We start from the raw sequence: 72,089 nt of genomic DNA, 5'->3' as shown, positions 1-72,089 counted from the left end.
AGAGTTAACTACTAATGTCTGTGTGGAGAAGTATTGCTTTTAAGATGGAGTGAGGCCTTCAATGTCACATTTGTGTTGTTATAGCCTCAGCCTGCACTCTCTATGGTCCCCACATGGGTGCAGTAAGCCCTGCTCTCATGTCTGTTATAAACATAGAAATACAGCTGCTTTGCAACATTTTGAACTGTCAGCCTGGAGTTGGATACCGAGTGCATTTGAATACATGTCCATAGCTCCCAAGTCCCAACTGTCCCTGATTTTGAGGGACTGTCACTGATTTGGAACAAAGTCCCTCTGTCTTTCTTTCCCCCTCATTTTGGTCTGATCTATATAGTTGAATATAAAATGCATTTTTCATCTTTCAAAAAGTGTTTTACAGTGCTAAACCTTTCATCCAATTTCTAAATTGCTGCATTTGTAAATTTCAAAAGGAATAGTAGTGGTAAAAAAAAAATCTCATGTGGGTTTAAGGCTTCATTTTCACTGGCGTTTTTACAGCCACTTTCCTGAGCGTTTTTTACAGCTTAAAAACGCCTGTCCATGTTATTCTATGGCATCATGCCCACATAGGCGTTTTTGAGCTGCAAATGGCATAGGCGTTTTTGAGCTGTAAAAAAAAACGCGGGACCATGGCGTTCTGTTGCTCCAGCAATAGAGCTGTAAAAACGCCAGACATTAAAAAACGCTCAAAAACGCTACCGCTGCGTTTTTGAGCTCCAGCTTTTTAACAAAATAAACATGTACAGGCGTTTTTAAGCTATAAAAAAGGCTAACAAAAGTGGCTGTAAAAACGCCAGTGGAAATGAAGCCTAACTAATAATTATACATCAGACAGGAGGCTCATATCTTATGCATTATCTTTCTTTAATAATGCTCATAGCAGAAATACAGTAAAACATTTATTGTAACTTAAAAAATTCAAAGAACTACCATTCCCAGCAGTCCCTGGGCCAATGTAGCCCCTCCCAGACCGTAGCCTATATAAGGGACTGTCTGAGGTAACCTATTCCTCTTTCTTTCTGCTCATGGCTGACAGATAAGTACTCTACATTATTGTTCCTATTTTATTACTCTATACTGTTGTTTTACAACTTCCAGGGAGGACAGGGGGAATTTCTGACCCCCGTTTCCTTCCCAAATAGCCTTTTACTATTTTTACTATTTTTCCTGTGTTTTTCCTGTTTTTCAGCTGGTTGTGTTTTACAATACTCTTTGTGTGAGGTGTCACTGTTTCCTTAATATACCGCATGTGCGCCCACCACGGCGGGGAATCCGTCTCCCTGACGCCGGAGGGTTGTCTCTTACATGTGCCCGCATCCGCTCCCGGCCGCTCGCCGAGTTCCATCCCCAGGCACCGCCATCTTTCTCCTTCCCCCCTTCTCCTCACAGCGCGTCTTCGCGCGGGGGGCGGGGCTTCGACGCTCGCCGCTCGACCAATCAGCACCCTAGGATCGTAGTCCCGCGAGACTTCATCCTCGGGTCGCGAGGGATCTCGGGCTCCTCTCCCCTTCGCCGCCAGTTCAGCGCCGACGGTGGGGAGGATAGGATAGGAGCCTGTCCCTGCGCGACTCTGCCAATCGCATTCTGATAGGCGCCCGCCCGCTGTGTAATGCACATGTAGCACTGGTATTTTTGTCATGTAATGCTAAAGATTGCATACCACTAGAGGGAGCCAAATGCCAATGTGAGAGAGATATATTAACTTACACAGGCAGAGCTGAAAATGTTTATTGACTGTGAAGATACTCACTTACCCATAATGCTCACTCACTTACCCATGAACACTAAATGGCTGAACTGCATGCTGGGTGGGTAATAAAAGGCAGAGTGCAGCCATTTTCTGTCTCTTCTGGATGCATGGTCTGCCTGCAAGGATCTGTGAAGGAGTGTTCAGAAGAGGGCCTACATCGTGCAGAGCAGAACAACATCCATTGACTCTGCCTTACCACAGTGTGCTGGAGAGGCAGTGTGATCGGGTCTGAGGACCCAGGACCCTTGAAGGAGCAAAGTGGATGTCCGGTTTGCTTGCGGAGCGGAGCAGTGTGACAGTGCTGACTGGCAGCAGGACTGAGACAGCCGGAGCGGAGGTTCACAACTTTTCAGACCTGGAGTGGTGAGAGGGCTGTCGCCCAGAAGTTATTTAACACCCGTAACACACTTAGACTCATTTCACAGTGTTGCTGGGACCTGTAGTCCTACGGGGAGGTCTCATTCAAATAGACTGAGTTCAATCAGGTTTAAAAGCCTATGCTTCATTGAGGGCTGACTGATGATTAAGTTATACCTACACCAAAGGCATCTACAAGTGTGTTGTATAGCAGGAATTGTTATCACTCTTCAGTTATGTTACTTCATTACTTGTTAAACCATTGGATTACAAACACTGCAGTATAATCGCTAGCCGAAGACAAAGAAGACCAGAGACTACACTTCTCATTGGGAGGGTTTGTGCTGTGGATACAGTAAGACAAAAGGCTGCCTTATACCTCAGGGGAAGCTCTTGAGAAACTGTATTGTGCTGTGTTGATATCCTTGCATTGGTATGTTTGGTGCGGCCGTACTGGAAGTGGGAAGGTGACCAGTGTCAAGGCATTGTCACTCTGAGCACTAGTCCCACTTGGAGACGCGCCGCAGTAGAGGCTCAAGGGACCTTTAAGTGTTAATAATTTGTGTACACTCATTGCACTATTATAGTAAGTTGTATGTTGATGCAGTTATTATAACTACTGTCTTTATACTAGTTCCAGTAAACTTACATTTTGGTTGATCACAATTGGTGTGAGGCTTGTTCATTATTCTAACAGGTGGAACAACGGATGCCCAGATAGCGATAAAGGTACACTATATACACACTGTTATGTGGGGTTGTTCCGTTTAGTGAAGGTTTCACATCCACACTGTTACACAGCTGTGTCAAGCGGGTTGAGACAAATTATTTGGGGTAGAAAAGCAGAGTACAGGCCCAATCAATTACCAGCAGCTCCTTCGGGGGTAAGTGCTACAAGTGGGGGCTCGTCCGGGATCCTGTTACTCTGAAATTAAGCCCACCCTCTTGGCACCAGTATGGACCCCGTCACAGTGGAGCGGTGGTGTGAAGCAGAAGGCGCTCGCTCAGAAGCGAGCGTGGCAATCGCACTCCCAGGAGAAGCTTGGGAGGAAGAACAGGTCAGCCAGATTGTAAAGGCATTGTCCCCAGATAGAAAGGCCTGGGTGATTGCCATCGGACCAGATTGTGGGACCTCTCACACTTATGCCCTGTTGGAATGGAGAAAGGGAATTCCGGAGAACTTTAGAGGCTCGAGTGTGCAGCTAGCTGGCAAAACCAAGTTTTACCTGACGTACCCAGAGGGGCTCGGAGGGAGCTCTGCCAACTCTAGACATGTTAAGCCAACAATGCTGGGAGTTAGTTTTGGGTCAACTCCAACCAAAATCAGTACAAGGCCCCCTTTGGAGAAGGAAGAGGCCGTGGTTGACACGCACAGGAGAGGTTCCCAGTCGGAACGACAACTAGCTGACCTAAAACGGCAGTACCGCAATATACAAGAAAGGTTCAAGGAGACCTCCGGCATGATCGCAGGACACATTGAAGAGTTAAGTGTCCCGTGCAAGGACTCGAGCGGTGGTAAGCAAAGGCAAAGACCTGCTTCAGTCATCCAGAGACGCACTCATAGCCACTTGCCAGAGGTGACGATCCGGAAAGATTTCAAGATTGAAGGTCAGATAGGAGAGAAGGAACAGAAAGGCAACCTGTCCTATACAAATCTTCTGCATCAGATTGAACTGGGACTCCAAAGAGGATATCTTGAATCCGAAATTGTAGAGGCTGTAGTCAACGCCATTAGCCCAGGTCTGAGTATCAGAGGCATGCTGGAAATGAAAAATGGACTGACTTTAGTACAACTCAGGAGAATACTAAAGAGCTACTACAAAGAGGAAGATGCTGCTGAGCTATATCATCAACTGATAAATATGGCACAGAGCAGTCAGGAGACTCCCCAGAATTTCTTATTCAGGGCCATTGAATTGAAAGACCGCCTGTTGTCTGTCTCGAAAGGAGAAGATTCAGATGAACACTTTGGGGCTGAACTGATCCAAAAGAAATTCCTGAGGTCTGTGGCTACAGGACTGAGAAGTGACTATATCAAGTTCCAGTTAAGGCAGTACTTGGACGATCCTTTCACTACAGATGAGGTGCTCATTGAAGAGACTAATGAAGCAGCCAAGATGGAGATGGAAAGGGAGAAGAAACAAAGGAAAATTCAGTCCAGCACCACAGTAAGAACCAAAGGGCATCAATCTGAAATTCTACAGGGCTCCCAGGAACCCAGTGTCCTGACGGTGAACACTGATCAAATGCCCTGGTCCTTACCTGTACAACATCTGCCCCAGTCTGAATTAGGAAAACTGTTTCAAATGCAGAAAGAGATGTTGGAAATGATGGCCCTATTGACTGCTAAGCTGGTTGGACCACAGAGGGAGGAAGTCCCGGCACCTAAGACCCCGATGGATCCTACAGCCGCTCAGACCGAGAAACCGGCGAAGCCAAAGACCTGTTTCAACTGCGGGGGAGTTGGACACTACCGTCAAGTATGCCCAAGCCCAGCAAATCCTGAAACAAAACGTCAAAAGCCGGCGGAAAACTTCAGAGGGCCCCAGTGAAGGAGCCAGCTGGGCGCCCTGTTACAACCGCCAGCTCCAAACAACCTCATACATACCAGGTCCCTGGGGACACACTTAGGCCGAATCCGGTCAAGAGCCCACAGAAGCGAGGCGTAAAAGTGCAAACTACCAAACAGGCTAAACCTGCCACTCCCCATGGATTCCCTCCTGAGCTAGTGGGACCTTCTCCAATTGTCCCCATCCAAGTGGAAGGGATTTATACTAAAGCCCTGTTGGATACTGGAGCCCAAGTGACTTTACTTTACAGTGACTTTTATGAAAAACATCTCAGACACTTGACACTGCAGAAGCTGGAGGAATTGGAAATATGGGGCCTAGGGACCCAGAATTTCCCTTATGACGGCTACCTACCCATTAAGCTCACCTTCGACCCGAGTGTGGCAGGAAAGGCCGAAACCTTCGATACCCTGGCAGTGGTGTGTCCCCGCCCCCCAGGGGCTGATAGAAGTTCTCTCATCATTGGGACAAATACCGACCTGGTCCGAAGACTTTTGACACCGCTTGTCCAAGTACAGAGCACTCCAGCCACGAAGGTACACCCAATGCTAGCACAAGTGTACCAGAATCTATTGCATGAGCAGAAAGCCCCGGCGGAAGGAGTGGGAAAAATCTGGCGCCTAGACAGAAGTGAGAAGATTGTGCAACCAGGTGAAGTAGTCTGTTTGAAAGCTTCTATCAAACTGACTTGGAGACAACCTGGCCCTTTCATCGTCCTTGAGACGGACAGAGAGAAGGAAGATAAAGAGTTGGAAATAATCCCAGAATTGTTATCGACCAAGGCGCTGAAGCGGAACGGAGGGAAGGTCTCAGTCAGTGTCCGGAACACCACAACCTCACCTGTGAAGATGCCAGCTAGAGTGTTGCTGGGGCAGGTGAATCAAGCAACCCCAGTCTTATCGTATGGTATCGTGGGTGGACAAGAGGGAGAGATTCCTATGGAAGTGTTCTACCCGAAAAACACCCCCCTAACACCTGATTGGATGGAGAGAGCAAAAACTCAGCTCCTGAGATGGAGAACTGCGTTTTCAAAAAGTGAGTTTGATGTGGGGCTTGCAAAAAGTGCTGAACACAAGATTAGATTGGAGGAAGATAAACCATTCAGAGAGAGGGTCAGGCGGATTCCATTGGGAGACTTGGAAGATCTGCGGGAACAGCTGGCTGAGTTGAAGAAGACAGGAATCATCCGAGAGTCTCGGAGTCCGTATGCTTCCCCAATAGTGGTAGTGAGGAAGAAGAATGGGTCTTTACGACTGTGCATTGACTATAGGACACTGAACCGAAGGACCATTCCCGACCAATACACCACACCCCGAATAGAAGATGCTTTACAGAGCCTGTCGGGGGCAAAGTGGTTCAGTGTGCTGGATTTAAAAAGTGGGTACTACCAGATCCCCATGCACCCCGAAGATAGGGAGAAGACCGCTTTCATTACTCCTGTAGGATTCTTTGAATTCAATCGCATGCCACAAGGTCTGTCTGGAGCCCCAGCCACTTTCCAGAGGTTGATGGAGAAGACTGTAGGTGACATGAACCTGATTGAAGTGCTGGTATATTTGGATGACGTCATAGTGTTTGGCAGAACATTGGAGGAGCACGAAGAGCGCCTGGAGAAAGTCTTGAGGAGACTCCATGATGAAGGCCTGAAGCTCTCCATGGAGAAGTGCCAATTCTATCAACCTTCAGTGAGTTACCTGGGCCACATTGTGTCCGCCGAAGGAGTGGCCACAGACCCTCAGAAGCTGGAAGCTGTCACCTCTTGGCCCAGACCCACGAATGTGACCGAGCTTAGGTCATTTTTAGGGTTCTGTTCATACTACCGTAGGTTCGTAGAAGGGTTTGCCAAGATAGCTCATCCACTCACTGAGCTGTTGAAGAACCAAGAGGAAGCTGGTTTTGACTCGGACAAACCTGGAAAACCAAAAGAGGGACCTAGGAAGAAGAAAGAGTCCATCGAAGACCAGTGGACTCCGCAATGCGAAGAGACCTTTAGACAGCTGAAGTGGAGCCTTACCACTGCCCCGGTCTTGGCCTATGCAGACCCTACCAGACCCTACGAACTGCACGTGGATGCCAGCCGAGATGGACTAGGTGGAGTGCTTTATCAGGAGTATGACAGACATTTACGACCTATTGCTTATGTGAGCCGGAGTCTGACACCTGCTGAGAGGAATTACCCAACTCACAAGCTTGAGTTTCTGGCCTTGAAGTGGGCAGTAGTAGACAAATTAAAAGACTATCTATATGGCGCCGAGTTCGTGATTAAGACGGACAACAATCCTCTCACATACTTGCTCACTACAGCAAAATTGGATGCCACAGGCCATAGATGGTTGGCTGCCCTCTCTGCATTTACTTTCAGCCTGAAATATCGACCAGGAGTTGGGAATCGAGACGCTGATGCACTGTCCAGAAGGCCCCACTGTTCCCAGGACCACTCAGGAGGATGGACCCAGCTTACCCCTGAGAGTGTGAGAGCCCTTTGTGAGGGGGCGGAACAACAAGTGAAAGGTGGAGCCAGGGCTGAAGAAGTCGGAGTGTCCGCTGCGGGGGTGCCTAAGTGCTATTGTAATGTCACTCAAATTGTGGAGGAGGGTCTACCTAAGCTATCTAGGAAGGACCTCCGGAGAGACCAACAGGAAGATCCCCTTTGTGGCCTGGTATTGAAGGCTTTGGAGAGCCAACACCCTGATCTACTTCTCCAGAGCGCTCAGAAGGAAGCTCGCCTGCTTCGCAAAGAGTGGGATCGGTTGCAGCTGCAGCAAGGGGTGGTCTACAGAAGGGGCCCCTCTGAAGATTCTGAAGAGAAGTGGCAGTTGTTTTTGCCAGAGAAGCATAGAGAGAAAGTATTAATTGCCCTGCATGATCACCATGGCCACCTGGGATCAGAAAGGACTCTCCAACTGGTGAGGGACAGGTTCTATTGGCCATACTTGAGGACTGAAGTGGAGAGCTACTGTCATTCCTGTCTCAGGTGCATACAAAGGAAGACCTTACCCCAGAGAGCCGCCCCAATGGGCCATTTAGAGAGTCAAGGGCCAATGGATCTAGTATGCATAGATTTCCTATGTTTGGAATCTGACCTGAGTGGGCAAGGAAACATCCTGGTAGTCACTGATCACTTCACCCGATACGCTCAGGCATTTCCCACCAGGGATCAGCAGGCATCTACAGTGGCGAAGACCTTAGTGGAAAAATTCTTCATTCACTATGGCTTGCCTCAACGGATCCACTCAGATCAGGGAAGAGACTTCGAGAGTACCCTTATTAGACGACTGTTGGATCTACTAGGCATAAAAAAATCCAGGACTACTCCCTACCATCCACAAGGGGACCCTCAACCAGAGAGGTTTAACCGAACCCTTCTCAACATGTTGGGGACTCTGGCCTCTGAACAAAAACAACAGTGGAGTAAACACATCACAGCCATGGTACATGCCTACAATAGCACCGTAAGTGATGCTACAGGGTATTCGCCTTATCGTCTGATGTTTGGACGAGAAGCCAGACTACCGGTGGATTTGGCTTTTGGCACTTCTCTGGACCACACCTCAGAGACTTCTCACCGAGGGTATGTAGACAGATTGCGGAGAAGTTTGAAGGCCGCATATGAAAAAGCCCAAGCCACATCGGACACAAGAGGAAGTAGAAACAAGAGGAACTTTGACCTCAAGGTACGGATTCAAGATCTACAACCTGGTGACCGAGTCTTGTTGAGAAACCTGGGCATACCAGGGAAACACAAGCTGGCTGATCGCTGGAAGTCACAGCCGTACATTGTATGCAAACGACTCCCAGGACTGCCGGTATATCAGATCAAACCGGAAGGGAGTACAGGACCATTAAAAATGTGGCACCGGAATCACCTCCTACCTCTAACAGAAGCAGTCCGAATAACTTCACGACAGGAACTACCGTCCACGTCTACTGCTGTACCTCGACCTGTAACTAGGTCTCAATCTGGATCCCTTGCCACAGAAGGTAGTGAGGAGGAGGAGATGGAGATAAGCTGGTTGTGGTCACCTGAAATGCCAGGAGTTGATGCAAACTGTTCACCCCACAGAAGAAGAAAGGACAATGGAATTCTTAGACCAGAAGCCCCAGAATTTGTGCCACAAAATGGACATTCTGAGGATCACTCGTCCTTTAATGACATTGAAGTACAAGAGTCTGAAGTGGGAGAGGATAGTACCTGCTCGAAGATAGTGCCTACACCCAAGAGACAAAGAGTTAAAAGAGAGATTCATGCACCCAAAAGATTAACTTATGATGTGCTGGGTGAATGCTCCAACCAGACTCGGTTTACTGCCAAAAGAAATTCTGAAATGCCTGGTCTCTCTACTGTCAATTCAGAAAGAGAGAACCCCAACCCACCCCTTGACACATCTGTACCAGACACTACAGTGTCAGCTGTGAGTGCACAGAACAGTCTCCCATCACATGAGAACTGGTGGGAGGCTCCTCTGTCAGTATTGTGCAATCGCCTAGAGGCAAAAATGTGTAATAGAGCTAAGCGTTTGAATATCTTTGGGGACCAAAGACTTAAAGCAGGGGGAGTATGTAGCACTGGTATTTTTGTCATGTAATGCTAAAGATTGCATACCACTAGAGGGAGCCAAATGCCAATGTGAGAGAGATATATTAACTTACACAGGCAGAGCTGAAAATGTTTATGAATGAATGAATGAATGAAAAAATTTATATAGCGCGGCACATGCGAACTGAATCGCTTCTGGGCGCTAGTTGTTAGTGTCTCATGCTTTTCAGAAAAGCAGGGTTTTGATCTGCCTTCTGAAAGACAGGTGGTTTTGCTCCAACCGAATGCTGGTTGGCAAAGCATTCCAAAGCCTGGGGCCCTGGAAAGCAAACCTTCTTTCTCCTTTGGACTTGTATTTGGTTTTAGGAACCTTGACCAGATTTTGGTCGGTGGATCGCAGAATGCGGTTGCAATTGTGCGTTTTGATCTTGTCGCAAAGATATCGAGGAGCCTTCCCATGGATGCACTTATGTGTCAGGCAGAGTGCTTTGAATGCAATTCTGTCTTTCACTGGCAACCAGTGAAGGGATCTCAGCGAAGGTGAGATTGATTCCCAAGATTTTTTCCCAGTCACAAGTCTAGCGGCCGTATTCTGTACGACTTGAAGACGAGCGATTTGGTACTTGGGGAGCCCGAGGTAAAGGGCATTTGCATAGTCCAGTCTGGAATTCACGATTGTTCCCACCACGACTGCTATGTCTTCTTTGGGAATAAATGGAATAAGTCTGCGTAGAAGGCGCATCAAATGGTGCGTCCCGCTGACTACTGACCCTATTTGTGCGTCCATTGTCATGAAGGTGTCAAACGTGACTCCTAGACTTTTGACTTTGGAGCTAGGGGAGATGGTCTGACCCAGGATGGGCGAAGGTGTCCAGTTAGTTGTCGGTTGTCTCTTCCGACTGGCATTGAACATAAAGAGTTCTGTTTTAGCGCTATTGAGTTTGAGATAACTCTTAGTCATCCAGTTTTCTATTGAAGAGAGACATTTCTCTAATCTGAGATGATGATCCTTTTTTTGGCAGATGCGAAAGTACAACTGCGTGTCGTCTGCATACGAGTGATAGAGTAGTTCTTGGCTACTGATAATATCAAAGAGAGGACGAAGATAGATATTAAACAGCACCGGTGATAGGGGGGATCCTTGGGGGACCCCACATGGCACCGCGCGTTTTTCTGACGTGAAAGATCCCAGTTTCACTGTTTGTGAACGGTTTCCGAGAAAAGAGGAGAACCATGGTAAGGCATCTTCTGAGACTCCGGCGACTTCTGTTAGTCGTCTCAGTAGCAATTTATGGTCTACTGTGTCAAAGGCTGCGCTTAGGTCCAGCAGAACCAGGAGACACGATTCTCCTTCGTCTGCGGCCTCGAGCGCATCATCCCATATTTTCAGTAAGGCCGTTTCTGTCCCGTGTCCGGGACGGAACCCGGATTGAAATGGATCGAGTAGGTTGTGGGTATCCAGATGCTGTTGCAGCTGATTTACCACCACTTTCTCCATTATCTTGGACAGAGCATTTAGACCTGTTATGGGACGGCGGTGAGTTGGGTCCATAGGATCCAAATTAGGTTTTTTCAAGATCGGCAGGATTGTGCCCTCTTTCAGCAGGGAAGGCACTATGCCTTCCTTAAATGACTGATTTATAAGCTGTGTGATCGGAGGCGCCAGGATGTCGGCACATTCCTTCAGTAGCTTGGTGGGAATGATGTCATTGGGTGCTGTGCTGTTGCGCAGCGCACCAATGAATTTTTTTGTGGTATCAATGGAGATGGGTTCCAAAGTGAACTTAGTTGATTGTAGAGGCGTTCCGTCGGTGTTTTGATTGAAGAGGGGGCTGAGTGGAGTATTGTTTTGCCGAATACTTACCCGAATTTTTTCAATTTTGTTGATGAAGAAATCCGATAGTTCATTGCAGAACTCTTGGGTGTCTGAAGTGGGGACTTCAAGACATCTCGGATTCATGGTCTGGGTGACCATCCTGAAGAGTTCACGTGGGCGATTCATTGCGCTGTTAATCACCGTGGAAAAGTGAAGTTTCTTGGCTTTGAAAATTTCCTTGTGATATCGTGTAGTTACTGCTTTGTAGAAGTTGAGGCGGTCTTCTGAAGGACTTCTTATCCAGGCGGCTTCCGCCCTTCTGCGCTCTTGCTTCAATAGCGACAGCTGGTTATTGAACCAGCTGGACTTTTTTTCCCGGCTGCGGACTTTGCGCTTTGGTGCTGCTAAGTCGGCTGACTGTAGCAGAGCTGCATTTATGGCATCCAAAGTATCTGAGGCTGCTAGCTGAGGAGGAATAGCCCCAATTCGGTTTCCCAGGGTAGATCTGAAGAGTTCCGAGTGGAGCTTCCTCTGAGATCTAGCCCAGTGTATTGTCACCGGCTTGGGTACTTTCATGACTAGTGGAATTCTGGGAATTATGAAGCTAATTGCATGGTGGTCTGTCCATGGCAAAGGTTCAATACCCAGAATGTTTATTTTCAGATTTTGTCTGAAAATTAGGTCGAGAGTGTGACCTGAAGCATGCGTGGGTCCGCATATAAGTTGCTGAAGACCTAACCCTTCCAGGTGGTCGATGCAGGCATCCGCGATGGGATCCTGTGAGGAGTTGGCCCACAAATTGAAATCCCCGAGCAGCAAAAGATGATTGCTGTTAAGGGAGTAAGTGGATATGAACTCCGTTAATGCTGAAATCAAATGCGATTTGGGCCCAGGGGGCCTATAGCAGAGGAGAATGTGAACGGTCTCCTGAGAGTGAGCTTGAAGTTGAAGCGTAAGAGTTTCCATAAAAGGTAGAGGATTTTGAAGGACCGGTTTAGTGATTGCAATATGAGACTTATGAATCACCGCCAGGCCTCCTCCTCTTTGCCCTATTCTATTTTCCGTTAGGATACGATAATTTGCTGGTACCAGTTCTCCAAGAATGGTGTTGCAATCGTCTGACAGCCAACTTTCTGTAATGAAGAGGCAGTCCAGATCGTTTTGTAGTAAGAAATCATGGATTTCTGATCGGTGTTTAACTGCTGATCTAGTGTTAAGCAACGCACATGATATGTGCTTGAGCTGTGTTGAATGGTTGAAATTTTTGATGATCGATCGTCGATCGATTCTCAAAAGTTGATCTGATTTTAAGGCTTTTTTGGTGACGGCAGGTAATATTGTTGCGAATTGTCTCAGACCCCAAATGGTTTCCGCAGAGTATCGCAATTTAACCATTGTTGCCAGTCACCGTGGGCGGGGGTGCGGGTGATCGGTGAGAGAGGATTCGGAGAATCCTCGCTCTCAGCAGTCCTTGGTCCAGAGGAAGGCAAAAAAACCCTGGGCAAGCTGGCCAATGTGCTGCGGCAGGGAAAAAAATTCCTTCCTGATCCCTAAAGGCGATCGGCTTCAAGCCCTGGGTCAAAGACTGCTGAACTTAATGAGGGGAAAAAGAGGGGGGGGGGGATGCTGGGTGTCACTGTTGCTGGGGTGCACCAAGATGGCCGCCAGGCAAAGATACAGGACCCAGGCTGGGGGGGCAACCAGGTAGGTAAGAAAATGATTCCCCCAGTCTGGTTGCTTAGCAGGGGGGTGGAGGGGACCTCTGGGGGTGCGGGGGCGATAATCAGAAAGACCCGCACTATTGGTGGCAGGCGCAGGGAGAAAACGGACGGAGCGCCGGTAGGTCGCGGCTGAAGCCGCGGACTTTCCTGAGGCGCGGCGGCCGCGGAAAGTAGCAGGCTGGCGCGGGCGTGTAAAAAACGCCGAGAAGCGCCGAGAATACACCCAGGTGGGGTGTCTAGGGGCCACCACAATCGTGGGTGGCCGTGCGAGTGGGGATGCCGAGCCCAAGAGGGGAATAGAGAGCCGCAGTGAGGGGTCTGAGTGACGGCTGCCCTGAGAAGGACGGCCGTCAGTGGTTCCCCTGGATGGTAGGCCCTGAGAGGCAGGGTCTTACCTGCGGCGAATGAAGGAGTCCACGAGGAGAGAAGAGAGCTGGATTCCTGGTTCCCAGTAGTTCCTAGTAGCTGTTCCCTGTGCAGGACAGGTAATGGTAGTCTGCCTAGTAGCTGACTGTCAGGTCTGGGTGGGAGCAGGCTCGTAACGGAAGGTCCGAAGCACCCTACTCCACCTCTGACACTGACTGACTGACTGACTGAGTCTGTGAAGATACTCACTTACCCATAATGCTCACTCACTTACCCATGAACACTAAATGGCTGAACTGCATGCTGGGTGGGTAATAAAAGGCAGAGTGCAGCCATTTTCTGTCTCTTCTGGATGCATGGTCTGCCTGCAAGGATCTGTGAAGGAGTGTTCAGAAGAGGGCCTACATCGTGCAGAGCAGAACAACATCCATTGACTCTGCCTTACCACAGTGTGCTGGAGAGGCAGTGTGATCGGGTCTGAGGACCCAGGACCCTTGAAGGAGCAAAGTGGATGTCCGGTTTGCTTGCGGAGCGGAGCAGTGTGACAGTGCTGACTGGCAGCAGGACTGAGACAGCCGGAGCGGAGGTTCACAACTTTTCAGACCTGGAGTGGTGAGAGGGCTGTCGCCCAGAAGTTATTTAACACCCGTAACACACTTAGACTCATTTCACAGTGTTGCTGGGACCTGTAGTCCTACGGGGAGGTCTCATTCAAATAGACTGAGTTCAATCAGGTTTAAAAGCCTATGCTTCATTGAGGGCTGACTGATGATTAAGTTATACCTACACCAAAGGCATCTACAAGTGTGTTGTATAGCAGGAATTGTTATCACTCTTCAGTTATGTTACTTCATTACTTGTTAAACCATTGGATTACAAACACTGCAGTATAATCGCTAGCCGAAGACAAAGAAGACCAGAGACTACACTTCTCATTGGGAGGGTTTGTGCTGTGGATACAGTAAGACAAAAGGCTGCCTTATACCTCAGGGGAAGCTCTTGAGAAACTGTATTGTGCTGTGTTGATATCCTTGCATTGGTATGTTTGGTGCGGCCGTACTGGAAGTGGGAAGGTGACCAGTGTCAAGGCATTGTCACTCTGAGCACTAGTCCCACTTGGAGACGCGCCGCAGTAGAGGCTCAAGGGACCTTTAAGTGTTAATAATTTGTGTACACTCATTGCACTATTATAGTAAGTTGTATGTTGATGCAGTTATTATAACTACTGTCTTTATACTAGTTCCAGTAAACTTACATTTTGGTTGATCACAATTGGTGTGAGGCTTGTTCATTATTCTAACAGGTGGAACAACGGATGCCCAGATAGCGATAAAGGTACACTATATACACACTGTTATGTGGGGTTGTTCCGTTTAGTGAAGGTTTCACATCCACACTGTTACACAGCTGTGTCAAGCGGGTTGAGACAAATTATTTGGGGTAGAAAAGCAGAGTACAGGCCCAATCAATTACCAGCAGCTCCTTCGGGGGTAAGTGCTACACACAGGACACGGTTCACCAACTCTGGCTACCCTTGCTTGTTGGGGAATCTCTTCCCTCTCTGCACTAGTCCATGCACTGGTTGGGGAGAACGAATCCTTCCTCTATCACTCCTCATGTTTCTGGGGAATTTATTCCCCAGATTATATCCCTCATTTATCCAAATAATTAAATATATAAATAAATAGATAAATTATACCAATCTTAATGAATATATAAATATACAAATAAAATAAATAAATTATACCAAATCTAAATAAATAAATACATAAATACACAAATAGATGTTTCTGGGGAATTTATTCCCCAGATTATATCCCTCATTTAGCCTAATAATTTAAATAAATAATTAAATATATAAATAAATAAATAAATTATACCAATCTTAATGAATATATAAATATACAAATAAAATAAATAAATTATACCAAATCTAAATAAATAAATACATACATAAATAAACAAATACATGTTTCTGGGGAATTTATTCCCCAGATTATATCCCTCATTTACCTTAATAATTAAATGAATAATTAAATATATAAATAAATTAAATTATACCTGTCTTAATAAATAAACAAATATATTAATAAATTATAGCATTGTACATATTTCCATATTTTACGGTGCTGGATTACTGGACTGTTCGCAGTCAGCAGTCTCTTCTCCTATGGCTGACGTCTGGACCTGACGTCTGGACCTTCCCCCGCTAGTACCCCTGATGTGGTGGACACAGCCCGAGTAGGCCCAGTCTACCTCAGTGCGGCACAGGTTCAATAACTGATCGGTAGGCCCGTCCAGGCTGCCATGGCGTCGGTTGTTCCAACCCGCCTGCACCCCTATGTCCGGACCCTCCGGCAATAATGTATCGCCCCTAAGTAGGGCAAGGTGTCCCAAAAACACCGCCACGTTAATGTGGCCCCCGACTCCCTGGCAAGGGAAGTAAATAATATGTCCCAGGCAGTACCCTCCCAGGACTGCCGACCCACTGCCCTCCCAGACTCCGATCGACCCCCGAGCCTCGGGGAGATGCACATGCAGAGGCAGCGGTCCGCTAGACGGACTAAGCCATACTCATTCGTGGACTCTTCCAGAGTCGTCCACGGAGTCCGAGGCGGCTAACACCTTTGAGTCTGAAGATGATGATGATGATATGATTATGAGAGCAGTGGGCACATGGCGCTTCATGACGACGCCAACCCTGTGTCCCAGGGTGAAACATATTGGACTCTCGTGGAGAACCATTTCCGAGCAAGGGGCGATTAGCCATCCACACTCCGGTGACTAGACTCCTCTACCCGAGGTGGCCCAATATATCCAATACTGGATCCGGAGATCAGTCGGTATAGCTAACCGAAACAAATTGAGGTCGTAATGCCCCCTTCTATTGCCAAACGAGATCGTGCACACTCCCGGGGTGGACCCCATACTCTGGAGGTATCTCACCATACACGGGAAGTACCCCAAGAAGGGAATAGAGAGGTCCTTTCGGACCATACAGGCCAGGGTCTTAGACCTTTTGGACCGATCACCAACATCCTACGCCTTAGTGAGCAGGCTACCGCCGCTAACAGCCGTTTGACATGCAAGACGGTAGGGCTCTATCCCAGCCTGGATAAACCCAAACATCGTTACAAAGTCTAACACAGTACGGTAACGGGCTGTCAGAGGTATAGTACCGGACATGGCCTGATTCCTCTTCCCATTCGGTTTTTCAAACCTGATCACCACCCTAATAGACAACGAATTGCAGGACCTTTGGACCGAACAAGCGACAGTAGAGGCGGACCCGCTCTCTCCGGGTTTCCTCAACAACATCTTCCTGGTCAGGAAAGGGTGGCGGTTATCGCCCAGTGGTAGCTTGAAAAAATCTCACCAAACTATTAGATCCGGTGGTGACACTCTGCGGAACAGAGGGGTGAGGTTGATTATCTACTTGGACGACCTACTCTTAATGGCTCGTCCCCCCTCGCCTGGCGGGCGAGCAAGCCTCCCGGACAACTCCCCATAGATCACGGGGATCTATCCTCTCCCCATCGCAGGTGATAGAGTTTTGGGGTTCTTGGTGGACACCAACCGAGCGATCTTTCGGCTACCCATGACCAATGGCCGCCATCTGCAAGAGATCAGTATCTTGCTGAACAAACAACGAGTGTCCTTACGCGGACTGGCTCGCTTAGTCGGCCTGTTATCGGCGGTAAGCCAGGCCATTTTCTCCAGCCCCTCTTCGCTATCGAGCCCTCCAGAGACTCAGGGCCCTGCGTCTTCGCTAGGGGCTTCGCTGTACAGACGAAGTCGCTTTGGACACAGAAGCCATAATGGAACTACGGTGGTGGTTACGTCAGACCGACGAACGGACGGCAAGACCATCTTCAATTACACAATGGACTTCGTCATAGAGTCGGATGCCAACCGCCTCGGCTGAGGTGCTCGGTGCGGTCCCTCGTCCGCAGGAGGGACGTGGTCCACAGGGGAGTCTCTACTGCACATCAACACGTAGAACTCCTGGCGACCTTCTTGCCATCAGGAGTCTGCTTCCACACACGTCCAACTATGGCGTGTTCTTGCGTATGGACAACGTAACCGCGGTCTAGTACGTAATTCGCTTGGGAGGTCCCGAATTCAGAATCCTAGCGGATCTACCTAAGACTTCTGGCACCTCTATCTGGAACGCAATATCGTTCCAGTTGCGGAATATGCCCCAGGCACTTCCAACATGATGTCGGATTGGAATTCTCGTTACCCGACCGGTTCCAGCGATTGGCGCCTGCGCCGGTCAGTGTTCCTGGCCCTCGCTCACTTATGGGATCCTTTCTCTATGGACCCGTTCGTCTCTCGTCTCAACCATCAACTCCCGCGCTTTACAGCCTGAGGCCGGATCCGGAGGCGCACGCTGTGGACGCCCTCCGCCAAACTTGGCCACAGGGGACACATTACGCGTTTTCCCCGTTCTCGTTGACCCTCAGGGTCCTCCTTCACATTACGAGCCTGAGAACATCAGTCGTGCGGTTCACTCCACGGTGGCCGACGCAACCAGATTTTCCCCTCCTTCTGGGGATGTCTGTGGATCTCCCCGGGTTGTTTCCTCACCCCCCTCATCTCCTCGCCAGTCCGAACGGGGATCTACACCCTCTACTCACGGCACACATCCTACCTCTCCCCGCATGGGTGATTTCGGGGTGCTGGTCGCGGACAGCGACCTTTCAAGTACAGCTGGGGTCTCCTTGCCTTGGCCCCGGGACTAGATCGGCATCTCGATTAACCTGGGGACTCTAGGTTAGTTTATGTGATCAACGACAGGTTGATCCCGTTCAGGCATCTGCCTGTAGTGCCCAACTATCTGACGGACTCTTTTGAATCAGGGAGGTACTATGGCTCCCTGAACGTCTATCGCCCTGCGATCTTAGCCTACCGCTCCCTTGTAGACTTGCTAACGGTGGGGGAACATCCATGGGTGTGCCGACTTTGAAAGGCGTTAAGTTTCAACGCCCACCACGCCCAAGGTATCAGCACTCTTGGGATGTGACCAAGGTCCTGACCAGGCGCTCGGACTGGGGGGTCGATCTCACTCTGTCTTGAGGTTATCGTCCTTCAAGCTTACCGCCCTCTCGTGTCTGATTCCGTCGAACGTGTGTCAGGCGTCACGGCGCTGGACATAGCCAGGCGTCAGGTCTCACCTCTGGGAATCAGGTTTTTCCGTCATGCGTAGGACAGCGACGGGACTTCCATCGGCTTTCTACCCGTTCTTCCCCGCGCATCCACAAATGTGCGTGCTCCGCTGTATACAGACCTATGAGTCCTTGACGGTCCCGCCACGATCTTCGCAATTCTCCCAATTCCTTATTTCCTACGTTAAACCTCAGTTTCCGGATTCCTCGGCTACACTAGCCAGAGGGGTACGGTCGGTCATGGAAATGGCAGGGTTTGATATAACCCCGTTGGGTGCCCACCCCTCCAATGGAGCGGTGGCTACTAAGGTCGTCACCTCAAGCGGCTCCCTCTAGGACTTACGACTAGCGGCCGACTGGTCGTCCCAATCACCTTCCACCAATTCTGCTTTGGACCGGAGGAACACATATCTATGTCAGTTTTGTAGTTGTTTCCGATTGTTATCATTTATATATATATATATACATTGTTGTAGCTTTGAACTTGCATAAGATATGAGCCTCCTGTCTGATGTATAATTCGAGATTTTCCTAGCTTGTGACGGAAAATATTAATTATATGAAGACAGGAGGCGAGTATCTTCCCTCCCGACCCAACCCTGTCACGAGGTTGTCTCTCTCTCGTTCTAGGCTGTTGAACCACGCATCCTGCAAGTCAGAGACTGATACGTCCCGGGAGTTCGCATTCACTAGCCCTGTTGGGATTGCTGTTCCGTTTCGATCCATGGGTTTAGTTCACCGCAGACCGAAAATAGAGGCTCCTACTACGTCCCAGATCCGGAGTCGGGATACCGTTGACTGAATCCGTTGGTCCATGTTCCTGAAGACGACTGACCGGTCGGCTCCGAATGGTTTGGGTTTCCTACAGTCCCCCGTTTGGATGAAGTTGGTCTGGATGAAGTTGGTCCGTGTTGGCCTTGTCCTTTTCGTTCCCTCCAGATTCGGATGTCGTGTTCCGGTCGGAAGGTTCCCGGCAGCCGCGGAGGTGTCTAAATGGACTTTCGGTTCCTGTTTACGTTAATTCGCATGAAGAAAGAGGAATAGGTTACCTCAGACAGTCCCTTATATAGGCTACGGTCTGGGAGGGGCTACGTTGGCCCAGGGACTGCTGGGAATGGTAGTTCTTTGAATTTTTTAAGTTACAATAAATGTTTTACTGTATTTCTGCTATGAGCATTATTAAAGAAAGATAATGCATAAGATACTCGCCTCCTGTCTTCATATAATTAATATTTTCCGTCACAAGCTAGGAAAATCTCGAATTATTTTGTATATTTCTCCTTTAAGGGAGTGTAGAAGGGGATGTGTGCTATGCCTACATACTTTTGCTTATAGGTGTCCCTGGTTCCCATCTCAAAAAGTTGGGAGGTATGCATGTCACACAAGGGTAACAGGCATACGGTAATAACATTTTTTTAGGGCTGTTACTGATTAAAATGTTTGTGTTTGATTAATCGTTTTTTTTAATCGACTAATTTCGATTAATTATAACGCACATACAGATCCAACTACTTTTAGCTAATCTCCTTGCAGGCTGATTCCCAGTGCAGCTACCAACCACTGGAAAAATGGATAGCAGGATACAAAAAACACACAAAGGCAGCGCTCGATGGGAATAGCATTAAAACTTTTATAGTCTCCAAGTAGGTTACAAAATAAATATTGCACTGGAGATAAAAATCGATGTAGCTACATAAACTGTAAAAATGGTGCGAGTAATACCAAACGGTAGCAAAAGCAGTCATAAAAACATGTAGCTAAGTATGATACTGGTATAAAAATGTGTACGATGATACCACTGCTGAATCCAGATGAGGAGAGGTTAACATCAGTCCATCGGCATGTAGATGTCCTGTGAAGGAAACTATCACAACTCCCAGTGGATGGCTGTAGAATTTCAGGTTGATAGAGGGAAGTGTAACAGCCCTTGCGTGTGGCAGATAGTAAGGTCCCACCGGCATGCAGATATGAAGGCACAGCAAAGGAGCCCTTCAGATGGACACGGCAAGCCCCGCCGGTGTCCGTGAGGTCACCGGATCTCCAACGAAACTCCCTGAAGGCCTCACAACTAGCAGTGGATGGCTGTAGAGCAAAGGAGCCCTTCAGATGGACAGCAAAGGAGCCCTTCAGATGGACACGGCAAGCCCCGCCGGTGTCCGTGAGGTCACCGGATCTCCAACGGAACTCCCTGAAGGCCTGGAAGCCGGCGGAGAGGTGAGTACCAATCAAAAGAATTTTGATCGATTAACATTTTTTAAGATTAATCGAAAAAATTTTGATCGATCAAAAAAATGTAAGATTAATCGATGAATTAATAGTTAATTTCCACAGCCCTACAATTTTTACAATCATACCCTTCTCTGAACTGTACCACACCATGGGGTGGGACCGTTGAGAGAGGTGTCATTCTTGTTACCTGTATAGCTTGGATACGCAAGATCAAGACGAATGTTATTGTACTTGCCATGTTTGACGAATGTATCCAAATTCATTGTATTAAGTGCTTTTCATCTCAATAAAGTTTTGTTTTTCCAATTAAAAAAAAGTGGTTGTAAAGACTCATTTTTTTTTATCTCCATGCATTCTATGCATGAGGGTAGAATGCCAACCCCCCCCTCCCAAAAACGTACCTGAGCCCCATCTCGATCCAGCAATTCTCACGCGAGCCTCAGCTCTCCCTCCTCATTGGCTCAATCACAGCCAGTGAGCCAATGAGGAGAGGCCGAGATGGGGCTGAGCCTTGTTCTGTGTGTAAATAGACACACGGAGCAGCGGCTTGGGAGTGAACGTGCTCGTGTGCCCCCATAGCAATTCATTCATGCTATGCATGAAAGTAAAGAAAAACTTCTGTGTGCATCAGCGCCCCCAACCCTCATTGGAGAGCAGGACGGGGCTGAGTCGTCTTCCGTGTGTGAACAGACACACAGAGCAGTGGCTTTGGAGTAAGCCTGCTTGGGTGCCCCAATAGCAAAACTGCTTGATATACGAGCACTAGGCAGAAGGGAGGGGCCTGGAGCACTGGCGGGGGACCCAAAAAGAGGAGGATCTGGGCTGCTCTGTGCAAAACCACTGCACAGAACAGGTAAGTATTAGGTCTCATGCCCACAGACGTTTTTACAGCCACTTTTATGAGCGTTTTTTGCAGCTTAAAACTGTCTCACCATGTTAGCCTATGGCCTCATGCCCACTATGACGTTTTTGAGCTGTAAATGGCTGAGCGTTTTTATGCTGCAAAAAAAACAGGATCAGTGAGTTCTGAAGCTCCAGTGTTAGAGCTGTAAAGACGTCAGACGCTGGCAAAAGGTGTTAAACGCGATTTAACGAGGCTTAACGCTGTGTTAAGCCTCGTCCGGAGTTTTTTTCTCTATTCAAAATCAAAATTCCCTTTGGGAGCCCATTGATTTGAATAGAGGCAGCACCAGAAGTCGGATCAAGTTGATCCGACTTGCGGGGCGACTCGTGTGCAGAGAATCTTGAAGGGGAACTCCGCGAATATGTAAAAAAAAATTTGCGTGAGGTTCCCCCCAGGATGATACCTGACCCTTCGGTCTGGTATGGATCTTAAGGGGAATCCCCCACATAAAAAAAAACAGCGTGGGGGTTCCCCCAGGATCCATACCAGATCCTTATCCGAGCACGTAGCCCGGCAGGTCAGGAAAGGGAGCGAGTGAGCGCCCCCCTCCTAGACCATACCAGGCCGCATGCCCTCAAGATGGGGGGGTTGGGGCAGGGGTCACTGCGCCCCCCACCCCAAAGCACCTTGTCCCCATGTTGATGAGGACAAGGACCTCTTCCCGACAACCCTGGCCGTTGGTTGTCGGGTCTGCGGGCGGGGGGCTTATCAGAATCTGGGAGCCCCCTTTAATAAGGGAGCCCCCAGATCCTGGCCCCCCACCCTATGTGAATGAGTATGGGGTACACTACACAGGTTTTTAAAGTCATTTATTAGGCAGCTCCGGGGGTCTTGTTCTGACTCCGGGGGTCTTCTTCCGACTTTAGGGGTCTTCTTGCGACATCGGGGGTCTTCTTCTGACTTCTCTGCTCTCTCTGGCGTCTTCTCCCGCTCTCCGGTGCCTTCTCCGCGCTCTCTGGTGCTTTCTGCCTTCTGCCGGTCCTCCGCTATCTTCTTCCAGCTTTTACTAGCGGCGGACCGGTCTTCCCCGTCGGTCTTCTTCCCTCTTCTCTTCTGAATTTGACTCGACGATCTCTTCGGCTGTAATGCTGGGTGCGCGGTCCGCAGCGATTTATATAGGCATGGGGCATGGTCACCGGTGACCCCGCCTCTTATGATTTCACAGTCCCATCATGCTCCGGGCGGTGACGTCAGACAAGATTCTCTGCACACGAGTCGCCCCGCAAGTCAAATCATCTTGATCCAACTTTTGGTGCGAACCTCTATTCAAATCAATGGACTCTCATAGGGAACCTTTGATTTTGAATAGAGAAAGAAAAACGCGGCTGAAAGCTAGCGAGGCGAAACGTGCATTGAATTCAATGCAAAACGCGGAAAAAACACAGCTTTTTTCCTGGTGTCTGTACTAGCTTTACAGACCATTTTTTAAATGTCCGTGGGCATGAGGCCTTAAAAGGAGTTGTAAAATATATATTTTTTTTTTTTTGCTGAAATGACTGTTTACAGGGTATAGAGACATAATAGTTAACTGATTCCTTTTAAAATTGATTAAAAATAGATAAAAATCAATCATATAATGTACCTCTAGTTTCGTTTTTGCATCTAGTTTCGTTTTTGCATGTTATCCTGCCTGTGTGCTATACAGAGCCATAGAGCAGTGATGGTTTGGAAAATGAAACTCCCAGTACTGTGGTCATCAGGAAACAGACAACCAGGAAGTGCCAGAACAGAGAAGAATTACAGCAACATCAGAGCAAAAACGAACAATGAGGATGTAACCAGGACTGCAATAAGGTAAAGGAAGCTATTTAGCTAAAAAAAAAATTCCTTTAGTGACCCTTTAATGCCACTTTAAGCTGCCTTTTCAGATGTCACCCGGTGACCCCGCCTCTTATGACATCACAGTCCCATCATGCTTGCTTCAGGTGCGACCTCTATTCAAATCAATGGGCTCCCATAGGGAACCATTAACCATTGATTTTAAATAGAGAAAGAAAAACGCGGCTGAAAGCTAGCGCGGCGAAACGTGCATTGAATTCAATGCAAAACACGGAAACAACACAGCTTTTTTCCTGGCGTCTGTACTAGCTTTACAGACCATTTTTTAAATGTCTGTGGGCATGAGGCCTTAATGTCACTTTAAGCTGCCTTTTCAGTGACATAAATGCATTTTTGATTCTGATATCCTAACTTGACACTTTTTTAAGGAATGGTATCCAGTTCATGTTTATTGACATCTCTGGATACACCTACCTGCCTAATGATATGAGCAATATATTTGCATGTGGAGCTATTGATCTTTACAGAGATACATAGGCGTGCAATATAATGACACATTTACATTCAAGACAGTTTTTGTTATAAGCTCTCCTTTCATCAGTATTCATCAATTCATATCCAGTGGATAAGTTCCTCTAGTGTTGGATGGTTTACTAATGTGTTTCTTTGCCTTGGAAACAGACTAGATTCACCTATTATGGTCACCTGGCAACATACATCAGCTGACATGTATTAGTCGATTGATTTTAAAGTGGTTGTAAAGGCACAAGGTTTTTTACCTTAATGAATTGCATGAAAATAAAAAACCTTCTGTGTGAAGAAGCCCCTCTCAGCCCCCCCAATACTTACCTAAACCCCCCCTCGCTCCAGCGATGTCCACGAGGGCCTTGCCTCTCCGGGGACTCACACTCCTGATTGGCTTTTGGCAGCAGCAGGAGCCATTGGCTGTCAATTACAGCCAGTGAGCCAATCAGAAGACGGAGGGGGTGGGGCCGAGCCGCAGCTCTGTGTGTGGATGGACACACAAAGCCGCGGGTCAGGAGCGTGCCTACCTAGGTACCCCCAGAGCACCAGCATGGTACCCGAGAAGAGGAGGATTCAGGCTGCTCTGTGAAAAACCATTACCTTTGTGTTCGGATGGACCATATCTACATATTTTATATTGAGCACTGTGTCCTATAGTTGAAAGTAAGTGTTCATTTAAATACTTGTTGATGTATCATTAATGGGATGATCCCCGCATTTACAACTTATGATTTGTTATGATTTATATCTTGGCCTAGATATTTATACCCCCTGATGAAGAATTCTGGATGAAATGACACACGTTGGGGTTCAAATCTATATTCCAGGGGTCTTTTGCCTTGATGTTGATGGGATTCATTTTATGAACCATGCCTATTTTTTTGCTGTGGTTTTTAATGTATTTACAATAAACTTGTTACATTTTCATACAGTTGTTGTGGGCCATCAAAGTCCCAACCAGTCGTTACATTTTTTATTTAGAATTTTTCTTCTTCTTCTGGAAGTGCAATGTGATGATGAAGCAAACTCCTTGCATGACCACATGCCTAACGAAGGGGTCCTGCATGGCTCCGTAACGTTGCACTTTGTCCTTTATGATGTGGTTATCCTTCAGAGGAAGTTTGAATTCCCTGGAAATAGACCTTTATTATCAAGTTTCTGTCCTCACCAGAATTTTGGATTGATCCCATCATTCCCAGTGGAAACTATAGGTTTAACTTGAACAATCTCTATCCCCGTAGACCATACCCTTTAAGAGGAAGTACACTGGTACCCTTTACCAAGCAGATGTTGGTCTTATGGGAAACTTTGACTGTGTGTTTGCTTATTTCCACATATATTTGCCCTTTGATGCCCCTATTTGATAATCTATCCTTCACTGTAGGGGTCCATCCGCACAATCCGGGTCCTTCATTCAAGTTGTCTCATCGCTTCCTGGCCTTGATTCTTCCAGCCGCCAATTCCTTTTCCAACCTTATGCTTATGCCGCGTACACACAACCGTTTTTCGGGTTGTAAAAAATGAAGTTTTTTTAAATGTCATTAAAAACGATCGTGTGGGCTCCAGAGCATTTTTCACGATGTAAAAAATGGGCATTAGAAATTTCGAACATGCTCTCATTTTTCACGTCGTTTTTAACGTTGTCGTTTTTTATGTCGTAAAAAATGGTTGTGTGTGGGCTTTAACGAAGTGAAAAAAACGTGCATGCTCACAAGCAAGTTATGAGACGGGAGCGCTCGTTCTGGTAAAACTAGCGTTCGTAATGGAGTAAGCACATTCATCACGCTGTAACAGACTGAAAAGCGCAAATTGTCTATCCGCATGGAACTTCCCCTTTATAGTGCCGTTGTACATCACCGCGCTTTGCTAGAGCATTTTTTTTCACGATCGTGTGTAGGCAAGGCCTTTTTAATGATCGGGTTGAAAAAAGCGTCGTTTTTTCTAGACCCTTAAAAACTTTATTTTTTACAACCCGAAAAACGGTCGTGTGTACGCGGCATTACTGCTTCATTTTTCAACGTATAGGTAATGGACTATTGGCTCTTGCAATAACAATTAATTTCCTTCCTTCATTCTATCGCTGGCAAGCAAAAATTCAAGTCTCATCCTACCTTATTTGAAGACCTGTTACTCCAGTGGGCTTGAACCTGGGACCTTGGCTGTGTCTGGCAATGAACCTTCTCACTGAGCTATCTGAGATGCTGGACAGCGCCTTGTCCGATCCTTTAGACAACCCTGCCTTGTACCTTGATTTCAGCTGAACCTTGAACTCTTTGCTCCTCCCACGAACTTCTTGATATAAGCCATGTCTCTGTACTTCCTCCTTGCCAGAATATTGTGCTATCTCCAGCCAGTATCTCGCTCCTGTCTTCCCTGCTGCCGTCCATATTTTCTACTGCTCGTTATCGACCCTTGGCTTGTTCCTCGACTACGCTTCTGTCTGATCCCAACCTGCAAATACTCATTACCGACCTTTTGGCTTGTTTACCGACCACACTTCTGTTTGATCCTTACCTGCTCATCCGCTACTGAACCCCGGATTGCTCACCTCCTAGTGGGGCGATCCTGAGGACAGCTACCTGGTGCTAACACGCAGCAAAATCCATCTCCACCATCAGGAGCTCTGGTGAACACCGGTTAGCACTTAGACTCCGCACCTCAGGTGAGCCTGTGTCATCTGCCAGGCCTGTGTACCTATCTTGCTGGTCAGTGGTAGTCCTGCAACTGCTGTAGCAATTGGCCTTCAAGCCTGACGTCTGATCGTGACAGAATATTCTAGCCCTCCTGCAGCTCTGCAATTTGCTGCCTGAACGGAGCCACAGCATTTGCTATATCGACCTCCATGTTTTTGGCCAGAATATTCTGTCACAATCAGGCGTCGGGCTTGAAGGCCAATCCCTACAGCAGTTGCAGGACTACCACTGACCAGCAAGATGGCAACTGATGGTGGAGATGGATTTTGCTGCGTGTTAGCACTAGGTCGCAGTCCTCAGGATCGCCCCACCAGGAGGTGAGCAATCCGGGGTTCAGTAGCAGATGAGCAGGTAAGGATCAAACAGAAGCGTGGTCGGTAAACAAGCCAAAAGGTCGGTAATGAGTATTTGCAGGTTGGGATCAGACAGAAGTGTAGTCGAGGAACAAGCCAAGGGTCGATAACGAGCAGTAGAAAATATGGACGGCAGCAGGGAAGACAGGAGCGAGTTACAGGCTGGAGATAGCACAATATTCTGTCATGGAGGAAGTGCAGAGACATGGCTTGTATCAGGAAGTTCGTGAAAGGAGCAAAGAGTTCAAGATTCAGCTGAAATCAAGGTACAAGGCAGGGTTGTTTAACGGATCGGACAAGGTGCTGTCCAGCATCTCAGATAGCTCAGTGAGAAGGTTCATTGCCAGACACAGCAGAGGTCCCAGGTTCAAGTCCAGGTCCTGACAGATGTATTTCAGTTATCTTGCAAACCTGGCCTGTTAGTGGGTCCTGGGGACAGGATTCGAGAACCACTGTGTTACTGAGTCATTCACCCCCAAGGTCTCCCAAATGTATTCTATCTTGTCTTCTCTTTCGCATGCAAACCCTTCGGCCTATACTGTTTGTGGGAGAAGGAATTAAAGACCCAAACTGATAAAGAAAGCATTTATCAAGTACTGCACAAGAGAAACACTTTAAAATCTTAATACGGTGCCCAGTTGGTGGTGTGGAAGTCAGGACACCATGCTCCATATTTGGGTCGATTGCCCCCTGACCAAGAGGTTTTGAGTTTCTGTTGCAAATTTATTGTAAAGTCATAAGGACTTTCATCTCCAATACTCCTATTTATAAAACTGCAAGAATAGGATTGAGCTAAAACTTTTGGATAACATTTAATGATCTGTGGTGTGCTGGCAAATATGTACCGTAAATAACTAATTATCGCAGCTGGTGTAGGCAGCAGAAAGGCTGTTACATTGCATACAGCTCTCCTAGTTATTATTCATCCCTTGAAGTGATAAAATAAAAGTGAGAAGATGGATGACCCTACCTCTTCAATCAGAAGGATGGAGAGAACCAACATCCTTGACCAAGCTGTCATGGAGGAGGTTGAGTTTGTGTGATGTTTAATATCACAAAACCTACTGTACAGAATTACAAGTCCTTTGGCAGGTAAACATCTCCTAATACATGTGTTTCAACTGTATACTTTGCTGCTTTAATTAAGCTTTAACTAAATTTAAGATCTGGCCTTATGTTCTTCACACCATTAAAAATAAGAGTAACAAATTAGTATTTTACTTTTAAAATAGTCTGAAATGTCTGGCTATGTTAAATCATAAAAAAGTTTTTTATGGTTTAACATCAGTGGACTGGCATCAGCGAATACATTTTATTATGGCTAAATAAAAATAAATAAATAAAAAAGAATTCATACTTTTTTAAAGAATATATAAATAATGCAAAGGAAAAATAAATATACATACAGGAATTACGTATAGTTTATGTTTGTATCCAAATATCATTTTGCAATGAATCTTTATTTCAAATCTAAAAAAGAACCGAGTAATCTAATTACTCTCGCATTTTCTTGGACTTCAGTCATTGTGACTCCAGCATTATCTCCTAAACTATTTTAAATGTTTGTTCTATACTTGCCACTCTATTCTTCTGATCAGTTTAAAGTCTTGGGATATTTTAAACATCAACAGTGTGACAGCAAATATGAAATAGTTCAGTCTATGATTATTCATAACAAACTTGAAATAGAAGGTCCATTCCAATGCTTCTATTTTGGGTCATTGTTACTAAAGGGAGAATTGACATATTGAAGGAGTGAGCAGTAAGTTATTTATTTTATTTATGGTGTGTCTGCACTAGAGCTCATAGTATATTTACACTTTCATGGGGGAACAGCAGATCTTAGTACATCTGTTCCACATCATAGGTGTGCGCACAGGGTGTGCCAGGTGTGCCCAGGCACACCCCTAATCACCCTGTGCAGCACAGATTCATTCTACTGCCCTGGCTCCCATCTTTCCCCCCACAGCGCTGCCAGCTTCCCTCCTCTCCTATTGGCTGTTGCTGCTGGGATGTTTTAGGAGTGGGGAAAGGGGCCAGTAAATATGTAATTTACCGGCCCCTTCCCTTTCTGAATGAAAATAGTGAGTGATCTGTAATGTGTGTTTGGGCTTTGGGGTGCACACCCTATTGCAATAGACTGCGCACACCTATGTTCCACGTTCTAAGAATGTCACTAAATTGAAGTGGTAGTAATATATCACTGTTTCAAAAAAAATGAAAAGGAAGTAACAGCCTATACACACCCAATGCACCCAACCCCCCCCCCCACAGGTCTTGCTGCACTTACCTCCATGGGTGAAGAGTTGTCAGCACCCACACAATCGGTGTAGCAGTCCAGGGATTTGATCCCTGCTCTTTTTCCCCTTCTTTCTGCAGGGTTTAAAGGACAGAGCAGAGCAGAGCATGAAGAAGGCCGGTGACTTGTCGGTATGGTTCCCCTATCGAGATGGTTCCTATAAGGACTGCGCAGGCGCAATCCTTGCCGACGGAAATCTCCGAACCTCAGACGGCATCCATGCTCATTCCTTAGCATCCCCATGGATTAGAGGATGTTAAAAAAAACAGCCAGGAGGCCGAGCGAGCGTAGCGACATGAGGCCAACTGGCCACGTACCTCAAATTCCACGTCGCCCTGGAGGTTTGGTGATTTCCGTCGGCAAGGATTGCGCCTGCGCAGTCCTTATAAGAACCATATCGTCAGATCACTGGCATTTGATCCAGGGATTGTCCGATCGCCTTTCCAGGGATCAGGAAGGAATTTTTTTTCCTGCCGCAGCACAATTGGCCCAGCACGGCCAGGGTTTTTTTGCCTTCCTCTGGACCAAAAAGCCGAGAGAGAGGATTCAGTGAATCTTCTCTCCATTATCACTCAAACACCGGCACTCCCCCCCCCCCCAGCGTTTGGCGACTATGGCCAATCAGCAATACTCTGCAGAAACTATTTGGGGTCTGAGGCGTTTCGCCACAGTATTACCAACCGCCACCAAAAAAGCCCTCATAACAGAGCAACTTTTGAGAACTGATCGACGATCGACTATCAAAAATTCTAACCATTTATCCCAGCCTAAGCACATATCATGTGCTCTGGTCAACACAAGATCGGCAGTAAAACACTGATTAGAAATCCACGATTTCATACTACAATACGATTTAGACTGCCTCTTTATTACAGAAAGCTGGCTCTCGGCCGATTGTAACACCATTCTCGGAGAACTGGTGCCAGAAAATTATCGGATTATAACGGAAAACAGAATAGGACAAAGAGGAGGAGGCCTGGCGGTGATCCTCAAGACTCACCTTGCAATCACTAAGCCGGCCCTTCAAAATCCTCTTCCATTCATGGAAACCCTTACGCTTCAACTTCAAACTAACCCCCAGGAGACTGTCCACATTCTTCTCTGCTATAGGCCACCTGGGCCAAAATCGCAGCTCCTACCATCATTGATGGAGTTTATCTCCACTTACACCCTAAACAGCAAACATCTCTTGCTGCTCTGGGACTTCAATCTCTGGGCCAACTCCTCACAGGATCCCGTGGCCGACGCCTGTATTGACCACCTGGAAGGATTAGGGCTACAGCAACTTATATGCGGGCCAACACATGCTTCAGGTCACACGCTCGACCTAATTTTCAGACATAATCTGGAAATAAGCATTTTGGAAAATGAACCATTGCCATGGACAGATCACCATGCAATTAAATTCACAATTTCCAAAACTCCCCCATTGATAAAAGCACCCAAGCCAGTGACAACACACTGGACTAAATCTCAGAAGAAGCTCCATTCTGAGCTTTTCAAATCTACCTTGGGAAGTAAAATCAAAACAATCCATCCACATCAAACAGCCTCAGATACACTGGAGGCCATAAACGCAGCCCTACTACAGTCAGCCGACTTAGTAGCACCGAAACGCAAAGCCCGCATTCGGAAAAACAAGTCCGGCTGGTTCAACAACCAGCTGTCGCTACTGAAGCAAGAGCGCAGAAGGGCGGAAGCCGCCTGGAAAAGAAGCGCTTCAGAGGAAAACCTCTTCATCTACAAGGCAATAACGAGAAAATACCATAAAGAAATCTTCAAAGCCAAGAAACAACATTTTTCTATGGCTATCAACAGCGCCTTAAACCGCCCCCGCGAACTCTTCAAGATGGTCACCCAGACCATGAGTCCAGGATGTCTTGAAGCCCCCAACTCAGATTCCCAAGAATTTTGTGATGAATTGTCGGATTTCTTCATCAACAAAATTGAGGGAATCCGGGAAAGCATTCGGCAGAACAATACCCCCTTCAATCAACCATATAACACCAACGAAAACTTCCCACAGTCGACAATGTTCACTCTGGAACCCACTTCCATTGATGCCACAAAAACCATCATTGGTACTTTGCGAAACAGCACAGCACCTAATGATATTATCCCTACTAAACTGCTGAAGGAATGTGCCGACATCCTGGCACCACCCATCACGCAGCTTATAAATCAGTCATTTAAGGAGGGCACAGTGCCCTCCCTGCTGAAAGAGGGCACAATCCAGCCCATCTTGAAAAAACCTACCCTAGACCCTAAGTAACCAACTCATCGCCGTCCCATAACAGGCCTAAACGTTCTCTCCAAGGTAATGGAGAAAGTAGTGGTACAACAGCTGCAACAGCATCTGGATACCCATAATCTACTCGATCCATTTCAATCAGGCTTCCGTCCCGGACACGGGACGGAAACAGCATTACCGAAAATATGGGACGACGTTCTTGAAGCAGCAGACAAAGGAGAATCCTGTCTCCTGGTTTTACTGGACCTAAGTGCCGCCTTTGACACGGTAGACCACAAACTGTTACTGACGCGACTGGCTGAAGTAGCCAGAGTCGCAGAAGGTGATCTACCATGGTTTTCCTCTTTTCTTGAAAACCGATCACAAACAGTGAAACTGGGATCTTTCACGTCGGAGAAGCGAACGGTGTCATGTGGAGTCCCCCAAGGTTCCCCCCTGTCGCCGGTGCTTTTCAACATCTATCTTCGGCCTCTCTTTAAAATCATCAGTAGCCAAGAACTACTTTATCACTCATACGCAGACGATACGCAATTGTATTTTCGCATCTGCAACAAAAAGGATCATCATCTCAGTTTAGAGAAATGTCTCTCTTTAATAGAAAACTGGATGACTAAGAGTTATCTTAAATTCAATAGCTCTAAAACAGAACTTCTCATGTTTCACGCCAGCCGCAAGTGTCAACCGGCACCAACCTGGACACCTCCGATCATTCTGGGCCAAATCATCACCCCTAGCTCCAAAGTCAAAAGTCTCGGGGTCATCTTCGACACCTACATGACAATGGACGCACAAATAGGGTCAGTAGTCAGCGGATCTCACCATCTGTTGCGTCTACTACGCAGACTTATTCCATTTATTCCCAAAGAAGACGTAGCAGTTGTTGTGGGAACAATTGTGAACTCCAGACTGGACTTTGCAAACGCCCTTTACCTCGGACTCCCAAAGTACCAAATCTCTCGTCTGCAAGTCGTTCAAAATACGGCTGCCAGACTTGTGACTGGGAAAAAAACATGGGAATCAATCTCACCTTCGTTGAGAAACCTTCACTGGTTGCCAGTAAAGGACAGAATTGCATTTAAAGCACTCTGTCTGACGCATAAGTGCATCCATGGGAAGGCTCCGCAATATCTTTGCGACAAGATAGAACCCTATAATTCTAATCGCGTTCTGCGATCTCCCGACCAAAATCTGGTCAAGGTACCCAAAGCAAGATACAAGTCCAAAGGAGAAAGAAGGTTTGCTTTCCAGGGTCCTAGACTATGGAATGCTTTACCATCCAGCATTCGGCTGGAGGAAAACCACCTGGCCTTCAGAAGGCAGATCAAAACTCTGCTCTTCTGATGTCAAGAGACAGGAACAACAAGCGCCCAGAGGCGATTCAGTTTGCATGTGCCGCGCTATATAAGTCTTTCATTCAGTCATTCATTCATTCATTCCCATAGATTTCTACAGGATTTAGCTACCTGCACAATATGAGACATTCTTCATTCGAAGCCTGTAAATAATGGGCCATATCCACAAAAGAGATACTCCGGCGTAAGCCGTCGTATCTCTGGTTCTAACTTTGGAACTGATCCTCAGAAGCAGTTTTCCTAAGTTAGGCAGAAGATCCGACATCTGTAAGGGACTTACACTGCCGGATCTTAGGATGCAGTACCGCATCCGCCACTGGGGGCATTTCGAGTCGAAATGCCTCTTCTAGTATGCAAATTAGCACTTAGGGCGATCCTCAAAGCTTTTGTGCCTAGTTTTTTCGCCGTAAGTGTTAGTTTGCCTGGTGTAAAACTAGGGCTGCTTTTACAAAGTGTAAAGTTAGTCACACCTTGTAAAGGCCCATTCAAGCGACGGCATTTGGTATGCATTCCCGAGGGAGAACTCCACGGCAATTTGTAAATTCCAAACCGGCATGGGTTCCCCCCAGGAGCATACCAGGCCCGTAGGTCTGTTATGGGTTGTAAGGAGACCCCCCCTCCGCCGAAAAATCGACGTAGGGGGTCCCCCTACAATCCATACCAGACCCGTATCCAAAGCACGCTACCCGGCCGGTCAGGAATGGGAGTGGGGACGAGCGAGCGTCCCCCCCTCCTGAGCCGTGCCAGGCCGCATGCCCTCAACATGGGGGGGTTGGGTGCTCTGGGGCAGGGGGGCGCACTGCGGGCCCCCCCACCCCAGAGCACCCTGTCCCCATGTTGATGAGGACAGGACCTCTTCCCGACAACCCTTGCCGTTGGTTGTCGGGGTATGCGGGCGGGGGCTTATCGGAATCTGGGAGTCCCCTTTAATAAGGGGGCCCCCAGATACCGGCCCCCCACCCTAAGTGAATGGATATGGGGTACATCGTACCCCTATCCATTCACCTGTAGGCAAAAAGTAAAAGTTAGTAAACACACAACACAAGGCTTTTTAAAATAATTTATTATTCTGCTCCGGATGCCCCCCCTGTCTTCGTTATTAGCTCAATTACCAGGGGGGGCTTCTTCTTCCACTCTCCGGGGGTCTTCTCCGCTCTCCGGGGGGGTTTCTTCTTCCGCTCTCCGCGGGGGGGGGCTTCTCCGGACTCCGGGGGGCTTCTTCCATCTTCTCCCCTCTTCCGCTGTTGACTCGGCGAACCCCGGTTCTTCTGCAGATGTACGGTGCCTTCTTCTTCAGCGCTGGCTGCCTGCTATGTTTGTGTGTTAGCTCGATTTCAAACAGGCAGCCGGCGCGGTCTTCTGTGACGTCAGGGTCTTCTGTTCTTCTCCCCTCTTCCGATGTTGCCTCGTCGCCTGTTGTCGCTGTAATGATGGAAGCGCACCTTGCATCCCATTTATATAGGCATCACCGTCCCATCATGCTCCGGCAGGTACCCACGTGGTGGGTGCATGTGGGTAGGCACCCACCACGTGGGTACCTACCGGAGCATGATGGGACGGTGATGCCTATATAAATGGGATGCAAGGCGCGCTTCCATCATTACAGCGACAACAGGCGACGAGGCAACATCGGAAGAAGGGAAGAGAAGAACCTGACGTCACAGAAGACCGCGCTGGCTGCCTGTTTGAAATCGAGCTAACACACAAACATAGCAGGCAGCCAGCGCTGAAGAAGAAGGCACCGTACATCTGCAGAAGAACCGGGGTTCGCCGAGTCAACAGCGGAAGAGGGGAGAAGATGGAAGAAGCCCCCCGGAGTCCGGAGAAGCCCCCCCCGGAGAGCGGAAGAAGAAACCCCCCCCGGAGAGCGGAGAAGACCCCCGGAGAGTGGAAGAAGAAGCCCCCCCTGGTAATTGAGCTAATAACGAAGACAGGGGGGGCATCCGGAGCAGAATAATAAATTATTTTAAAAAGCCTTGTGTTGTGTGTTTACTAACTTTTACTTTTTGCCTACAGGTGAATGGATAGGGGTACGATGTACCCCATATCCAGTCACTTAGGGTGGGGGGCCGGTATCTGGGGGCCCCCTTATTAAAGGGGACTCCCAGATTCCGATAAGCCCCCGCCCGCATACCCCGACAACCAACTGCAAGGGTTGTCGGGAAGAGGTCCTGTCCTCATCAACATGGGGACAGGGTGCTCTGGGGTGGGGGGGCCCGCAGTGCGCCCCCCTGCCCCAGAGCACCCAACCCCCCCATGTTGAGGGCATGCGGCCTGGCACGGCTCAGGAGGGGGGGGACGCTCGCTTGTCCCCACTCCCATTCCTGACCGGCCGGGTAGCGTGCTTTGGATACGGGTCTGGTATGGATTGTAAGGGGACCCCCTACGTCGATTTTTCGGCGGAGGGGGGTCTCCTTACAACCCATAACAGACCTAAGGGCCTGGTATGCTCCTGGGGGGGGGAACCCATGCCGTTTTTTTCTTTGAAAATTGGCATGGAGTTCTCCCTCTCAGGAATGCATGCTGAGCGACGCTGTCATTTTTTTTAAAATTATTTGTTTTCCCGGCGCGTGTTTGTTTTCACCCGTCGCAACTTTAGTGTCCCGTCGCAATCCACAAAGCCGCCCGGCGTCAATTACGTTCGCGCGATGCACGTTGGGAAAATGACGTCACACGCATGCGCAGTACGGCCGGCGCGGGAGCGCGCCTCATTTAAATTGTAAACGCCCCCCGGAGAGGAGGAACGCCTTACGACGGCGGCACTTAAGTTACACTGCTTGAAATTTTTACGTAAGTGCTTTGTGGATCAGGCACTTAGGTAAAAACTTTAAGTCAGTGTAACTTAACTGCTGAAAGTTAAGTTACGCCGCCTGGCTGAGGATTTGGCCCAATATTCTTTGTGTAGTATGAATACCCAGCGCTGTCTGACCATGTGCCTTTAAAAAAAATTGTGATGCGGTTATTCCCGGTGACGTCATGTCTGCTTATTGGAGAGAAGATCGTGGTTTTGAGTTAAAAAACATACAAGAGGATAATTTTGTAAGTGTAAAATTTACTTTTTACATGCTTTTATACCAATAAAAACCGAATTACACTTTCCTGGTTCTATTTCCCCCATACATATGTCAGGAGTCTAGTTTCCCAATTGAAATTTCTGAGGAGGAAAAGACACAGCTACCCACTGGAGAACTGAAAGTAGGGATGGTCCCGATGTTTGAGTCAAATGTAATTTCGACTCGAACATCGGGTGTTTGTTTGTTCGCCGCGGAGCACCCTATAATGCACTGATTGCAGTGCACTGGGAGCCGCTGATTGGCCAAAGCATGTACCTGACCTGCATGCTTTGGCCAATCATAGTGTCATTTTCTGTGAGAGCCATGATTGGCCAAAGGCATATACCGTCGTATGCAAAAGTTTGGGAACCCCTGACAATTTCCATGATTGTCAATTATAAATATTTGGGTGTTTGGATCAGCAATTTCATTTTGATCTATCAAATAACTGAAGGACACAGTAATATTTCAGTAGTGAAATGAGGTTTATTGGATTAACAGGAAATGCGCAATATGCATCCAAACGAAATTAGACAGGTGCATAAAAATCAGAACAGAAAAATCACATCAATATTTAGTAGAGCAGAAATAACAGCCTCTAGATCAGTGGTTCTCAACCTTTTTAGTGCCATGACCCCTTGATTAAATTTCCCAAGTTGTGGGGACCCCCAACAATAAAATTATTTTCGTAGCGTGGGTTGCACCAAGTAGTTTGCACCCCTAACCCACGGATATTTAGCGCTCCCGAGTCTCTTCCACCCGTACAGTATTAAAACCCCTTGTGGTACATTTTACCACTCTCTCTCTCTTTGTTCTCCTTTCTTTTCCTTTTTATCTCTCTCTATCCTAATTTCTTGACCCCCCCCCCCCCATCCCTCTCTAGCCGCCTTTCTTGTTCTTTCTCTTATTCTTTCTCTCCTTTTTCTTTGTTCCTCCCCTTCTATTCCTCTCCCTTCCATGTATTCTCTATTTTTATTCCTTCTCTCACTCCCTATTTGGGGGGGGGGAGTGGCAGTAGTGGTGGGAAGTTGGGATCAGTGGCAGCACTGGGGGGGAGTTCTGATCAGCCAACTTAGGTGCTCTTGATCAAAGTCATCTGCTGATCTGAGTAGTGGGGACCTTTAATGGCAACTATAATCACAGGTAGTGTTATTCACTGTGTCTCTGGCTTTACTTTGTCTCTGACTTTGCGGTGTCTCGCAGCAGTGACACCTATGCCGAAATCAGGAGATGGGGTCTCCAGCCCCTCCCTATTCACATTCCATACCACTCAGTTGACCTCTAGTAGCCAACAGCTGACCTTGAGTAGGTGGCCACGGGCTCCAGGGATAGTCCTGCTGGGCGGCCGCGTGAAGCCTGGGAGAGCGGTGCAAGCTTCAGGAACAGCCAAGGATTTGGGGACCCCTGGCAAATTGTCATTCGACCCCCAAAGGGGTCCCGACCCCCAGGTTGAGAACCACTGCTCTAGATGCTTTCTATAGCCTGTAATGGGTGTCTGGATTCTGGGTGAATGTCTTTTGGACCATTCCTCCTTACAAAACATCTCCAGTTCAGTTAGGTTTGATGGTTGTTGAGCATGGACAGCCCGCTTCAAATCACCCCACAGATGTTCAATGATATTCAGGTCTGGTGACTGGGATGGCCATTCCAGAACATTGTACTTGTTCCTCTGCATAAATGCCCGAGTAGATTTTGAGCAGTGTTTTGGGTTGTTGTCTTGTTGAAATATCCAGCCCCGGCGTAACTTCAACTTTGTGACTGATTCCTCAACATTATTCTCAAGAATCTGCTGATATTGACTAGAATCCATGCAACTCTCAACTTTAACCAGATTCCCAGTACCGGAACTGGCCCCACAGCATGATGGAACCTCCACCAAATTTTACTGTGGGTAGTAAATATGTTTCTTGGAATGCTGTGTTCTTTTGCCGCCATGCATAACGCCCTTTGTTATGACCAAATAACTCAATCTTTGTTTCATAAGTGTACAGCACCCTATTCCAAAATGAAGCTGTTTGTCCAAATGTGTGTTTGCATACCTCAAGCAACTCCGTTTGTGGCGTGTGTTTAGAAAAGGTTTCTTTCGCATCACTCTCCCATACAGCTGAATTGTTGAAGGATGCACAGTGACACCATCTGCAGCAAGTTGATGTTGTAGGTCTTTGGAGGTGGTCCATGGGCTGTCTTTGACTGTTCTCACCATCCTTCGCCTTTGCCTCTCCAATATTTTATGTGGCCTGTCACTTCTAGAACTGTGCCTGTGGTCTTCCATTTCCTCACTATGTTCCTCACAGTGGACACTGACCCCTTATATCTCTGCCATAACTTTTAGTAGCCTTCCCCTAAACCATAATGTAGAACAATCTTTGTTTTCAGGTCATTTGAGAGTTGTTTTGAGGCCCCCGTGTTAACACTTTTCAGAGGAGAGTCAAAGAGAACAACAACTTGCAATTGGCCACCTTAAATACCTTTTCTCATGATTGGGTGCACCTGTCTATGAAGTTCAAGGCTTAATGAGCTCACCAAACCAATTTTGTGTTCCAATTAATCAGTGCCAAGTAGTTATAGGTATTCAAATCAACAAAATGACAAGGGTGCCCAAATTATGCACCTGTCTAATTTTGTTTTGATGCATATTGCGCATTTTCCTAAACTTTTGCATACGACTGTATATACTGTGATATATATATATATATATATATATATATATATATATATATATATATATATATACACAGTGCAGGCAGTGTAGTATATATACAGTATCTCACAAAAGTTAGTAAATCCATCACATTTTTGTAAATATTTATTGATATATTTTCATGTGGCAACACTGAAGAAATTACAGTTTGCTACAATGTAAAGTAGTAAATGTACAGCTTGTATGACAGTGTATATTTGCTGTCCCCTCAAAATACCTCAACACACAGCCATTAATGTCTAAACTGCTGGCAACAAAAGTGAGTAAACCCCTAAGTGAAAATATCCAAATTGGGCCCAAAGTGTCAATATTTTATGCGGCCACCATTATTTTTTAGCACTGTCTTAACTCTCTTGGGCATGGAGTTCACCAGAGCTTCACAGGTTGCCACTGGAGTCCTCTACCACTCCTCCATGACGACATGATGGAGCTGGTGGATGTTAGAGAACTTCCTGCTCCTCCACCTTTTGTTTGAGGATGCCCCACAGATGCTCAATAGGGTATAGGTTTGGAAACATGCTTGGACAGTCCATCACCTTAACCCTCAGCTTCTTTAGCAAGGCAGTGGTCATGGGTTATGCTCTGCTTCAGTATGTCACAGTACATGTTGGCATTCATGGTTCCCTTAATAAACTGTAGCTCCCCAGTGTTGGCAGCGCCTATGCAGGCCCAGACCATGACACTGCCACCACCATGCTTGACTGTAGGCAAGACACCACTTGTCTTTGTACTCCTCACCTGGTTGCCGCCACACATGCTTGACACCATTTGAACTAAATAAGTTTATTATGGTCTCATCAGACCACATGGTTCCAGTAATCTATGTCCTGTTTGTGGGCTTTCTTGTGCATCATCTTTAGAGGCTTCCTTCTGGGACGACAGCCATGCAGACCAATTTGATGGAGTGTGCAGTGTATAGACTGAGCACTGACAGTCTGACCCCCCACCTCTTCAACCTCTGCAGCAATGTTGGCAGCACTTATTATAGTTATTTTTATTATACAGAATTTTTATAGCACCAGCAGTTTACGCAGAGATTTTACACATAAAAGGGAGTAAATACAGTTATAATACAATAAAATACAAGAGGATTAAGAGGGCCATGCTCAGATGAGCTTACAGTCTAATAGGGTGGGGCAGGTGGTACGAAAGGTTGTAACTGTGGGGAATGAGCTGATGGAAGTGGTAAAAGGTTAGTTGGAGACGTCATAGGCTTCCCTGAAGAGATGAGTTTTCAGGGATTGCCTGAAGGTAGCATGAGTAGGGGATAGCCAGACAGCTTGAGGTAGTGAGTTCCAGAGGATGGGAGAGGCTCTTGAGAAATCCCAGAGACGAGCACAGGAGGAGGAGACGAGAGAGCTTGAGTGTAGGAGGTCTTGAGAAGAGCGGAGAGTATGGTTTGGATAATTGGATACAAGATTGGTGATGTATCTTGTGGCAGAGTTGTGAATGGCTTTGTATGTTGTGGTTAGTATTTTGAATTTAATATGCTGGGTGATTGGGAGCTAGTGTAGAGATTAGAGGAGAGGGTTGACAGACACTGAGCGATTGGTAAGGTGGATAAGTCTGGAAGCAGCATTCATAATAGACTGAAGAGGGAATAGCCTAAGGAGAGGCAAGCCAATGAGAAGGGAGTTGCAATAGTCAAGGCGAGAGATAACAAGGGAGTGAATGATGAGCTTGGTGGTTTTATTTGTTAAAAAGGGGAGAATTTTAGAAATTACACAGAAACAAATTTGGAATACAAAATCCCCAAATTCTTTAATCTGAGGGCATGTCCACCAGATGTGGATCATTGTACCACTGTCTCCTCCACATCGCCAGCATTCCCTAGGACAAATCTGGGAAATTCTGTGTAACCCCGCCGGGCATCTATACCATCTAGTTGGTATTTTATAATTATTTTCTTGTATGAAAGTCGTGGGGCTATATTTAAAAGTTAACCAAAAAGCTTTATTCCAATCTTCTACAGAAATTGAATATCCCAATTCTCTCTCCCAGTCTCTAATGTAGTACGGGCTAGATGTGGAGGCGTAAGATAGAAGAATATCATATATCGTAGAAATAGTACTGTACACCCTGTAGCCCCGTTACATAGGGAATCAAACGGTGTTAAGTCCCTATGTAATAAGAGTCATTTTAGATAGATGTCTGAGATGGTGTTGAAGCTGAAGATAATGAAACCACTGACCGGCATATTTGCGTTCACTGTTCATTATCATGTTAATTGGCCGGAGTCCAATTGATGACAGTGCTTGTATGATCGGAGATGGAGTCTGCCTTGTCCATGTTAGAAACCTATCTGGTAACATACCAGGTAGGAAATCTGGGTTACCCATTATCGGGGGTTAGTGGGCCTGGTATTGAGGAAACACAGTATTTTTTTACCATCCTATTCCAAACTTTTAATAGAGACTGGGTCAAAGGTGAGAGTGTTTGTCTTGATATATATGCAGTTTTGGTAAAATCCACAGAAGAGAGACCAGAGAAAGCTCTATTATTTTCTGTTCTATGGTTACCCATAGTTTTGTGCTCCCAGAATGGAACCAGTCCAGTATTCTAGCCAATACTGAGGCTATATAATATAGTTCCATCTGCGGTAATCGTATAGCAATCTTGCCGATGAATTCCGCCAGAGATAGCAAAGTAAACTCAATCTTAGTGATCGAAAAAAGTCAGTGGAAGAGCTATAGGCAATGTTTGATATAGGCCGAGGCGGATCTAGGCTTTGTGAGGCCTTAGGCAAATCTTAGATATGAGGCCCCATTCACGCCCAAAATGCAAAAAAAATTAAAGCGATAGAAATTAATTGTATAAATTATATATATTAAGAGTCTTAAATCCTACGAACTTTGAATTTACAGTGTCTAGAATTTTCTCTAACCAATTACTCTTTATTCAAATATCATTAAACATATATTATATATTATATATATATATATTACCCGCTCACTGATTGGTTGCTAGAGGTTACTGTGCAATATTACCACTCAATGATTGGTTGCTAGAGGTTACTGCACATTATTACCGCTCATTGATTGGTTGCTAGAGGTTACTTCACATTATTACTGCTCACTGATTGGTTTGCTATAGGTTACTACTTATCACTCACTGTTAGGGTACAGTTGATTGTATGACAGAATGCAGTTTGGGGTGATGTTGGCAGCATTGGTGTGAGAGGCAGAGATCATATCTCCCCTATAATAATTGGGGGTAAAGTGATGAGATGCCAGATATGGGGTACAGGAGGGGTGAGGATGATAATGACAAGAGGCATGGTGGTAGGATGTCAGAGGTGGGGTAGAGAGGGATGATGGGGATGTTGATGATAATGAGTGGGGTGGTGGGGTGTCAGCAGAGGGGGATGATTATGGCAGTGGGTGGGGTTGTAGGAAGCTGGCAGTGGGGTACAGAGGGGATAAAGAGAAGGATGATGATGGGGGTAGGGTGGTTGGATATATGATTGCTAGAGGTTACTGCAGATTATTATAAGGTGATAAGATGCCAGAGGTGTGGTACAGGAGGGGTGAGGATGATAACGACAGGAGGCATGATGATGGGGGTAGGGTGGTTGGATGCTAGAGGTGGAGTACAGGGGGTTGATGGGAATGTTGAAGACAGGGGGTGAGGTGGTAGGATGCCAGACACAGGGGGATTATGATGAGGATGGAGATGATGGCATTTGACTGGAGTTGGAAAAAAAACCTGGACTGGATTTAAAAAAAAAACTGGACTGGAGTTGGAAAAAAAAACCCAGACTGGATTAAAAAAAAAAAAAACCCGGACTGGATAAAAAAAAAAAAAAACTGGACTGAAGTTGAAAAAAAAATGGACTGAAGTTGAAAAAAAAACCCGGACTGGATTGAAAAAAAACTGGACTGAAGTTGAAAAGTAGCACATCTTCCTCATGTTTATAACAGTGCCACAGCAAAATGACAATTCTAAAGGAAAAAATGTAATTTAAAACCAGAGGCGGCTCTAGGCTTTGTGAGGCTGTAGGCAAATCTTAAATATGAGGCCCCATTCACGCCCAAAAAGCGAAGAAAAATTCAAGCGATAGAAATTAATTGTATAAATTACATATATTAAGGGCCAGATCCACATAGCGAGTACGCCGGCGTATCTACTGATACGCCGGCTTACTTTCAAATTACCCGCATCGTATCTTTAGGCATGGTGGTAGGATGTCAGAGGTGGGGTAGGGAGGGATGATGGGGATGTTGATGACAATGAGTGGGGTGGTGGGGTGTCAGCAGAGGGGGATGATGATGACAGTGGGTGGGGTTGTAGGAAGCTGGCAGTGGGGTACAGAGGGGATAAAGAGAAGGATGATGATGGGGGTAGGGTGGTAGGATACCAGGCACATTATTACCGCTCACTGATTGGTTGCTAGAGGTTACTGCACATTATTACTGCTCACTCAGTGATTGCTAGAGGTTACTGCAGATTATTATAAGGTGATAAGATGCCAGAAGTGGGGTACAGGAGGGGTGAGGACAATAACGACAGGAGGCATGGTGGTAGGATGTCAGAGGTGGGGTAGAGAGGGATGATGGGGATGTTGATGACAATGAGTGGGGTGGTGGGATGTCAGCAGAGGGGGATAATGATGATGACAGTGGGTGGGGTTGTAGGAAGCTGGCAGTGGGGTACAGAAGGGATAAAGAGAAGGATGATGATGGGGGTAGGGTGGTTGGATATATGATTGCTAGAGGTTACTGCAGATTATTATAAGGTGATAAGATGCCAGAGGTGTGGTACAGGAGGGGTGAGGAGGATTACGACAGGAGGCATGATGATGGGGGTAGGGTGGTTGGATATTAGAGGTGGAGTACAGGGGGTTGATGGGAATGTTGAAGACAGGGGGTGGGGTGGTAGGATGCCAGACACAGGGGGATTATGATGAGGATGGAGATGATGGAATTTGACTGGATTTAAAGAAATCCAGTTCAGGTTTTTTTTTCAACTCCAGTCCGGGTTTTTTTTCAACTCCAGTCCATTTTTTTTTAAATCCAGTCCGGGTTTTTTTCAACTCCAGTCCAGTTTTTTTTAATCCAGTCCGGGTTTTTTTTTCAACTCCAGTCCAGTTTTTTTAAAATACAGTCCAGGTTTTTTTCAACTCCAGTCCAGTTTTTTTTTTAAATACAGTCTGGGTTTTTTTTTTTAAACTCCAGTCGTTTTTTTTTTAAATACAGTCCGGGTTTTTTTTTTTACCTCCAGTCCAGTTGTTTTGAAAATCCAGTCCAGGTTTTTTTTTCCAACTCCAGTCCAGTTTTTTTTAAAATCCAGTCCAGGGTTTTTTTTCAACTCCAGTCCAGTTTTTTTTCAAATCCAGTCCGGGTTTTTTTTAACTCCAGTCCAGTTTTTTTTTTAAATCCAGTCCGGGTTTTTTTTTCAACTCCAGTCCGGGTTTTTTTTCAACTCCAGTCCGGGTTTTTTTTAACTCCAGTCCAGTTTTTTTAAATCCAGTCCGGGTTTTTTTTTCCCAACTCCAGTCCAGTTTTTTTTAAATCCAGTCCGGGTTTTTTTTAAAAAAAAACCCGGACTGGATTTAAAAAAAACTGGACTGGAGTTATAAAAAAACCCGGACTGGAGTTAAAAAAAACTGGACTGGAGTCGAAAAAAAAACCGGACTGGATTAAAAAAAAAACTGGACTGGAGTTGAAAAAAAACCGAACTGGATTTGAAAAAAAACTGGACTGGATTTAAAAAAAAACCCGGACGGCATTTAAAAAAAAACTCGACTGGAGTTGAGAAAAAAACCCAGACTGGATTTAAAAAAAACTGGACTGGAGTTAAAAAAAAAAACCCGGACTGAATTTAAAAAAAACTGGACTGGAATTAAAAAACTGAACTGGAGTTGAAAAAAAAAACGGACTGGATTTTAAAAAAAAACAGTTTTTAACTCCAGTCCAGTTTTTTTTTAAATCCAGTCCGGGTTTTTTTTTCAACTCCAGTCCGGGTTTTTTTTTAACTCCAGTCCAGTTTTTTTAAATCCAGTCCGGGTTTTTTTTTCCAACTCCAGTCCGGGTTTTTTTTAACTCCAGTCCAGTTTTTTTAAATCCAGTCCGGGTTTTTTTTTCCCAACTCCAGTCCAGTTTTTTTTAATCCAGTCCGGGTTTTTTTTTAAAAAAAACCCGGACTGGATTTAAAAAAAACTGGACTGGAGTTATAAATAAACCCGGACTGGAGTTAAAAAAAACTGGACCGGAGTCGAAAAAAACCCGGACTGGATTAAAAAAAAAACTGGACTGGAGTTGAAAAAAACCCGAACTGGATTTGAAAAAAAACTGGACTGGATTTAAAAAAAAACCCGGACTGGATTTAAAAAAAAACTCGACTGGAGTTGAGAAAAAAACCCAGACTGGATTTAAAAAAAACTGGACTGGAGTTAAAAAAAAAAACCCGGACTGAATTTAAAAAAAACTGGACTGGAATTAAAAAACTGAACTGGAGTTGAAAAAAAAAACGGACTGGATTTTAAAAAAAAAACTGGACTGGAGTGGAAAAAAAACCCAGACTGGATTTAAAAAAAACTGGACTGGAGTTGGAAAAAAAACCCGGACTGGAATTAAAAAAGTTTTTTTAACTCCAGTCCGTTTTTTTTTTAACTCCAGTCCAGTTTTTTTTTTAAATCCAGTCCGGGTTTTCTTTCAACTCCAGTCCAGTTTTTTTTAAATCCAGTCCGGGTTTTTTTTTCAACTCCAGTCCAGTTATTTTTTAAAATCCAGTCCGGGTTTTTTAAAAAAAAACCCGGACTGGATTTAAAAAAAACTGGACTGGAGTTGGAGAAAAAACCTGGACTGGATTTAAAAAAACTGGACTGGAGTTAAAAAAAAACCCGGACTGGATTTAAAAAAAAACTGGACTGGAGTTGAAAAAAAAACCCGGACTGGATTTTAAAAAAAACTGGACTGGAGTTGAAAAAAACCCGGACTGGATTTGAAAAAAAAACTGGACTGGAGTTGGAAAAAAAACCCGGACTGGAATAAAAAAAACTGAACTGGAGTTGAAAAAAAACGCTGACTGGATTGAAAAAAACTGGACTGGAGTTGAAAAGTAGCACATCTTTCTCATGTTTATAACAGTGCCACAGCAAAATGACAATTCTAAAGGAAAAAATGTAATTTAAAACCAGAGGCGGATCTAGGCTTTGTGAGGCCTTAGGCAAATCTTAGATATGAGGCCCCATTCACGCCCAAAATGCGAAAAAAAACAAGTCCGGGAAAAGTGGGTTAGGTGTGCAGTGCCACCTGGTGTCCGGGGGGTAGCCTCCCGGGTGGCAACCCGCCAGACGTATGTTTGGACAATTGCCTGGAGGACTCCGGTCCTCTGGGGCGCTTGGACGGTGGGACCTTTTGCCAAATCACTGGTGGGGGAGGGGGAATAGCGACCAGGTCCCAATCCGGCAGTTGGTGGACGGGGATGCCCAGGGCATCACAGAAGGAGTCCAGATCTTCTGGGTAATGTAGAACCGCTGATTTCCCCTGGTGCTTAGCTGTAAGGCTGAAAGGAAACCCCCATCTCTAGGGAATATCCCCGTCCTGGAGAGTGCGAAGGAGTGGTTGCAGGAGTCTTCGCTTCTGTAGTGTGATCCATGATAGGTCTGGGTAGATTTGGACCGGGGAATTGTCAAATACCAGGTTGCGGACAATGCGTGCCTTGCGCATTACTTCTTCTTTCACTGGGTATGATTGTAGGCGGCAGATAACGTCTCTGGGCTTGGAAACGGGGCCTTTCGGGCGTAGGGCCCTGTGTGCTCTGTCCATTATAATGTGTTTGTCTGGGGGTTCGCCAATGAGGTCATTAAACATTACTTGTATTGTGTTCTGCAGGTCCTCTGTGTCCTCCGCTTCTGGCAGGCCGCGTATGCGGATGTTATTCCCAGGGTCCCCTGTTGTCCAGGTCCTCCATGTGGTGCTGCATGTCACAAAGCAGGAGGCGATGATCTGATCTGGATCTGGGTCCGGTGCACTGCCAGCCTGGTCTCCTGTATCTTCTCTTCAGTTGTTTCCACTCTGTCAGCGAGGTGCTTAAGGCCCGCCTGGATGTTCTGAATCTCTGCCCGGCAGGTAGCCTTGACGTCTGCTATCAGCTGTTTAATATCCTCCTTGGTGGGGATGGCTTGCAGGTATGATTGCCAGAAAGGCTGTCCCCTGTCGTCTGGGCCCCAGGGTCGAAGGGGGGGCAAGGGGCCTGATTGGTAGGCCACAGCTGGGGTTCCCGGGGCTCGGGATGAGGATTGCCCAGATGGGGGGGCCCAGGCATCTGCCATGATGTTGCGGGCATTGCAGGAGGGGGCAGCGATGTGCCTACTGGGGTAGCATCCCCAAAGGGGGGGGGCCGAGGCTGGGCCACCTGGGCATATGAGGGAGGAGGTTGGTGGACTGCGTTCTGAGCTCCCGGGTGGGCGACCTCTCCAGGGCCTGAGGTCCTCTGTGCCTGTAGGGGTGATGGAGCCCACTCGGCGGGGGGGCTCAGCACCGCCACGCGTGCTAGGCCCCGACGCCATCGGGGGGTGCATGGGGCTAGGCAGGGCTGGAAAGTCAGTTAAATTGTCCGGGCGGGTAGGGGATATGGAGCCCGTGTCCTGCGAGTCCAGATCCGGGAGTGTGCGCAGCAGCTGGGGGAAGGCCTCTGTGCACTGGGTGTACTGCGACAGAGGCTGTGTTGCGGCCTTCCCGTCGCAAGGAGCATGGGGGGCCTGGAGGGGCTGCTGCCGGTCACTTACCGCTCGTTGGAGCCCCGGCGGGTTTGGGGGTGTTGGGGGCAATGGCAGTGGATCCTGCAGAGGTGGTGGTGGGTGGCTGTCCGGCTGGCTTAGTGGTGGAGGCGTCTGGTGGTGCAAGGCCTCGGCGTCCAGACAGTACACCACGTGAAAATACTGCAGCTAGCACAATCACCTGCCTGCCTGTCAGTAAATTAGGAAGAGCGGATCTAGCTAAACTCAATACAGTGTATAAATATATATACAACACCTGGGATGCATATATATCCTCTACACACTGTAACTCTAACTGACTAGTCTGCCTGCCTGCCTGCCTGATCTATCTAACTACAAAAAATGACATTCTCTCTCTCTCTCTCTGTCTCTCTCTGTAAAGCACCAAAACACTACACAAGGCCGCATTATATAGTGTGGGGCGTGTACTAAACCCCCTGAGCCATAATTGACCAAAGCCACCCTGGCTTTGGCCAATTATGGCTCTCCGTTTTTTGCGTGCTGCAGTGAATTATGGGCCGTGACACGCCACTTGAATTTGGCGCGAACGGCCCAAAACGTTCGTAATTCGACGAACGATCGAACATACGATGTTCGAGTCGAACATGAGTTCGACTCGAATACGAAGCTCATCCCTACTCTTGATTTACCTATTTTATTGTGACTCATGTACCATCTAGAATAATACCTAGTAGGCATTATAGGGACCGATGATGCTTTAAAATGTGTTTCCTGCAAGAAAATAATATTTACCTTTTGCTTGTGCATATCGTATATTATTTGTGATCTTTTCTGAGGAATATTCAGACCTCTGACATTCAGAGATTCAAATTGAAGACCCCTCATGGAGGAGAGAGATAGGACTTAGGCATGCATGGCACTTGATATCCGTCTATAGAGTGGGCTTCCCAGAAGGACACAACACTAACCAAATACAAAAAAACAACATTAACCAACAAGACAAAACAGAAAAAGAAGATAAAAATAAAATAAAAATGTAGAAAGAAAATAAACGGCAACCCTCCTATCAGCAGTAGAGATACAGTGGATATTATTGCAGACCCATGAGTCGCGGTGCATCCCGAAGGATCTATAGATCCGCGGTTTAGTACCAAATCCATTGGGTAAAAAAATAATACAAAACATGTATATGTCCCACACCCCCCACACCCCCCAACCACTTGGCTGTTGGTGCTCCCAATGGTAAAAGAGGAAATATAATTTTATTATTTTACTGCAGTGTATTGGAAAGGAGAATACAATACTCAGACCTTGCGTTGTAGTGCAGTGTTAACATATGCTAAACATTACAACTGAATCTGCCATAGTCTGCTCCCAGTGTTGGGACAAGGTCAGCTAGCACCCAAGGTAAAGATGCCAAACTGTGCCCATACCAACCCCCCCCCCCCCCCCCCCCAAAATGTATGAGCGTCATGTGCCAGCAAAAATCAAGCACTAATCTGCAAGCTAACCTCTTCTGAATATATTCCCTTTGGAAGCCAACATTTCCATTAACAAAACTTCTGCCTCCTCGCAGTACAATTCCCCCCCCCCACTGAAATCCACCCCCTCCTAGCACAATTCTTTGACCCTCCCCTTCTCTAGCTCAAATCCTCTCCCTCTCCAAATCTCTCTTCCTAGCAAAAAGTCCCCTCTCCTAACCATTCAATTTCCTAACACAAATCTCCCTCCCACCTGTAAAAAAAACAATTCTTCCTAGCACAAATCCCCTGTCGTCGTCCCCTTAAAGCACAAACCCCCTCCTAGCACAAATCCTCCCTCCCCACATTTGCTCATAAGCACAAATCCTCCCCAGCACAAATTCTTCCAGATCTTCCCTCCTAGCACAACCCCCCCCAAGTCCCCTCCCCCAAATCTCCTCCAAATTGCCATTCTTAGCACAAATCCCCTCCCCCAATCATCTCTACTAGCTCCAATTTCCCTTACTAGCACAAATCCTCTCCCCCTCCCAGCCCAAATCCCCCAGATCACCCTTTCTAGAACCATTCCCTCCATCGCCCCCCTGCACAAATCCTACCCACTCTCAACAACCCTCCTCCTTCTAGCATATACCCCCCCCCAGACCTCCCACCTAGCACTAATCCCCCTGGCAAGCTCTTTCCTGAAACAAATGTTTTTTTAATTGGGAACCCCCCATATCTCCACTGCACTTCTCACCAGCTCCCTCAAACACACAGACCTCAGGTACAGATTGACCATAAAACCATCATCATAGGCTGCATCCACGCAGTCAGAGGTGCCACCAGCCATATAAATAAATGGCCCATTCACGCTGTACAGACCACAGCACTTGGGTGAATGAGGCCTAAAACCTAACATGATTGGGATAAACAATTAAACATAGGTCTACACCTGGAAAAAAAATGTTTAAAAAGGTAAAGTGCTAAAAAAAAAAGGAGAGGCATGTCAACATCTACCTCACTTAAAACATTTCCTGATCTATGTGATAGACATCAACTCCCCCAATCAGAACATTTTCGATATCTGCAGATCAAAAACTTTTTCATGCCATATATACAAAATATGAGTAAACTCGATGAACTCATTTGAACGTATATGTAAACGCGAACCTCACTCTAAGGGTCTCATATCAATAATATATAAACACCTTATTACTTTGCCTACTGCTGATCCACCATCATACATGGAAAAATGGGAGAGAGACCTTGGACTTCAGTTGGAATCATCTGATTGGGATAAAATTTGGACCACTACAAAATCATCTTCACAAAATATAATAGCTCTAGAGACAAATTATAAAGTACTTTTGCGCTGGTACTTGGTTCCTGTCAGAATTGCAAAATATATTCCGCAATACTCCCCACTCTGCTTCCGTGGCTGTGTTGAACTAGGATCACATATACACATATTTTGGGAATGTCCGGTTACAAAATGTTTATGGAAAGAGGTTTTTCTAATCCTCTCCACCTTGTTCAAAAAAACAATCAAACCTGACCCTTCAATTGTACTACTAAATCTAAAACCGACTTCTATTTCCCACACTCAATTCAAACTCCTTCTACAAATCACTACGGCAGCAAAGCAGACAATCGCCAAAGCGTGGAAAACCCCAACATTAATGATCTCAGAAACCAAAACCAGAATAAACCAAGCCAGGACCCACTCAAAAACAGAAGCCATTACCAATGATAATATTGAGAAATTTGAAAAAATCTGGAATCCTTGGGTGACTCATTTTTTCCCTCCCAACTTTGACATCACATTATTAAGACCATGGTAACATAACTACTAATAGCTATTTAATATGCTAATAACATAAGACAAACATAATAAGATACACCGGGGACCCTTTTGACCTTTTCTATCTTATCTACGTACTATCTTTATTTTTTTTCTCTTCGTCTTCTTCTTACCCTTCCCTCTATTCTATCTTGCTTCTTTAGTTTTTTTTGTTGTTTTTTCTTTCTTAGCATATATTGTTATTATATGCAAAAATGGTAGCAGCATTCCTTTTTTTTTATGTTTTTATTTATCAGTATATTTCAGCTTTAGAGCTCCATTGAAACAGTAAGAACTTAATGTCTATACAATAAATCCCTGTTTATCTTCATTATATATTACCCCAACATTATACAAGGTCTAGAAATTATGACCCTTAATTTTTTTTTCTTTATGTATTCTCATATTACCTTACACTGTTAATATATTACTATATCTGGTTTTTAATTACTAAATTCAACACTAAGCATATATTTTAGCAAGTCTCCAGATAATGGTCAACATATGTTAAACTCAAATTACTGTTTTTTTTCTTTTGTTGTTGCCTTCTAAAAAACACTGGAGCTTGATGTAAATATCTAACTTGTGTTCTCCTTAACTGCTACTATTTATAATGTCTATGTTTATTGACAATATATGCTTGTAATTTTGAAAATGTAATAAAAAAAAAAAAAAAGGAGAGGCTTCATGGACTACCTGTTTGTTTTCTACTGTCAGTCTTCTAGATTCCTAGATCAAATGCTGTTTTTATATATATATATTTATAAAATATATGTATTACAAATTGAGAACAACGTTTAGGCCGATACATATTCTTCTACATATTTTTGGTAAAAAAAAATCGCAATAAGCGTTTATTGATTGGTTTGCGCAAATAGTTATAGTGTCTACAAAATAGGGGATAGTTATATGGCATTTTTATTAACATTTTTTTTTTACTAGTAATGGGCGCGAGTTTTTAACAAAAGGAACCCTTCCGAAAAAAAGCCAAGCATATTCTGCTCTTTGTAGATTTAGAATGTCTGTCACTGCCAACAAGGAACTGTCAGCTGAAATGGGACTAACAACAATAGTTGTTGTCAAAGTGCACCTCAAATGAAAAATGCTGAATTCCTGACACAGTGTTCTAGCAGATAACATACTGGCATTGTAATGGACAGAAAGGACCGCAATACACAAATTCTTCTGTTATCTCACTGCACATTTCCTTTGCTGTAAATGTGACAAATAAAAACCTTTTCCTTGCTCTAAAATATATTTGCAACAGCAATTCTCAATAAATCAGCTGTTTTTTTTTTCATCACAGTGCGTAGGTGACTGTTCTCCAATGGTTATTTCACATGAACAAGGTATCTCATTGCTGACGATCGAGACAAAGCGATCAATCCATTTCTGTCCTGGACAATCAACTCAGTTTGATCAAATCTGATCTAAATTGAGCTTAAATCAATTGGAGGGGAAGTGTTGGCTATTCTATTGTTTGCAGATTCGATCGGATAAAAAAAAAAATCAAAGCACGTATAGTGAGTAGGCATGGCTGGCACAACAATACATGGAAAGTGTGTAATGGGCAGACAGCGAATTAAAGCGGGGGTTCACCCTTAGAGGGCACTTTTTCCCCTTAGATTCCTGCTCGTTTTCTCTAAGGGAATCGGCTATTTGTTTTAAAATATGTGCAGTACTTACCCGTTTACGAGATGCATCCTCTCCGTCGCTTCCGGGTATGGGCTTCGGGAATGGGCGTTCCTTCTTGATTGACAGTCTTCCGAGAGGCTTCCGACGGTCGCATCCATCGCGTCACGATTTTCCGAAAGAAGCCGAACGTCGGTGCGCAGGCGCAGTATAGAGCCGCACCGACGTTCGGCTTCTTTCGGCTACGAGTGACGCGATGGATGCGACCGTCGGAAGCCTCTCGGAAGAATGTCAATCAAGAAGGAACGCCCGCTCCCGAAGACCCATACCCGGAAGCGACGGAAGAAGATGCAGCTCGAAAACGGGTAAGTACTGCTCATATTTTGATACAAATAGCCGATTCCCCTAGACCGAACGAGCAGGAATCTAAGGGGAGAAAAAAAAAAATTTAACAAATGGGTGAACTCCCGCTTTAAGCTGGATACACACGAAACAACTTCTGTTGTTAGATTTCCTTTAGATTTACCTTCAACTATGTAGTGCAAGGGCCTACCTGATTGCATACACATTGAAAGTGTTTAGGTTTGACCTCATATTATATGGTTTTGGTAAATCTAAAGCAAAAACTCTAAAGAAAATTGTATTGTGTGTATCCAGCCTTAGTGGTTAGTCCTTCTGCCTTGTTAAAGTGGGGTCCTCAATTCAATTCCCAGCCAAGGCACTACATGCATGGACTTTGCCTTTTTTTCCCTGTGCTTGTATGGGTTTCATTCCACACTTCAAAGACTTGCTGGCAGGTAAATTGGCCCTAGTATCTGTATGTATTTATGTAAGCTGATGATAGGAATGTACTGTACATAATATAATGTGCTGCGTGAATTGTTGGCACTGTATACAATATATACACAGTATTACCATAAGTATTGGGACACCTGCACGTGAACATTAATGGCATCCAAGTCTGATGCCGCGTACAGACGGTCGTTTTATGCGATGTAAAAAAACGACGTTTTCTGTGAAGTAAAAAACAACGTTTTTGAAACTTCAATTTTCAAAAACGATGTTGCCTACACACCATCGTTTTTTCACAATGCTCTAGCAAAGCGAGGTTACGTTCACCACGTTCTTCCATTGAAGCTCGCTTCATAACTAGCTTCTGGGCATGCGCGGGTGTAAAAACGTTGTTTGAAACGCCTTTTTTTGCTACACACGGTCAATTTCTGTGAAGTAAAAAACGACGTTTTGAAAAACGACACATAAAATTGAAGCATGCTTCAATTTTTTTGGGTCGTTTTTCAGAAGACATAAAACGATGTTTTCTCCCACACACGGTCAATTAAATTTACGTTTTTAAAAACGTCGTTTTTTAACATCGCATAAAACGACCGTCTGTACGCGGCATGAGTCTGTAGGGTCCAATATTGAGTTGGCAAACCCTTTGCAACTATAACAGCTTCAACTCTTCTGGGAAGGCTGTCCACAAGGCTTAGGAGTGTGTCAATGGGAATGTTGGACCATTCTACCAGAAGTGCATTTGTGAGGTCAGAAGCTAATGTTGGACGAGAAGGCCTGGCTCAGTCTCCGTTCTAATTTATCCCAAAGGTGTTCTATTGGGTTGAGGTCCATAAAGACATGGATGAGCAAGTTTGGTCCTGACCTCAACCCAATAGAACACCTTTGGGATGAATTAGAGCAGAGACTGTGAGCCAGGCCTTCTCTTCTACATCAGTGCCTGACTTCACAAATGTGCTTCTGAAAGAATGGTCAAACATTCCCATGGACACACTCCTAAACCTTGTGGACAGAATTCCCAGAATAGTTGAAGCTGTTATAGCTGTAAAGGGTTGGCCAACTCAATATTGAACCCTACGGACTAAGACTGGGATGCCATTAAAGTTCATGTGTGTTAAAGGCAGGTGTCATAACTGCACTCGTTACTTTAGAGGCGCAAAGAAGGAGGAGGGCACAGAGGAGGAGGAGGAGGGCACAGGAGAGGGTATACCGCCCACGCCGAGATCTCTTTGGCATGACTGCTTCTGAGGTCTATGGCAACTTCCATTTCAACCGTGAAGCCATCCTGGAATTAACCAGAATCCTGCAGGATGATCTCACCACCCCAACACAACGATCCCATGCCCTGCCGCCTCTGATCAAAGTAATGGCAACACTCCATTTCCTTGCCACTGGCTCTTTCCAACACACAAGTGGAGGTCTGGCTGGGATGGCACAATCCTCCATGAGCAGGTGTGTGCACCAAGTAGTCCCTGCAATACTGAGACGCATGGGCAATCACTTCCAAAAACCCACCCAGGAGGTCCAGCGATTGAAAACCATGACAGACTTTTACCACATTGCCCGATTCCCACGGACCATCGGGGTCATTGATTGTACCCATGTGGCACTACAGCCCCCCCATGAGACAGAGCACATGTTCCGTAATAGGAAGCACTGGCATTCCATAAATGTCCAGGTAATAGTGGATGCACAATCCCTCATCTGGCACGTCTGTGCAAAATTCCCTGGATCCTGCCATGACAGCTATATATTCCGGCAGACCAACATCTCCAGAGATTTGCAGTTGAACGTGTATGGAGACAGCTGGCTGGTTGGTGGGTGACATGGGTGTCAGGTATGTCCCCCCCCATGATGCAGACATCACAAGGGGCACATGCATGACTAACATCCTTCTGTCTTTTCCCTTACAGGTGACTCTGCATATGCACTGGGACCCCATATGATGACCCCATTCCGGAACCCCCAAACCCCAGGAGAGCAACGTTATAATGAGGCTCACATACGTACCCGTGCAGTGGTGGAACGTACATTTGGCCTCCTGAAGTCCCACTTCAGATGCCTGGATAAGTCTGGGGGTACACTGTTGTATTCCCCAGACTTTGTGTGCCAGATCATCGGTGCATGTTGTATTCTGCACAACTTTGCAGTGAGAAGGGGCCTGCAGATTGACATACGTGGTGACCTGACCCCCCACCCAGGCAATCCCCCCCTAACCAACTATACCCGGTCTGCTGAGGGCACAGCAGCCAGGAGACGCCTCGCAGAAGGCATTTTTTCACAGTAAACGCACATTAATAATGTCACAATGAGAATGTTTTTTTCACAGTAAACGCACATTAATTATGTCACAATGAGAATGTTTTTTTTCACAGTAAACGCACATTAATTATGTCACAATGAGAATGCATGAATGCACACCACTGTGGTCCCTAGCACAGACACATCACATGCTCATCGAATTGGATTAGATCCAAGTACCCCCCCCCTTTGGTACTTGGGAGCAGTAACGCCACGCCACGGCTCCAATTATGTCACTGTGCATTCATACACCATTCAGGAACCTGGGATCACTTCTCCCTGGTCCTAGGGATCCCTTCTCCACCAAAACTGAGGGTGACACCCTTATTTTATCAGGAATGCCACCCCCCCCCACATTCACACATCATTCACACACATAAATCAAATCATAAATACAGTATACCAAAATAAATAATAAAAATAAAAAATAAAATCATAAAAACAAAAGTATCCCTGCTAAGTTAGTTGCGGCGAGTGCTACGCCTGGGCTGGCCACGGGCACGGCCACGGCCACGGCCAACCGGAGGATCTTCATTGGGGGGGGTGTGAGCAGGGGAGGGAGTATCTTCATGGGGGGGTGTGAGCAGGGGAGGGAGTATCTTCATGGGGGGGGGTGAGCAGGGGAAGGAGGAGCCTCCCCTGGTGACTGTCCTCCTGCTGGCCTGCCCTCCAAGGCCACTGCTATCCTTGTGAGACACATTGTGAGGGCAGCCGCATTGGCCTGGCCAGACCTGGTATTGTCCTGCACAGCCTGGGTCAGGGCACTCACCTCCTGGGCCACGCCTGTTGTGGCGGTCTGCAGGTCATTCAAGCATGTGATGACCGCCACTTAGTTGGTGGCCACATCACAGAGTGCCTCCTTCATTACATCCAGGCTGTGCTCCATCTGGGTCATTTTTTGTTTCATTTGAGCCAGAGTGCGGGTCTGCCGGGCATTGTCCCTCAGCAGACTGACCGGCAGACTCTCGGCCACCCCCCTGGTGTCCTGGGTCGCCATCCTGCCTGCCCCTGAGGCTTGTGGCCCTGGAGGAGGGGAGAGAGTGACCCTTGTGGGTTGCGGCCTGTTGAGGGAGGAGTTGGAGGGGCTACCCCTGATGGTGGCCTGACTGCTGCCAGCCTCTGGGGTAGCCTCAGGGGACGCCTCAAAGGTCATCATATCAGAGGCCAACAGGACTTCCCGGCCAATCTGTAGATTTTCTTCCTCCTCCCCCTCATCCTCCTGCCCCTCATCCTCCTCCCCCTCAACCTCCTCCCCCTCAACCTCCTCATGAGGGGAGGTTTGGCCACTCCCCTCCCCTGGGGAATCCTGCCCTTCTTGGGACTCATCATCAGCCTGTCTTGGGGGTGGTGCAGCAGCCTGGCCTGATGGGCCAGCAACCTCCTGGGCTGATGGGCCTGCAACCTCCTGGGCTGATGGGCCTGCAACCTCCTGGCCATCTGTGGAGGACACAAAACAATCACAGGTTTGAGGATCCACACACTTGGCACATCTTCCCTTCCCCCACCCACACATGCTAATCACCAGAGAGAAAAACCAAAAACTTACCTGTCCTCACAGGAACATCAGATTGATAGCCAGGCAGGCCCACCACCTGCTGTGGGTGGAAACACTGGGCCACTGCCCATTCCTCCTCAGTCAGCCTGACGGGGCAGGGTCCCCCTCCTCCAGTGCCCGTGGCATGGGCATTGATCCTTGCCATCTTGTTCCGGACCACGCTCCTCAGATCATTTATCTTCTTTTGTATGCCAGCGGGGGTCCTGGTCTCCCCCCCTGCCGCATTGATCTGATCCGTGATCTTTTTAAGTATCTCCTTCCTCCTGGCCGGGGGGGTGTTCTGGCTCTCAGGGCCATGCAGATAACGCCCATATAGGACGATGCCCCGAGCAAGAATTTGCTTCTCTCCCAGGGTAAATTTCAGCTTCCTGCGCTTGGGGGCCATCACAGACACCACCCAGCAACAAGAAACTCACCCAAAAAGCAATCAACAATACACACACACACCAAACAATCAACAATACACACACAACAAACAAACAAAAATACTCACTGAAAAAACAAACAAAAATCTAAACACACAAGCAGACAGCTACTATAAATTCAAAAACAAACACGCAAAAACAAATACAAAAATACAATCACAAAAAAACAATCAGAAAATACAATCACAAACAAAAAACAAATATACACTTCTCAAAAACAAACACCAACTATACTCTTCAACTCCTCACAAACTTTTCTCACAAAAACAACTTACCAACAAACACCAACAAACGTTCAGAGCAGAAGCAACTTGCTCTAGGAAGGGAAACACTGGGATATACTTTTGCAAGGGAAGTGTGTTTGACTGGGGCTTGTTATACACAGGGCGATCCTCAAACTAAGTATGCTTGGCCTTTTACCTATCTCACTGATTGCGCCGAGCCAAGTTCTGCACATGCCCAGTGAGGTCCAGATTCGTGCGCGCATGCGCAGTACGGCCGGCGCCTCATTTGCATGGGGTCACGGCTCATTACAATGAAGCACGCCCACTTCCTTCCCACTTGCAATAACCCCGCCTTACGCCTCAGAATTTAAGTTACGCTGGCGCAAATTTGGTCGCAAATGCGCTGTGGTTACGGCACTTACGATACCAAATTAGGACGCCGTAACTTAAATGACATAAGTTTTGAAGAACTAAATTTGCGCCACTTTTTGTGGATTTGGCCCATTGGCATGTGTATACTATACAGTATCCATTGTTTTAAATACTGTGTGATCAGAGTATTCAAAAATGGTGCATAGGGAAATAGGATTGATGTCTGAGGGTAGCAAATCGTTTGTGTCCATTTGGATATCTAAGGTGGTTCTAATGCCAACACTTTGGCTTTTTTTATAGGACTTTTTTTCTACTAAGAATTAAAACGTGTCTTTGTTCTCCTAATCAGAATTGTATGTTAGTAACAAACCTTTTGCAATATTTGTTTAAAAAGTCTTCAAAGTATCAGGAGAGGAGCTGGTTTCCTGGCTCCCGTGTTGTGATGTGAAAGGGCAGATTCTTAGCAAACATTGAGGACCACCTCCCCCCTCTTTCTCCTTCCCCCCCTCTGCAACAGGATGTGCAGGCGCAGTTTTCTTACAGTACCGTAACAATTATGCTTCAGGAATTGGAGGGGTGGAGGAAGGAATTTCCTCTAACGTGCTTTAATTCTTGAAGATTTTTTTTTTTCATTCTCCTAAGTCTTTTGCCTTCACATATAGGTAATATATGTACAGCAATGTTGAATCTAATAATTAAGATACCCAGTAACATGTTCCATTTATTTTTTCTATATTCTACAAGTTAACGTGTACAATGAATTTAGAGTTAAAAAGAGGTTTTAGAATACTGTACATACAAGGGGAGGGGGATTACACATGAAACTTATTGATTAAGGGACATACTGCTCCAGGTCAGTCCACTATTTCTTGGGGTTCTCCTGGGTGCACATCCAGCTCATCACCGAAGCATCGTAGCAACATCGACATTAGGATACTTACCTTATTCCTGTCTCTGGCTCCCTGGCTCCATCCACGCGACTGAGCTAATGCATGGATGGAGCCTTTCTAAAGCTGCTTGGATTGGATTTGGGTATATAAGAAAAATGGACTTTAAAGGCAACGTATAAAAATGTATCAAAGTTGTAATAATTCACATGATTACATATAATATACATACGATGCATCGATAATAGAAATACAAAAAAATCAGTAATAAAGGCCAAATGGTAATCCCAGGGGAAGTACTCGATGTTTACAGGATATAATTGCTGTGGGGCTGTACCAAATAACAAAACCCACGCTGAGATAGAGTATTGACTCCTGGGTGTTTTCCAAATGGTCCTAGAAGGTTTAAAACGGCTCTACATGTTTCGCGACTGGAAATGTCGCATCTTCAGGAGCTTCTAAATTTCAGAAGAACATACTTCAATTAGAATATAATATGAAACATAAAAATACATAATAGCATGGTATATATAAATAATTATGCATCTTCATATATTGATACATGTATTAATGCATATGAACTCACCAATAAGCGGTGCTATAGAGAGCTTTAACATTCACCCATGCCTAAAAACAGTTCAGCGGCTGAACAAACCCCCCTCCAAATGGGGGGAAGACCACAGGCCCAGACAACGACTCAGGGAGTGCACGCAACACACTGTATATGGAATATGGGGGTGCACCGGGTGAATATTTCATTGCACTGCCAGTTACTTACTGAGAGTACATGTCATATATAGACAAAAATGTATACTATAAATATAATAGAATCTACCTCAGTCAAATTTGGAACTGCAAGCAGCAAATCTGAACGCATCCACAACTGCAGGCTATTGCTGCTATGATGGCGTTGAGTGGATCTCAATGACACAAATCTAACAAGAAAACACATGTAGGAATGAATGGGGTAATAATGATCAGAAGGAGGGGACAAATGAACATGAAGACGCTGAGTGTGACTGTACATACCCTAAGAAGAGTGATCCTGTTAGAAATGTGCATCAAAGGTTACCGGACTGCCAGTATGTAAGATGTCCTAGATGACACCCCCCCCTAAAGCACCTGAAGAATGGCGTCCCAGCCTCGCTACATTTGTACGCCCTGCTCAAATGAGCGTCGGTGACATCATTGCGTGCGACGAGCAAGCGCTCGTCAAACTTAATGCCGTCGCCACCATCTTGCTGCACCCTACCTATGCCTAGGAAGCTACCCTGCATGCGTCAAAATCATTTTGAGCATGCGCGGGTTTCTACGGCGACCAGGTAAGTATACACACTCTCAGGAAAACTGCCAAGAATCTCACAACGAGAAAATAGAGAACATGTTCTCTATTTTTCTCGTCTAGATTCTGGGCAGTTTTCTTGTCGAGAAACCTGAAAGCCTCGTACACACGCTCGGTATACTCGGCCAGCAGTGTTCTTGCCAAGTAAACCGAGAGTGTGTATGAGGCTTTAGTGTTTGTTTGTTCAGCCCACTGGCAGGGAAAAAAAAAAAACAGTGTATGGCCAGCTTAAAGCGGTAGTTCCCCCTCAAAAAAATTGTTACCCTTAGATTGATGCTCGTTTTGTCTAGGGGAATCGTCTAGTTTAAAATCGAAGCTGTACTTACCGTTGTAGAGAGCGATCTTCTCCGCCACTTCCGGGTATGGTCTTCGGGTCTGGGCGTTCCTTCTTGATTGACAGTCTTCCGACAGGCTTCCGACGGTCGCATCTGTCGCGTCACGATTTTCCGAAAGCAGCCGAACGTCGGTGCGCAGGCGCCGTATAGAGCCGTGCCGACGTTCGGCTTCTTTCGGCTACTCGTGACGCCATGGATGCGACCGTCGGAAGCCTGTCGGAAGACTGTCAATCAAGAAGGAACGCCCAGACCCGAAGACCATACCCGGAAGTGGCGGAGAAGATCGCTCTCTACAACGGTAAGCTTCGATTTTAAAACAACTAGCCGATTTCCCTAGACAAAACGAGCATCAATCTAAGGGTAACAATTTTTTGGAGGGGGAACTACCGCTTTAAGGTGCTTCGGAACCCTTGGATGAAAACTTTCCTTCTCACATACAATGTAAGGTTATTAGCACCATTAGAGATGCGCTTGGGCGTCCACGAAACTCACCTTTAATCCAAATTCCGAACTCCAACTTTGAAATAAAAATGCTCTAGCAAAGCACGGTGACATACAACACGTACGACGGCACTATAAAGGGGAAGTTCCATTCGTATGACGCCACCCTTTGGGCTGCTTTGGCTGATTTCGTGTTAGTAAAAGATGATTTGCGCTTTTCTGTCTGTTACAGCGTGATGAATGTGCTTACTCCATTACGAACGGTAGTTTTACCAGAGCGCTCCCGTCTCATAACTTGCTTCAGAGCATGTGCTGATTTTTCATGTTGTTAAAGCCCACACACGACCATTTTTTACAACCCGAGAAAAAAAACGACAACGTTAAAAACGTTGTTAAAAAATAGCGCACGTTCGAAAAAAAAATTGGGCCGTTTTTCTGAACCCGAAAAATGCTCTGAAGCCCACACACGATCGTTTTTCATGACAAAACATCATTTTTTACAACCCGAAAAATCGTGTGTACGCGGCATAAGCCCTATATGTGATGCTAAGGGATTATCCACTGCCCAAAGCTTTGGACAGAAAAAAACAGACCTGGAGCCTGCTGCAGCAAGGAGTGGGGTTAGTAATACTCTTTATCCCTGCACCCCTAGACCAAACAATAATTGAACCCTTGCAATGCATGGGAGACAACAGGGGTAGATCTTGTCAATTTTTAAAGTTCAGCTGTAAAGTAGAACTATAGGCAAAACATTTTTTTTCCATTTTGGATAGAGTAAGGAGGGGTTATAACCTCTGTAAGGTTTATTTTTGCCATCTTTGTCCTATTGGAGTGATTTACCTTCACTTCCTGTCCCATATCCAGACACAAAGTAGGAGGAAATGCCTGCAAATTGAGGGAATCTATAGTGGAAGATCGTCAGTCTAATACTTTTTTGGGGGCAACCCAAAATTTGGGATTATCCTTTACTTTCACTTTCAATGATAATGGTAAACAGGACAAATATAGAGCGGGAGTCTCCCTAACGGACACAGACAGCAATAAAAACTGACAGGTGTTCTAATCCATCTCCACTCCGCCAAAACGAAACAAAAATGATTGGTTAAACCCACAAGTGCTTTTTTTTACCACTACTATTCCTTTATATTGGCTTTTGGAAGTGACAAATGCAGCCATTTTGAAATTGGATAAAAGGTTTAGCACTGGGAAACACTTTTTGAAAGATTGGTTGTGTATTTTATATACCGCTATATAGATCAGACCAAAATGAGGGATAAATGAGGAGGAGAGAGGTACAGAGGGACTTTGTTCCAAATCAGGGACAGTGCCTCACAGTTGGGAGCTATGCATAAATAGTTCCCATGGATATCCACAAGAAGATGGCCAACCAGCCTGCAGCAGCCATATGGCATTTGAAGTGCATGGTTCTATGGTACCAGCTTGTGTCTGTGCCATAAATCAGCTCTGGGTACAAAGATAACCAAGCTGTATAAATTAACTATTTGCATGCCTCTGCCACTGCCATGAAAAAAAGAATGAGTCCCTTATATTTTGTAATTGTGAAGGTAGTAATGACATGTAAATACATTTTTGTTTCAGCCTAGGTTCACACTAGTGCTGCTGCATAATAATGTGTTTTTTTTTTGTGAAATTTTGTAGCACATTTGTTTGCACATTTTTACATGCTTTTTTATGCATTTTCATGCTTCATGCATTTTTTTGTAGGATGAAGAGACTGCTTATCAAACACAAAACCCTACCAAAGTGCAACAAAAACCCATGCTTGCTCCCATTAAAGTCTATGAGGCCAAAATGCACCATGTTACATCAAAATAAGCACTTTCAAAAATTGCACTGCACCATGTTGATTTTATGTGAATGGACACCATAGAAAATAATGTTATTTCTATTCTCGTGCACTGCAGTGCGATGGCAGACAGGAAAAATCGCACTATGAACTGGGCCTCAAGAAGGATCTGCTGTGCATCACCTATAAATGAAAAGGTAAACACAGTGCATCAGTAACCAAATGACAAGAGTCCTGTGATGTTGTGGTGTTTAAGCTCATGTGGTAGATGCCTTTTCCAATGAGTTGTGCCAGTCCAAATTGCATTTTAGGGCATGACAGCCCACTTTTATTAAAGAGAACAGTTCAGACAGAAATCAGTTGCCTACACAGGGATTTCCACATCAACATAAGCACTCAGCTGAAAAAGACAAGCCACCTGGCTCTCTTGTCAGCAACATTGCTGCTCTTCTTACCAGTCCCTCTGACTGTATCACCTAGCTCTCCTGGTTCTCTTGGCTCAATACGCTATTAGGCCCCGTTCATATCTGCCTTCAATCCCAAATCACACTGTAATAATGGAAAAACGCACCACAGGTGTTTGGGTGCCATTCACTTTTATTGGCACCTAAACATGGTGTGGTTTTGCTGGGATAAATTGCGCAGCAATTGTAGGAAAACCGCGTTGTTACAAGCTTGTTGTCCAAAAAGGAGCAGGGGTTCTTTGGGCATCAAGCATCATGCAATGCAATTTATCACATGGTAAAACCACACCACAATTAGGAGAGACAATACAGTAGACTGTCAGAGAGGGTGCAGACATGGTATAGGAGAGAGTGAGAGGGTGCAGACATGGTACGTGAGAGGGTGCATACATGGTGGGTGAGAGGGTGCAGACATGGTGGGTGAGAGGGTGTAGACATGGCACATGGAAATTAGGACTGTTGGCACCTATGGTTAGGGTGGTATATAGTGCCAGGTTAGGTGTTATAGTGGCAGGTAGGTTAGGGTGATATAGGGCCAGGTTAGGGTGATATACAGTGCCAGGTTAGGGTGGTATATAGAGCCAGGTTAGGGTGATATATAGTGTCAGGTTAGGATGGTATATAGAGTCAGGTTAGGGTGGTATATAGAGTCAGGTTCGGGTGGTATTTAGTGCCAGGTTAGGGTGGTATATAGAGCCAGGTTAGGGTGGTATATAGTGCCAGGTTAGGGTGGTATATAGAGAAAGGTTAGGGTGATATAGTGCCAGGTTAGTGTTGGTTTTAAAGAGCCAGGTTAGAGTGGTATATAGTGCCAGGTTAGGGTGGTATATAGTGCCAGGTTAGGTGTTATAGTGGCAGGTTGATTATGGTGATATAGGGCCAGTTTAGGGTGGTATATAGTGCCAGGTTAGGGTGGTATATAGAGCCAAGTTAGGGTGGTATATAGTGCCAGGTTAGGGTGGTTTATAGAGAAAGGTTAGGGTGATATAGTGCCAGGTTAGTGTTGGTTTTAAAGAGCCAGGTTAGAGTGGTATATAGTGCCAGGTTAGGGTGGTATATAGAGTCAGGTTAGGGTGGTATATAGTGCCAGGTTAGGGTAGTATATAGAGCCAGGTTTTTGTGGTATATAGAGTGAGGTTGGGGTGGTATATAGTGTCAGGTTAGGGTGGTATATAGAGCCAGTTTAGAATGTCCAGCTGGTCATCATTACCCCATGGCCACTCACCTGCAACATCCTGGTGCCTGCAAGAGGGGAGCAGATGGCAGCTCTGTCAACCATGGGATCTAGCAGGTCTATTCTGTGTGTACAGTGGAGAGTGTGCTCTGCTTGTACACTGAAGAGAGAAGCCAATTAACTGCCCAGGCTTCAGAGGCCCCTCCCCTCTCCACTGTACACACGGAAGAAACCTGCTAGCTGCATGAAGATCCCCACGGCCATGTCTCTTTAAAGCCGGGAGCTGCAGCTAGGGCCGTCTTTAATGTTGATTGGACCCTGGGCAAACCCCCCCCCCCCCCCATGCAATTTTGCTCTTCACCTGCTCTGAGACATACAATAAATATCAACTTGACTTAAAATCAGTTTACTGTATCAGATCAGGACTTGGTTGCGAATGGTTGCCAGAGGTTACAGCATATCATTACCACTTACTGACTGGATGCTAGAGGTTACAGCACACATTATGGCTTACTGATTAGTTGCTAGAGGTTACAGTACATGATTTCTTCTTGTTGATTGGTTGCTAGAGATTACTGTACAGTAATACTGCTCACTGATTGGTTGCTAGAGGTTACAGCACATCATCTCTTCACTGCAGAGGGGCATGATATACATATGAATGACACCTTTATTTACATATAAATGTGGCCGCTATTTACATATGAATGCTTCCATTATTTACATATGAATGGTGGCTATTTACATGTAAACACAGGGTCTGCTGGTGAGTAATCTGTACACAACAATAGGGAAGAGCTGGGCAGCATTAGTAGAAGCACTTCACACTGAGATATCAGGACACAGCAAAGGACTAAAACTTCAAGGGATAAGAGAATTTAAACTGGGATAGTTGGCAAGTATGAGGCAGCTGTATTGGGCCCCACAACAATGACAGGGCCCAGGGAAGCTGCCCCTTTTACCCTTCTTTAAAGACAGGCCTGGCTGCCACCAGAGATCCCCTGGGGAAAAGCCAATTTCCAGTGATTTTTCCTGGGACACAGACAGACCGTGACAAAGGTCTGAATATCGTGAATGTCCCGGGAAAATCTGGACTGTTGGCACCTTTACCTTTACCAAGACCCGGACACTGGATTGGAGACTTCACCCACCCAAGGTACTTTGGAGTCTCGCATTCTGCTTATGTGCGAACCTGTGTCACTTTCGCAGTAGCAGGGCATCACACTGTCACAGTTTCTTGCAGCAATCTAAAACTTCACAAAAAAAGTCTTGATCTACACTCTCTATTACATAAAACTGTGTGTTTATGGAAAAGATACTTTTGCGTCTAAATATTGCCTTGAAAAGTCTTGAGCTCGCTATGTATACAGCGACATGCAAGACAGAGAAAACTTGTTTAGCTTTGTCATACTGTATTTTTAATTGGAGCAGCAATGGTATCTGCAGAAACATGCAGAAGCTTTGAAGAGATATTAAATACTTTGAAGTGTATTTGAAAGCAAAGCTGATGAGCATATAGGCGCACTGGAAATCCAGGCACTCTAATATAAAAAATACTCTGAAGTCAAATGATATAAGTTTAAAAACACAAGGGGCTAGATTCAGGTAGTATGTATTCTCCGATACGTTACGCCCCCGTAAATTAGGGCGCAAGTTCCGTATTCATAAAGAACTTGCGCCTTAAGTTACGGCGGCGTAACATATGTGGGTTGGCGTAAGCCCGCCTAATTCAAATGGGGATGATGTGGGCGTGTTTTACTTACATTATTGTTGACCCCACGTATTTTAAGTTTTTTACGAATGGCGCATGCGCCGTTCGTGAAAGAATCCCAGTGCACATGCTCGAAATTCCGCCGCAAATCGTCATTGCTTTCGACGTGTCGCTCCTTTTCCCCGACGGGGAGCTCTGCATAGATGATTGACGTGCGCGTCATTGCCTTCCGAAAATATCCGACGGGGACTCGGCTCTTTACGGCGCTATACGGCGCCTGGGCCTGCCGTGTAGAGCCGACTGCGCAGGTGCCGTAAAGTGGCGAGTCCCACTCGGATATTTTCGGAAGGCGATGACGCGCACGTCAATCATCTATGCAGAGCTTAGGAACGCCTACTCCCCGGGGGAGCGAGAACCCGTAAGTCGGGTGAAAACGACAGAAACCCGTAAGTACAGACCGAAAAAAAAAAAATCTAGCATACTGTTGATGTCAGCAGTATGCTGGATATAACAGTCTATATTTTTTTTAGGGTGAACCCCCGCTTTAACATTGCGTACGCCTCATAGAAGCAGGAGCAACGGTACGCCGGAAAAAGCCTTACGCAAACAACATAAAAAATTCTGCCGGGCGTACGTACGTTTGTGAATCGGCATATCTAGGTCATTTGCATATTCTACGCCGAAAACGACGGAAGCGCCACCTAGCGGCCAGCGTAAATATGCACCCTAAGATATGACGGTGTAAGAGACTTACGCCAGTCGGATCTTAGCCTAATTTCGGCATATCTTGCTTTGTGAATACAGAAAGAAGATACGCCGGCGCAGTTTTGAATTTACGCGGCGTATCTATAGATACGCCGGCGTAAATTCTTGCTGAATCTAGCCCAAGATGTATTTACAGTGTTCAAAAGCTGGCCATACACTAGCAGATTTTAGAACTTGATCAATGTCGTTTGAAAGTAAATTTTTTGTTTGCTTTCAACATTCAGTGTTGGAAGAAGTATAAATCCCCCCCCCCTCCCCCAACAAAAAAAAACACACTCCCTGTTAGAAATGTGTTGCTCTAAGAAAGATTTTCCATCCTGGTCCTTCAAATTTTCTCATCTTTATAATTCAAAATGAATATTGATTTAACCCCACTAACATTTAGGAAATCAAAGGAACGTTAAAGTAAAACATTTCGTTTGAAATTCTACTAGTGTATGGCCAACTTTAGTATACCGTAACTGCCTGACGTTTTTTATTCTCTTGTTATTCTCTCACAATGCCTCTCATAGGAAAAACTCTATGGTTGGAGTTATTCTGTGAGCCATTACGTTTTTGGCACCATACTGTCAGTCTTATGTGTTTTCAGGCACTTGGAGCTGTAGGGAGATTTAGGAATCACTGAAGCCTGGTCATGCATTTAGGTAATGGAGGAAGCTGGAAATAGAATTAGTGGGGTGTAAGTCACAGGGTTGGCTAGAGAAAATGAAAGCAGACCTTCCATGAAAATAGAAGGTCGACTTTACCTCCCAAAGGATAAATATGTTTTTGCCTCCCCCTATCCAACCCTCAAAAGTTTAATACTGACCTGTCCACGCCCTGCAAGATTCATGATTTGTGGCTGATGAGGAATTACACATATGCCCCTGTAAACTCTCTGGCTGATCCCTTCCCTTCTGTGTATGCCCAGAAAATGTACATTCAGTATAGAAGCCGTCTGTTATGAGTCCCAGTAATAGATGACCTCTCCATAGTCATGAAAGTTTTTTTTTCTGTGCAATAAAAGCAAAGAAATGATTGGAGCGTTTGCAGTGGCGAATGTGCAGCTATCCATTTACTGCACAGCTTGGATTTTGCAGAAGCATAGATGGGTGGGTATAAAACTTTAGTGAGTTTGGGTTACAAAAATTGAATTATCCTTTAAATGTATTTCTAAATGAAACTCATGTAAGATATCAGACTACTGTAATCCCATGTACAGCAGTACTCACGCTGTAAGAGTGACGGGCAGCACTCTCAATCAATCAGGGCTTCATAGCACAGGGATGGCCTCAGTGGTATGTTGTAATATATTATCTATGTTGTACCAACCTTGAGTGGGACCCTCAATGGGCTGTTTTTCCTGAAACATGGAGGATATCATCACCTGCTGGTCATGCTGACCCTCATAATGTATTACTTTGAACAAGTATGCAGATAAGGGATTTTTTTCTGACCTTCCTGATCTGCATACTTGTTCCAAGTCAGGGATTCAGAAGGTTTATAGGCTAGGAGGTAAAAATAACAGTCAATCAGAATTTCTAGAAAAAAAGTCAACAGTGTCTCCAATAGGGACACATAAAGAAATTAATACATGTATTTATAAAGTGGGGGTGGAGAAGGGTTGGTGTTCAGGTTTATATAGACAAGTCTAATGCCTGGTACACGCGATAGGATTGATCCGCGGATACGGTCCGCCGGGCCGTATCTGCGGATAAATCCTCTGGCGCATTTGGATCCGTTGGCATGTACTCACCATCGGATCCAAATCTGCGCGGAATTCAACCGCGGTGACGTGTCGCGCCGTCGCCGCGATGATGACGCGGCGACGTGCGCGACGCTGTCATATAAGGAAATCCACGCATGCGTCGAATCATTACGACGCATGCGAGGGACGGGTTCGGACGGATCAATCCGGTGAGTCTGTACAGACCACCGGATCGATCCGCTGGAGCCGATTCCAGCGGATAGATTTGTTAGCATGCTAACAAATTTTTATCTGCTGGAAATCGGAAATATCCGCGGATAAATATCCGCTGGAACGTACACACCAGGGGATCTATTCGCTGAAACCGATCCGCTGAGATTTTTCAGCGGATGGATCCTCTCGTGTGTACGGGGCCTTATAAAGATGAACTAACATAAGTTATTCTTGTCAGATGGGTTTTAGGTTAGATTAGATGTGCATGGGTGTGACTACAGTGATTGCATGACAGCCTATGGGTGGACTTGTGAGCCTGTTTACACCAGAATGTCAAGGGAACCCCAGCAACTAGCAGGAACCTTCATGGGATGGATACCAAGACATTTTTCTCAATGTCCAGGACATGTAAAATCTGCAGAAATCAGTCCATTCCTCACCATGTAGAGTCAACAGAAAATCAGCCTGGTCCGTACCACGGAGAATCTACAGAAATAAGTGCAGTCCACACCATGTAGAATCTGCAAAAATCAGTCCTGTCTACCCCATGTAAATTTCACTGAAATCAGACGGTTCACACCATTCAGTCCAGTCTGCACCATAGAGAATCTACAAAAATCAGTCCAGTCTACACCATGTAGAATCCATAGAAATTAGTCTGTTTCACACCATGTAAAATCTGCAGAAATAAGTCCGGTCCACACCATGAAGAGTCAACAGAAATCACTCTGGTCCACACCATGTAGAGTGAACAGAAATCAATCCTGTCCACACCATGTAGAATCCACGGCAATCAGTCTTGTCCACACCATGCAGAATCCACAGGAATCAGACCAGTCCACACCATGTAGAATCTACAGAAATCAGTCCAGTTCACACCATGTAGAATATGCAGAAATCAGTCCGGTCCACACCATGTAAAGTCTACAGAAATCAGTCCAGTCCACGCCATGTAAAATCCACAAAAATCAGTCCAGTCCACACCATGTAGAATCCACAGAAATCAATTAGGTCCACACCATGTAGACTTAACAGTCTGGTCCACAGCATGTCGGACCTCCAGCATTCATTCTGGCCCACACCATGAAGAATTCACAAAAATCAGTCCGGTCTACACCATGTAGAACCCCCAGCATTCATTATGGTCCACACCATGTATAATCAATGGCATTTAGTCCAGTCACTCTACACCATGTAGAATCTGCAGAAATCTGTATACTCCACAGAAGGATCAAACTTTTTTTTTCATATATATTTCCATTTCAAACACAAATACAAAAAGAAAGAAGAAGAAGAAGAAGAAGAAGAAGAAGAAGAAGAAGAAGAAGAAGAAGAAGAAGAAGAAGAAGAAGAAGAAGAGATGGGCTTTTTTGCACAAAGCAAATGCTGATGATTCATGCCCTGGTCTTTTCCTCCTTCTATCTTTTTTTGTGTAGCACCCTCTTGCTAATTTGCTAGTTGTATATATTTAGCAGTTAGTGTAGGTAAATTGGTTTGGCTGAGAGCCAGGCCTGGGTTGAATCTGGGTCAGGGTTGAGTGACTTAGGGAGGCTGAATGACTCAGCAAGCAGCATCTCTGGTGCCTTCCCGTTTGGGAAACCTTGGAGAAGCTTCTAGTAGTAGTGGGTGGATGCTATAAGGAGCTGCTTGAAATATTTATGAGGGCCCCAGCCAATCCCCAAAAGAAAAGGGCTGGAAGGGTGCAGGTCACCTCATAACTAGGCATGAGTCATGAGAGCAGGGGCAGTCGGGTGGAAGATGGAGATGGAGTGCCAAGGAGGCTTCCCGGTGGCCCTTGAGGGATCCGCCTAGTTTCCGGGGGTGAGCTTGGGCCTGGGGCTCAGGTGCTGGAAGGATCCCCCACAGTACACGGAGGAACCCATTTCCTGGAGGCATGGGAGCAAGGAGAGAACAGCGGGAGCAGGTCAGCATGTCTGAGAGATCTTCTGAGAAGTCAGAAGGGTGGACTGGTGAGTGTTCAGTCTGGGAAGACTGTGGAGAGAGTGTCAGTCTGAGAGGACTGTGGAGAAGTTAGCCAGGTGGGCTAGTGAAAGAGGCAGCTTCCCCATCCAAGTTCTAATCCCTTCAATAAATAACAAAAAAGCAAAGTACTGGACTGTTTTCTGTCTGTTTTTTCTCCGTCGGAGTTCCATACAAACGATGGGAATTTGTGATAGAAATTAGTTTCATCGTGTTCTCTTTTCTCCGTCGGAATTTCCAATGTAAAAAATCCGATGGGGCAAACACACGGTCGGAATAGCAAAAATAGGGAAAAAACTGCGCTAACTAAAACAATGATTAAGCTGCTACATACAAACAAACAAAGCTGAGTAAATGGTAAACAAAAAATGTAGCGCTAAATAAAATGTGGGATGCCAAGTGGGGTACCGACATTAAATAGTGCAAGTGCACATATCTGACTGACATGAAAGTCAGAAATAAAGTTCCATATAAAAAGGAAAAAAAAAAAAAAACAAAAAAAAAAAAAAACACACACACAAAACATGTAGCCAAGTCTCTGTTGGGAACTTGAAGTGGATCATCAATTAAACAATTGGTGTGAGGTGTAGGGTGGATAGATGTCCAATGATTGAAGAAACAAACAGGTGATCAATTTGTCTGCAGTAATCTATACGAATCACAATGACATCAGATGTATGGTAGGTATGAATACGCTTACCGAATAAGTTGGACTCTGATACTGTACAGCAAAAGAGTCAAACGGGCATAGTGGTCATTAGGGAACTGGGACCACTGCAACCAGGTATAGGACAAGAAGTTTGTGGATGAAACTCCAACTGGCATGGACACCAGGAACCAGTGATGTTCAAATGGCGTGCTGTAAAACTGCAACGGATTCCGGATGGGATCCTTAGACTGCGTGTCCAAGGGTACAAGCAATGAACTCAGCTGAAGCTCCGGTCAGACCATGAGATAAAATAAAGAAAAAAGGGGGCTCCAATAGCGCAGGTCAATAAAACCAAATTAAGGTTTATTCAATAAAAGTCATACATGAATGATGACATAAAAGTAATCACGTGATGAAGCAATATGGGGTGCTCAATGGCGTACCCGACGCGTTTCGGCCACAGAAGCCTTCAACAGGGGCATACGATGAAAAAATTCCGTCTGACTTTTTTCATCAGAAATTCCGATCGTGTGTACAAGGCATAAAAGGATAATGGGGTTGTTCCTTTTAGGATTAGAATTAGATGTCAGCTGTCATTTATTTGGCTCAGAAACAGACAGGGATATTTATGTTCTACAAGGTTGCTGGCAAGCTGAATCGAGTGCTGGATTCTTACATCAAGTGGCAAAATATTTCAAGCTCTGCCCAACTGCCATGGTTGTTACAAAACCAAATGATAGCGTTGCAGTCTTTTTGATGAATTCCACATTATATAGAATAAAATCCTGGAACTTTTCTGTTACTATTTTATAGATTTCAAAGCTATTACAACGCTGGTCATTGCTTTTGAATCTGTTGTTTCAGGTGAAAAAAAAACGATTTGGCTTGATGACACCATAATCTCCAGGCAATATGTGATATTAATC

Source organism: Rana temporaria, chromosome 2 (genome assembly GCF_905171775.1).
Source record: "Rana temporaria chromosome 2, aRanTem1.1, whole genome shotgun sequence".
Lineage (NCBI taxonomy): Eukaryota > Metazoa > Chordata > Amphibia > Anura > Ranidae > Rana > Rana temporaria.
The sequence above is the reverse complement of the archived record's forward strand: the minus strand, read 5'-3'. Positions refer to the sequence as shown.